This window comes from Oryctolagus cuniculus, chromosome 3, assembly GCF_964237555.1.
Source record: "Oryctolagus cuniculus chromosome 3, mOryCun1.1, whole genome shotgun sequence".
Classification (NCBI taxonomy): Eukaryota; Metazoa; Chordata; class Mammalia; order Lagomorpha; family Leporidae; genus Oryctolagus; species Oryctolagus cuniculus.
This window is the reverse complement of record NC_091434.1, coordinates 32,483,595-32,555,683: the sequence shown is the minus strand read 5'-3', so window position 1 is coordinate 32,555,683 and position 72,089 is coordinate 32,483,595. Positions and strand designations below refer to the sequence as shown.

Genomic DNA, 72,089 nt, shown 5'->3' with positions numbered 1-72,089 from the left:
CCACCCTTTGCTGTGTGCCTGTCTGAGCCAAGCTAAGAAATTGACCTGTGCCGGCGCCTCAGCTCCATAGGCTAATCCTCCGCCTTGCAGTGCTGGCCCACCGGGTTCTAGTTCCGGTTGGGGCGCCAGATTCTCTCCCGGTTGCTCCTCTTCCAGGCCAGCTCTCTGCTGTGGCCCGGGAGTGCAGTGGAGGATGGCCCAAGTGCTTGGGCCCTGCACCCCATGGGAGACCAGGAGAAGCACCTGGCTCCTGGCTTCGGATCAGCACAATGCGCCGGCTGCAGCGTGCCGGCTGCAGTGGCCATTGGAGGGTGAACCAACGGCAAAGGAAGACCTCTCTCTCTCTCTCTCTCTCTCTCTCACTGTCCACTCTGCCTGTCAAAAAAAAAAAAAAAAGAAAAGAAAAGAAAGAAAGAAAAAGAAAGAAAAGAAATTGACCTGCATGCTACACCTAATCACGAGGCTTTACAGGGAAATACATTTTGGCTCCCATTGTCCAGGTGGTGAAATTATGATTGAGAAAGGCTAAGTGACTGGCCCAAGGATACACAGACATGCAGTACTGGAACTCAGTAATTCTTTCTCCAGACCCATGTACTTATTAGTCTCGAGAGCACACTGGGCAAAGGAATGAGAGGTAAAATCAACCGATCATATCCTTATTTTAAAATAAACTTTGAAGAAAGATAAAAGAGAGAAAAAACAAATCCAATTCTACATTTTCCATTCTTCAGTTCATCCTGATAAGCAGGTCAGCGTCAGCCTGATTAAGGAAGATGGAAACGGGCAGAAAAGAGAAATGATAAATGTGCAAGTGTTAGCCTCACTCCGGGAAGCCTGCTGCCGTGCAGGGGGAAGGCACAATCAGCCTCAGCTCCGAGTTAGCACTGCCCATGCCAGGACTATTGATCCAGTGAGACAGTGACACAGCAGAATGAATTAATAAATATGGACTCAGGGCCATGACTGCTTCGGAATAACATATGCACCCAGCTAGTGTGCATTTTAAGGTGATCAGGGGCAGAGCATAGAGATATTGAGCAAGAAGGGGGTGAAATGTAGGAGGAAAAACTGCAAAGAGAGCCGTTTGTTTGTGTGTTAGGGCTAGGAGATCTCAACTCCCTTGGGCAGAAGTCTCTTAGCTACATCATTGCATGGTTCTTCCAGGCAGGGGCACAAACACATGTTCTGGGTTCTGAGTGTATTGTACACATGTATAGATGTAGGCCCATTTGTAGTAATGTGTGTAAATGTCTTGGCCATACATCTGATGCCAGAAGCTATTGTAGCCAAAGTAGGGGTAAGTGTGCCACCTGAGGCACACTCCAAGAACTCTCATACAGTTGGGTATCACCAAGACATTTTGGGACAATTGGGCCCTTTTCAACCGATATGTAAAAGCTCCACACCTCAAATCTCTCATTTTTATCTCTATTCCCATTCTAAGATCAAAACTGGCTCTGCCATGTGTCACTTTTGCCTGTTGCTAGTGTGGCTTCACATTTGGTAAATCTGCATATATGAATTTTAAGAAATTATAGATGAGGTGTGAATATCTGTATAGATGGAACCAACTTGAAGATTCCTTTTATAAAGTCATGTTTTCTTACATTTGCCAATAAGAACTTCCTGAGAGATTTTCTTTCTTAAAGGCCTCCCCAGCACATTCATATGGATTCTGAATCAGAAAAATATGACATTGCAGAAGCACGTATGTTGTGTACATTGTGAGCTGCACCTGTGTTGAAATGGGATAAGGGGGAAGGTTGTGGGATTGGATACTGCATAGGGATTATCTGGGGATCCAGTTATCACTATAGATAATTAATACCAAGATTCTTGGTTATATTGGGGTATCCTTTATCCCAGTTATCAACACTGAATTCAGTTTCATCAGATATAGAATGTCAGTGTCAGAGAGCAAGCTAGAATATATTTTGTCCAACTGACTTGATTTACAAATGACAAATTCAGAATCTAGAATGTTCACCACCCTATTCAAGATCATGAAACTCGGCAAGCTTGGTAAATATTTTCAGTCTCATAAACATTTTAAAACTTAGGCTATTGGACCCGTGTGGTCCAACCCAGCAAGAATATGAAGCCATTACAATAATTTCCAATCAACCCCAGGCTTCAAAAAGAAGAAAATTGAATACTGTTACCTTGCAAGAATTAGGGTGTGACACAGGTGTGGGTAAAAGTTTTGTGGGGCTTGAAGTATATACAACTCAGAAGCCCTTCCAAGAAAAACAATGCTAAACTACAAATCATAAAATTAGGCATATAGAATGTATTTCAAAAAATTAAATAAAACAGTTTTTTTTTAAAAAATTGAACAAATAGCATCCATATCACAAATACAGAAAATAATGTGATATTTTACTAATTAACTTCGAGGCATGCTTTTATGATATTTGTTCACCCACATTTTTGGCTGCATAATCTTTGATGACTTCCTCATATGACAGTGATTTTGTAAATATTTTTCCTATTGATAAAATAGAAATATAATTTGGTCTTTACTAGCATCATTGATTAAAATTTATCTTTTACGACTGATAGTTTAGAAAACCCTGTTTTCAGTTCCAGGACTCACTAGTGGCCTTATGGCATTGTTATGTAAACTAACAGGATGGTTGTCAAAATCTGGGAAAGTATTTGTCAAGTTTCTTTCATATATAGGAGGTATAAGATTTGGAAAAACTTCCTAAAAATCACTGTACTGCCATGTCTTCAAACAATTCATGGAAATAAATATTATGAAAACACTATGCATGGATTTCAAAATCCTTTTGCACCGAAGTAAACATATCTTTTAGTTCCATTTTCCATGAACTTTTTGAAGTTCTCTAGTATTTGAATAGTGTTATTCCTTGTCTAGACACATGTACTCAACCTCAGGCATTTTATTGAAAGACTAAGAACCCTCTTAGACCCACAAAGGAGAGCCACATGCTGCTGCTCCTCTCTCGACGTCCCTTGGCACAAAGCGAGAAATCTGGTGAAGGCATGTCTACCCAACACCAGCATCTCCACAGCTTAACTTTGCCCTAGAACTTCTTGTTCAGACAGCACCCATCTAGACCTCTTCCTGCAATCTCTCCTGCCAAGGGAAACATATCCTCAGTGGGAGCATTCCTTGGACAAACTCAGAGCCACGGACAGAGCCCACGCAAAGGAAGAGCCCTAAACTCAAAATTCACCAACTTTAAAGCAAATCCACATCGATGTGGCACCCAGAGTCCCTGTGATGAATGAAACTGTTTTCACCTGGGACCCCAACCCAATCGAGAAGCTACTCCACCCACCAAAATGTGCAGTCTCTAAAAATGTCAACACTCCCGCAGCAGGGCGACCTCACAGAGACAAAGTCAGAAAGAGATAGAAGAGATAGAAATCCACATGTCTCTGAACAATGAAACCTTCCTGTGTGGTGGCTAAGTGGCAGCCCGTCTGCCCTCCTGAACCACCACGGTTCCACCTTGGCATCCCTCAGTGGTCAGTATCGCCACGTGTCACCTGCACAGTGCTCCCATCTGGCAGAAGCTGGGCAATTGTTCCTCAAACCTAACCTTTGCTACAGTTTCTTCCTCTAGGTGCTGGTCTTTCCTTGGCCCTTGAACAGCCCAGGACACAATGCAGGGGGACTTCCTCAGGCACACTTTCCTCCCCTTCACCAGTTACTCATTGAAGTGAGGTGGGGAAAGGAGTGTGAGTGACCAATGAGACTTGCCCCCTTGCCTAAAATGAAAAGACTGGGGCCAGTGCTGTGGCATGGCGAGTGGGTAAACTCACTGCCTGCAACACCAGCATCCCATATGGGCACTGGTTTGAGTCCCAGCTGCTCCACTTCCAGTACAGTTCCCTGCTAATGGCCTGGGAAAAGCAGCAGAAGATGGCCCAACTGTTTAAGCCCCTGCCAACCAAATGAGAGACCCAGATGAAGTTCCTGGCTCCTTGTTCAGGCTGCCTCAGCCCTGGTCTTTGTGGCCGTCCACTTAGAGGACAGCCCTGCAACAAGATGCACAAGGCGAATGCCCCTTATGAATACCCTGGCAACCCAAGACAAACCAGCAAGGGACCCAAGACTTCTTCTAATGCACACCCAGGTCCATGCCCCTTCTCCTCCTTCCAGTATCTCCAGGAGCTCTGGCTCTCTCTCCTGGCCTCTAAGGTAAGGGCACAAGAGTGATAACATCCTCTTTCTTATGGTGTACATCTTTAAACAGAGGACAAACTCTTGGGTGAAAATCCAAAGCCAGTGAGTTTAATAAACTAATAGGTAGAGATCTTAGAAAAAGCCTATGCATATTAAAACAGGGTAAAACAGAGCAGTTCATTTAAAACTCAGAGTCCCTATTTTAGGGGAAAGCTACAGAAACTGAGTTGTGTGGTAGTGAGCCAGGGTTGAGGGAGGACCTGGGAGGGGGCTACACGGCTTGTCAGAAAGGTCAGAAGACCAAGGGTAAGGAGAAGGGACAAGCTGGCACTGTCACGAATACTATCTTGCTGGTGTCTCTCTCTCTAACACACACACACACACACACACACACACACTCAGCACAAATGCCTTCGGGGGTGGGGATGCTGTTAGCAGCATTGAGTCTAATCCAAGTCTCTCATTTTGTATTCCTGCACCGTGAGGGGCGGCCAAGTGTGGGGGCAGGGGGAGGCATCTGGGAAGGAGAAGGACAAATTTAAAAGGGAAGATTTACGAGGCCATGAAGATGTTCCTCCCAGACTCCTGAGTGCAGGAGGATGACTTATTTATTTTATTTTCATTTGTAACCAAAACCTTCCCCTGACTCCCATTGGCCCCAGCTGGGAGGGGAGAGAGGGCCGGCCCGTCAGGCGCGCATCACCGGGCCAACGGGAGACAGTGTGGCGTGATGCTGACGCAGCCCACTGACAAGCCAGAGAGAGGCCCAGGGGAGCCGCTCCCAGCCGAGCCGCCAGAGCCGGGCAGGTAGAGAGCTGACAGCTGGGGAATTGCGACAAGGCGCCGGGCTGCGGGGGGCAGGCTGGTGAGACAGCTGGACTGGAGCGAAGGTGTGATTTCTGTGATGCACAAACATCGCTGTTTACCCAGGTCCCTGACTCCATCAACCTCTCCAGCGTTTAAATCCTCTCTCCCTGACCCCTTCCTGCATGCCCCCATTGCCATTCAGTGATGGTTCCCTCCCCCACTCCTTTTGAGAGAAGGAAGAGAGCAGATGAATACAGATTAATAACATCAAATGTCACTTAGTGGTCAGCTGGAGAGGGACAGTCTCTCTGTTGTCCTCAAGGCAAATGACTGAATGGAGATCTGCAGAGCCAGCAAAAGAGCAGCCACTCTGGGAGACAGGCTCAGGGACTGGGCAGGGGAGTGGGGGTGGGGCGGCTGTGTCTGTGCTGGGGACTCCCGCCTTCGCATTCCTGGTGTAACAGCATGAGGTGCAACAGTTATCAAAGGGCTCGAGATCTGCCCAGCATCTCAGGGACTGAGTCCTCCTTTCAGAAATGGAAGCTGAGAAGGAAAGGGTAGCAAAGCCTCAAGCCTATGGATGCATCCTGAACCTTCTTCAGAGCAGAAGATTTAAGATGTACACCATAAGAAAGAGGATGTTTTCACTCTTGTGCCCTTACCTTAGAGGCCAGGAGAGAGAGCCAGGGCTCCTGGAGATACTGGAAGGAGGAGAAGGGGCATGAACCTGGGTGTGCATTGGAAGAAGTCTTGGGTCCCTTGCTGGTTTGTCTTGGGTTGCCAGGGTATTCATAAGGGGCATTCGCCTTGTGCTTCTTGTTGCAGGGCTGTCCTCTAAGTGGACGGCCACAAAGACCATACTCATAGGCCCACGTATTGAGGCTCGCCGAATCATTGCAGAGGCCTTCCATTTGGGCCCATCCACCATCCTTTCGTGCAGAAACTACACAGAACTTGACTCATGAGCTGTGTCGAGCACCTTGCCCAGCCACTCTTCTGAATGATGTTCAGCACTCTGAGAATCTCCCTTGTCGCCGCACAGAACCACACTGCCTTCTGAGTAGAGCCACGTCACAACTTCCACGTCTCAGATGACAGGACGGGCACCGGGGCTCTGATGGCTGCAGTATTCAGGCTGACTTGAGCCACTAGTGATCCCCAGAAGCCTCAAGGTCAGTGGCTTCTTTGTCCTGAGGACCTGTGCGTCTTTGCCCCACCCCCCACTTCCCTGTCTGGATTAGGGGATCTATCCTTCCAATTTTACAGATGGAACAAAGACCTGATTGAGCAGATGTGACGCCTGAGTCTCTTATTATCTGTCGCTGTGCAAGGGGGCAGAGTTGGGGATGTTTTTTGTGGCATCATCTGAAGGTCTCATATTATGAACACGATTAGGTAGCCAGGCTTCACCCTGTCACCAAAGTAGGAGCTGCAGATCTTAGCCCCTTGGCTCAATTCTGACACCTGCTTGGTGTAGAATGCCTAGGCTCTGAACTTAGAATTTCTAAGACTATCATTCAATTTAATCCATCACTCCCCTGCTTAAAATCCCTCTATGACTCTCTACTATCCTTGCAACAAAATGATAACTCCTTACCGAGTTGTTGGAGACCCCGTGTGATCTGGATTTTTCCCATCTCAGACTCTGGCATGTACACCACTCTCCCTCTCACTTGCCACCTCCAATCACACCAGGCTTCTTTCTGCTTCCTAAGTCACCCAAGCTTGTTGACACTACATCATCTTCACACCTGTTGTTCCCTCTGCTGATAATGTGCTAAAGGTGCTAGCGTTTGCAAATCAGATGACCTTTGACAAATATGGGCTACTCAGTGGCTACACATCAAGCACAAGTACACAACAATAAAGCAATGGCCTTTCTTCTTACAAACATATTGAGGGGAAAGAATTTGAAATCATACACACACACACACACATATGAATAAAGAAAGATGCTACATAGATAAATAGATCAAAGTTGTCATAATGGAGAAAATAAGAATCTTTCAACTTGTTCATTAATTCATGAACTTAACAGACATTATTCAGGCATTTTATTCCTTGGGCTTCTTTATACTTGCGGGTTTTTGTTTCTATCTGAATTATGAACAGTGATGGGAAATAACCATTACAGTATTTATAGCCTCCAGAAGTTTCAAATCTCAGGGCCAGCACTGTGGTGTAAAGGGTGAAGCCACCACCTGCAACATCAGCATCACATGTGGGCACCAGTTCAAGTCCCAGCCGCTCCTCTTCTGATCCAACTCCCTGCTAATGTGCCTGGGAAAACAGTGGAGGATGGCCCAGGTACTTAGGCCCCTGCTCCCACATGGGAGACCCAGAGGAAGTTCCTGGTTCCTGGCTTCAGCTTGGCTCAGCCCCACCCATTATGGCCATTTGGGGAGTGAATCAGCAGATGAAAGATCTCTGTCTCTGTTTCTTTCTCTCTCTCTCCCTCTCGTTTTCACTCTTGCACTCTCTCTCTCCCACCCCATGACTCTGCCTTTCAAAATAAATAAACAAATAAATAAATCTTCTAAAAAGAAACAAAGGGAGGAAGAAGTTTCAAATCTCACCTAGAGTGAGCTAAAACATCATCCCTTCAGAGGTGTTTTTCCTGGTCTCCTTACAAATGTAGCTGTCCCTGTCCTCTCTCCACTTTCTAACACACAACCTGTTGTGTTGCCTTGATAGAATTTACTACTGTTTGAATCATGCATTTTCTTGTATACCATCTGTCTCCTCTAACTAGAATTTTAATTCCATGAAGGCAGGACCCTTTTCAGTCTTAGTCACCACTATCACATAGAATAGCATCTAGAACATGAAAGGTTCTAGAGAAATGTCCTCTAAATAAAAGAATTAATGAACAAATGATTGCTTGTAATCCCAGGCTAGTGATAATCTCTTTTTTTAAGATTTATTTATTTATTTGAAAGGCAGAGTTACAGAGAAGCAAAGGCAGAGAGAGAAAGGTCTTCCATCCACTGGTTCACTCCCCAATTGGCTACAACAGTCAGAGCTGCGCCAATCCAAAGCCAGGAGCCAGGAGCTTCTTTCAGGTCTCCCATGTGGGTGTAGGGGCCCAAGGACTTGGGCCATCTTCCACTACTTTCCCAGGCCCTAGTGATAATCTCTTGAGTCTTAGTTTTCTCATCTTTAATGTATGATCAACAATAACATTCCTGTCCTCTTCAAAGGATTAAAAGAGTCTGAGATAAAATATGTGTATAAAATTCAGTTTCTTGGAAAACAGAGCCAGAGGCAGGGGTTGACTCCTGGTGCCTTGTGTGTGAAGTACTGTCCCACAACCCTGAGAATGAAAACAAAAGAAAAAAGACAAAGAACAGGAAGAAAGGACAGGTTACCACACTGACCATGTCGTGGCCACTTGTGAAGTCACAAAGGGAAATAACCAGACAATTGGCAGGAGCATCCAGTGGACGACATGGGACATCGTGTAGGAGAGACCCTACCTTGAAGAAATTGATCAAGAGAGGCTAGAACAGGGGCCAGTATTCACCCTCTGGAGACTTTACCGCTCCAGCTTACCTCACCCCTGTCACCACGCCATATGAAAGTCAGTCAACTCCTATGGCCTCTGCTTGGCATTTCATCCAAGTTGAAGTGGCTGGAAGACCCTGGTCCTCAGACCTGTGGCCCCAGGCTTCAGACGTAGCAGCTGCTTAGGAATAAGCAACTCAGAGTCCAAGCCAGAGAGTGAGTGAGGATGAGAGACTCTCAAGATGATAAGAGAACCCAATGAGGATCTGCAGATGCACATATTTTCAATAGAGTATGAGAAAGCCATTTGAAAACTGTGAAACCCCAAACAATGAAAAGTGATGTTTTATTGGTCTTTCTTTTTTTTCCAGTTTCTTTTTTTTTAAACTTTTATTTAATGAATATAAATTTCCAAAGTACAGCTTATGGATTACAATTGATTCCCCCCTCCCATAACTTCCCTCCCACCCGCAACCCTCCCCTTTCCCACTCCCTCTCCCTCTCCCCTTCCATTCACATCAAGATTCATTTTCAATTCTCTTTATATACAGAAGATCAGTTAGCATATATTAAGTAAAGATTTCAACATTTTGCACCCACATAGAAACACAAAGTGAAAAATACTGTTTGAGTACTAGTTATAGCATTAAATCACAATGTACAGCACATTAAGGACAGAGATCCTACATGAGGAGTAAGTGCACAGTGACTCCTGTTGTTGACTTAACAAATTGACACTCTTGTTTATGAGTGTCATCAGTAATCACCCTAGGCTCTTGTCATGAGTCGCCAAGGCTATGGAAGTCTTTTGAGTTCACCAGCTCTGATCTTATTTAGACAAGGTCGTAGTCAAAGTGGAAGTTCTCTCCTCCCTTCAGAGAAAGGTACCTCCTTCTTTGAAGACCTGTTCTTTTCACTGGGATCTCACTTGCAGAGATCTTTCATGTAGGTTTTTTTTATTGATCTTTCTTTAATTCAAGTGTCTTTCTACCTCATAGTCTCTGTGCTTGTATGAGTTTGATAAGCTTTCAAATAGACTGCAAATGAAAAGAAGTATCATCATTCTATTATTTTTTTAAGTATTAATTTTATTCATTTGGATAGAGTTACAGAGAGAGGTAGATCCACAGAGAGAGAGAGGTCTTCCATTCTCTGGTTCCCTCCCCAAATGACCACAACAGCCAGAGCTAAACTGATCAAAGCCAGGAGCCAGGAGCTTCCTCCAGGTCACTCATGCGGGTGCAGAGATCCAAGGAGTTGGGCCATCTCCCACTGCTTTCCCAGGCCAAAGCAGAGAGCCGGATCAGAAGAGGAGCAGCTGGTGCCCATCTGGAATGCTGGTGCTGCCGGCTGGAGCTTTAACCCATTGCACCACAGCGCTGGTCCCACCCACTGTTATTTTTGAAACAGCACCTCTCTCAAGCCACCTCATTTCCTTATAAAAAATCCTTCTATATTGGGGCTGGTGTAGTGGCCCAGTGTGTCAAGCCACTGTCTGTAAGGCAGGCATCCCATATGAGCGCTGGTTCGTGCCCCAGCTGCTCCACTTCTGACCCAGTTCCCTGTTAATGCACCTGGGAAGGCAGCAGAAGACGACCTAAGTGTTTGGGCCCCTGCCACCCAGGTGGGAGACCCAGAAGCTCCTGGTTCCTGGCTTCAGTCTGGCCCAGCCCTGGCCATTATGTTCATTTGGGTAGTGAACCAGAGGATGGAAGATCTGTGTGTGAGTATCTCCTTTCTCTGGAACTCTACCTTTCAAATAAATAAATAAACCTTGAAAAAAAGAAAGCATTATTTTAAAAAATCCTTCTTTCCAAAATAGGAAACATAACTGTGTTCTGTTAAAGTGGTTTTCTTTTTCTGCTATGTTTAGTTATATTCTTGAGAAAAAGCAGCAAATAAGAGCAATCCACATGCGAGACAGTTTTCAAGTTAACCCCTTATCTTTTGAGTCTCTCTCCATCACTCTTTTTCTATAACATCGACTTCATTGAGCCCATTCATATGTTGTCTGCATGGTGACCACTGTAAGCACACCTTCAACATGCCATTAAATGTTAACAGAACAGAGTCCATGCAATGGTTCAGAAGAGAATAGAATGCCTCTACGAGCAATTACTTAACCTGTTGACATGTGGCCACTTACGAGGTGTAATCTGCAAACCCAAGACCCGTATTATCAGAGAGGACCTGATTCGGGGTCAGTCTGCATTAAGCAGCCTCAGGTGCTCCAGATTCAGATTGTATTCCAGGGCCCCGTCGACTAAAATGCCTGGCACATAGTAGGCTATACATACAAACACATATCATGTACATACTTCATTAAATAAGTGACTGAATACACGTAGTTAGTCTAGACTAGAAACTTGAAACCTGAAAGCAGGGAAGAACATTGTGGTGCAGTGGGTTAAAATGCCACTTGGAGCTGGCGCCGTGGCTCACTTGACTAATCCTCCACTTGTGGCACTGGCACCCTGGGTTCTAGTCCCAGTTGGGGTGCCGCTTCTGTCCCGGTTGCTCCTCTTGCAGTCCAGCTCTCTGCAGTCGCCCGGGAAGGCAGTGGAGGATGGCCCAAGTGCTTGGGCCCTGCACCCCATGGGAGACCAGCAGGAAGCACCTGGTTCCTAGCTTCAGATCGGCTCAGCGCGCTGGCCACAGCACACCAGCGGTGGCAGCCATTTGGGGGATGAACCAACGGAAAAGGAAGACCTTTCTCTCTGTCTCTCTCTCTCTCTCTCTGTGTCTGTCTTACTCTGCCTGTCAAAAAAAAAAAAATGCCACTTGGGATGCCCACAGCCCATCTCTGGAGTGTCTGGTTTGAATCCCAGCATCTCAACTTCTGATCCAGTTTCTGGCTAATGTACACCCTAACAGGCAATAGATAATGGTTCAATTACTTGGGCCCCTGCCACCCACATGGGAGACCATGATGAAATTCCAGACCCTAGCTTCAACCTGGTCCAATCCTGGCTGCTGCAGCTGTTTGGGATTTGGGGAGTGAACCAGTAGATAGAGAGATTATCTATCTATCTATCTATCTATCTATCTATCTATCTATCTATCATCTATCATTTCCATCTCAATCTCTAGCTCTTTCTCTCTCTTTCTCTGTCACTTTGCCTTTCAAACAATAAAAATAAATAAATACACTTTAAAAGAAAAACCTTGACGCCGAAAGCACAGCTTCAGAATGGAAGAGCCTGGGTTCAAATCTGATTTTTCATAAACCAGCTAGTGTGACATTGGGCAGTTTACTTAGTCTTAATGTGCCTCAGCATGTGCCTTGCTTTTTGTTTCACCTGTAAAAATGAGGATAATGTTTGCAGTGATAGCTATCTCATAAATTTGTTGTAATAATTAAATGATGCATGGAATGTCTCTTAGCCTAGTACACAGGAAATAGGAGGTGAGGGTTATCTTTGGTGATAATTAGGTGGGTATCACCAGCTCATCACCTTGCCTGTGTGAATCGAGGGAAAGGTATATTTTTACATCATGCCATTGACCTTCACTAGTTTGATTGGACCCAGGTTTACATATGTTTAGAATCCAACATAAAAACTGCCTTTAAAATTTTGTGTAGCCAAAGAGAATCTCATAGCCAGCATGGCAGTTTATGCCACTTTGTGATACACTGTGTTTTCAAACGTGGTGGTATCAATTGATTTAAGTATTTTATTGAATGATTTTACTGTTTTCATGCCCAGAGGCTTTTTAAAATGGGGACCAATTTTTTTTTTAAACCAAGTAAATAAATGTGTAGTCATTGCACTTGATATAACAGCAGCACAAGCAGTAGGTTGGAATTTCCACACAGGCTGTTTAACTATTTGCCCAATGGCCTGGAGGTTGTCTGAAATTTTGAGGGTGAAGCAGAAAGGGCTGGTGATGAACCGCACCCTCACTGTCCTAACCCCTTGTAAGCTCTCATCCCTGAAGTACCTGCCAAGTCTGGGCCACATGGGAATTTGCTCATCCTCCTGCAGCGAAGGAGTGGTATTTTGACCTCAGTTACTTCTCAAGTACCTCTGACATCTAATCATATCTCCCCATCACTGGTAGAATAGTGAATAATGAGTCAGCATTTTAAGACTATTCCTGCAAAGTATTGTCTATAACGATATTGCACACTGAAAATCACCTTAATTTTAGTGCAAAATAACTCTCTACCATCCAATATATAAACTCTTCAACACTGAAGTTAAATAACTTTGCACCATTAGTAGTAAAGCCTTCTAACCTAGTATACCACTCTGACCTAACATAGCTCCAAATGTGATGCAATATGGATACATATCACCACTTTTGAACAACTCTTGGTAAACATGTTTAACCTAAATTGAAGTAAACCTAGGGAATAGGGGAAGAAGTTAATAAAGTCTCAATAAAACAGTAAGAAACCTCCATAATGTGAAGTGTTCTACAAGATAACTTGTGCAGCCTCTCCAAAAGTATAATGTAGTTTTTTAAAAAATGAAGAATATATTCCTGATTAAAGACTAGAAACACCAAATGCAATGTATGACTTTAAATGAATCCTGATTTGAAAAATGGCAGATATAATAAACTTTGGGTTCAATTGGGGAAATTTAAACTTAACTTAGATAATACTAGAGAATTGCTGGTAGTGATGCTAGATGTGGTTATTCTGAAGAACATCTTTATTTTTAGAGGATGACTTTTGTGCCTTATTCAGTCCACTGTGTGACTGATTTTCTGCACTTTTGGTCATACCTCAAAGGAAATATGTGATAACTACTCATTACCTGTAATGTCTGCTAAGCATTTGTTCAGAAAACAGATGAGATACACAGTATTTCATGTATGTAATGTGTTTGGTTCATTGTCTACTAGACAAAGCCCCTATGATACTCCCTCACCTCTTGCTCTCAAATATTTTATCCTCATTCTTCATACCCTTTTGTAGTGCAGACTTTAGAGTCCTAGGCCCATCAAAACTGGGGTCATCTTTCTGTATTCCTCCTATTATTGGTCTCCAGATCTAAAATGACAGAATTTCTCAGCATAGCCATTGACAAAGAAAATGCATCATGGAACCAAACACATAGTTTAATCATTATGGTGGTAGAGCAGACACTCATTTGATGGATGAAACAGAGGAAAAACCAGGAATTAATTAAATTGGCAAAGCCACAATGCTTTGGGATTTCTGTGTCTTCTGCCCATCACAGTCTTCAAAGTTATTGTAATAATCACGACTATATGAGGTCAACTATAACGTTATCATTTTTTATTGTGTCTTTCCATGGGCTGCATAACCAGAATACAGTACAAATGTACATGAAATTGTTCAGAGTCAGAGGTTAAAATAGAGCTAAAAATCAGGACCTGAACAACTGGCTGAATTTTGAATTGCTTTTGTTTGAAGATGTATTCTAAAAAAAATTTCAGTCTGCCAACTTCTGTAAGGAGTCCTTCCACAAGCAAAATGAATAACCACATTGCAAGACATTATAATTTTATCTAGACCCCATTTTAGAGACATCTCATAAGAGAATATTTTATTCTTTTCTTTAAAACCTAAAAAGAAAACTGTACATGTTAGTTCCATGCTGTCTTTTCTTTCTTTTCCTCTTTTGACTTATTAAAGTCCCATTGGATTATCAGCACTATCCTAGGAATCTAGAACAGACTAGACAATGGGAACAAAAAAATCCAAATTCCTGTCAAGACGTTATACTCTAGTGGGCAGTGGAGGCAGCTTAACCATGAACAAGGAACAATGGAGCCTGGAGGTGGGAGAGACCTAGCTTAGATATCATGATCCAGAAAGGCTTTTCTAAGGAGATGACCTTGGAGGTGAGACCACTCATCAGAGTCAGCCATGTGGAAATCTGAGCAAGGGCATTCCAGACCCAAGATCCAGCTAAAGCAAAAGTCCTAGGGCAGGCACAAGCCTGGAGGATTAGCAAGACAGAAAGTAGGCTTGAGTGACTGGAAGATGGTCAATGACAGACTAAAATGAAATGGAAGTCTTGGTTAGGAGATTAGAATTATTTCTAATTGCACTGGGCAGCCATTGGAGGCCAGAGCGAGAGAATGGCATGATCTGATTTACACTTGACAAAGGCCCCTCAGCCTGAGTTTTATGATCAAGGACTACCTCTCCCATCAGGCCAAATTCCTCCTGCAATTAAACTTCATTCTCTCTCCTCACAGTGAACAGATGTTACTTGATGCCAATACCAGTTCAGATGCCCGAGGAAATGTCAAATGGCTACATCAAGGTCCCCAGAATATGACAATGAACACAGTAGGAAGACCAAGATGATGACTGTCAACCTGAATCATAAATCAGAAGCCACAGCTGAAAACAAAACCTGTTTCCGAAGCCCCACCCCACTGGGGGCCATGCCAATTCTTCTTTAGCCCTCCAAATGGGCCTTACATTCTCGCTGATGCCCGGACCTCCTCTCCTCAAAACCAATCTGTAGCATTGGCAATGTTAATATCTTGGAAGACTGTCTCCAGTAATCATGGTAGGGAACATATGGAGGTGTAAAAGGATATTCAAATGGGACAGGCAGGACTTCCAGGGCACTGTCTCTCCAGTCAAACAATAATTCAACTGGCAAGGATCAAATAAATAAAAATAAATCATTTCAAGTCTCTGAAAATTGTCCGAAGGGCATAGAACAGAGAAATATTTATTCAATATCAACTCTCAAATTTCATAAGAACACCAAATCTGTGGCATTCCAACCTTTAACTCTCTCTCCCTTGCTCTAGTTCCTGTTACAGAAGCTGTGTACTGAGCCTGCACGTCAAAGAAAACTGGGGTTCCCCATAGCACACAGTCTGTGGCTGTGGTTTCACCCTGCCAAGGGCATGTTGGCAATGGTAGTGCTCATTCCCCTCTCCTCCTACCTGGTGTTGCGGAAGCTGCCACTGAGAAAGCTGGGGTCCTGATTGCCTTTGCCCCAGTGCACTCCCTGGGGAGGTTCCATGGTGGGAAGGGCAAGCTAAGAAGACCAGAAGTTGCCAGTATCCCTCATCCCCAGTGTCCACTTGTAGAGCTGCCTTCCAACTCCTGGCCAGGGGTGATGTGAACCTAAGGATCAAGAGCTCTTCAACTCTACCAGAGTTAGGCTATTTGGAATAGAAAATGGAGAACTCCGTGACTAAGAGTGCTGTCAAAAACAACAGAGATCTTGCTCAGAGTAATGATGAAGAGGCTTGTAGCTCCAGAATACAAGCAAAACAACAGAGCAGTCAGAAAGTAACAGAGAAAACCAGGGAAAGAACAGCAAGGAAAAGCTCTCCTGGGATCAGCATCAATACAAGGTAGAATCCTGCCAGGTCCCAAGGGTTAAAGACATTTTCTGACCAGACATGGTCTGGAAAATAAGCTGTCCTGACCCAGAAATGACTTCTAGGAAGCCAGGCTTAAAAACAAAATCACATACCTGTGGCCAACTGGAAGATTATGGGTATGCCCAAGGCTGAGCCCTCTCAGGAGCAATCAGGGCAAGAAACTTCAAGCTACTAATCCTCGGCTGAATGTAGGGGCAATAAACACAAATTCCCTGGAGTGCAATAGCAGCCTCTAAGTCACACAGACACTCAAAGGTAAAAAGTACAATCTAACTGCTTAAAGAAGCTTAAGTACAACCTTTGACCTATAAATAGCTTATGCAGACCCAGACCAGGGGTCATCCCAAGGTAGCTAGGCTAACAGATGAAAACAAAAGAAAAAATCTAAGCATGGACAGCAGAGGCTGTACCTTCTGAGACAAATAAGTAGGATTTGCTCAGTCTAGTCACTAAACAAATAAACCAATGGCAAAGCAACCACTGTCACTCCTGGAGAGAAGAAGGAACTGGAATCAGTATCCAGAATCTCTGTAACATTTTATCAAAATGTCCCATTGCAGCAAAAAATTGTGAGACATGCAAAGAAACAGTGATAACAGGGCTGGCGCTGTGGCATAGCGGGTAAAGCCACCTCCTTCAGTGTTGGCATCCCATATGGGTGCCAGTTCAAGTCCCGGCTGCTCCACTTCCAATCCAGCTCTCTGCTATGGCCTGGGAAAGCAGTAGAAGATGGCTCAAGTGCTTGGGACCCTCCACCCATGTGGGAGACCCAGAAGAAGCTCCTAGCTCCTGGCTTCAGAATGACACAGCTCCAGCCATTGCGGCCATCTAGGGAGTGAACCAACAGACAGAAGACACCTTTCTCTCTCTCTCTCTCTCTCTCTCTCTCTCTCTCCCCTCCCTCCCTTCCTCCCTCCCTCCCTCCCTCCCTCCCTCTGCTTCTCTGTAACTCTGCCCTTCAGATAAATAAATAAATCTTGGAAGGAAGGAAGGAAGGAAGGAAGGAAGGAAGGAAGGAAGGAAGGAAGGAAGGAAGGAAGGGAGGAAGGGAGGGAAGGAGGGAGGAAGGGAAAGAAAGGAAGAGAAAAGAAACAGTGATAACAAGCACATTTACCCCCAAAATCATGGTTTCTATTACCATTTTCCAAGAGAAAGAAACAGGATTTCTTGGAAAAATGAGTGATCATAGCTGGGGAAGAAAATATAAACACTGAGCTTGGAGCATCTTCTAGTGACAGAAAGTAAGAAAATATTGGAAAAAAAAACAAACCCTGAATTGATGGGGATGTGTCAAAGGGACACAGGAGCCAAATGAAGGGGCTCTCAAGGGAAAGCTGGAACAATTTGAGCAACAAAATATGGTATTGGATTACAAGCAATATCATAAAATAAATATCTATGAGTCCATACGGACACAAAACACAGTCCAGATAAGCAAATACATTCAAGAGAAGAGCAAATCTCCTGGCAAGAGAATTTCAAATAATGTATATAGAGTGTATGTTTCTGATAAACAAATTCCTACTCTGTAAGTATGTATGGTTCATAATAGTTTCCTTCCAAAGAATGTAATATAGAAGAGGGGATGGAGGACAATCGAATGATGGAGAAACTTTAGCCAAGTGATTGAGATAAATATCAACAGCAATAAATTCCATACATACTACCCTTCACACAATGTGATGAAAATGACACTTGGCCTCATGGTTTTCCTCCAAACCCCTAAAACATCAGTCTAACCATGAGAAAAACAATAAATTCTAATAGAAAAACATCCTATAATATACTTCACCAGTATGTAAATATAACCATATAAATAATAACATTAGGTGTTGCTGGATTAAACAATTCAATCAAAAGTAAAAGATTATCAGGTTGGTTTTTTTAAGCTAACTATATGCTGTTTATAGGAGACATATTTTACATTGAAAGATACAAATAAATTGAAAGTAAAATAATGGAAAAAGATATACAAAACAGATATAAATAATTGTAAGAGAGCTAAAATTTGCCTGAAATATCAGATAAATAAATATTGCAGATACCCTGTTTGCTGCACCAGTCATTATATGTTACACCTCTACAGAATGCACCCTACCATAGTTTAGTTTGCTAAATTATAACATCAAGGAAAAATGCTGAAATTTGGGGGAAAGTGGATACAACTTTAGGAAAAAATTTCATAGTAGCTAGTACTGTGACACCTATCTTTGAATTCAGTAATTCCTCTTCTGGATATAAACCCTACAGGAACTCTGACTGTGGGCAGGAAGAGATATCAACTAAACTATTCATTTCAGTATTGTTGATAACAGGAACAAAGTAAATAATCTAAGTGTTCACATCAAAGGAACAGACAATCAAAGTATAATATATTTTAAATAAATGAACTTAGGCCTACATGTATCAACATGGATAAATCTGCAAGAATTCCTGTGGAGGAAAAAATTACAAATTTATGTTAGAGTATGATACCATTTACATCATGCTTTCAGCTAATATAATAACCTATATGTTACCTAATAGTTAGTAGTAAAGTTGTTAAAAACAGTGGTATAATCATCCCAGTATCACTGTGGATTGGTTCCAGGACCTCTATGGATGCCACAATCTGCAGATACTCAAGTCTTTTATATAAAATGGAGCGGTATTTGCATAGACTACAATACACACTACATCCCACATGCTTTAAATCATCTCTATATTTCTCATAACACCTTATATTATATAAATGTTATGTAAACAGTTCATCTACTATATCATTTGGGGAGTAATGACAAGAAAAAAATGTCTATACATTTTCAGTACTGATGGACTCTTTTTCGAATATTTTCACACTGCAGAATCCACAAGTAGGGAAAGCTGAGGTGGTAATGATAAACACCAGATTGAGCACAATGACCTCTAGATTTGTCAGAATAGAATAGGCTGTGAGGTGACAATAAGTACATCCCTAAATCTTAGCAGTACTATAAAATAACTATGTATTCCTCACTCTCCTGAGTCTCATGTTAGTGGCTCTCAGATCCTCACACCTGGGACATGAGACCTGCAAGATGCATCACCCAGGAAAGTGGAGAGGCTCCCTCTTGCCTGCAACACCTTGATCCAAAAGTGATTTCCACTCACAGTTCCGCGGCCAAACGTCACATGACCCCCAACTTAGATACCAGGTGATTTCTAAATCTCTGTGACAGTGGCAAACTCTGAAATAAGAGAGAAGCAAAAGATCTGAGAACAATATGGAGGGGACTTCAACTGATTCTGAAATAAGTTATGTAGCACTTGTTAAGGTGTCATCAAATAAACTCTTTTACTTATGTATTTTTATTAATGTAAAGGTAACAGATTTCAGATATTCTATAGGCACAGCTCCAAGAAGACAACCTGGAACTTCACACTTCCCTCTCTCCCCCCAACTCTTGATGAAGGTGAATTGTGGATCTATGCACATTCACTACATGATTCTCTTCACGTGCTTGTTTGTATTATTTCATTAATTTAAAAAAGAAACAACCCCGCTTTTCCATCATCTCAGTTCTTGTATGAGTACCTTATGTGTGATATCCAGTGGACCACAAAATTCTGAGATCAAAGTATTCTGGCTGTGATTTTATCACATTTGTAAATTTCTCCCGTTTTCTTTTTTTTTTTTTTTTTTTTTTTTTTTTGACAGGCAGAGTGGACAGTGAGAGAGAGAGACAGAGAGAGAAAGGTCTTCCTTTGCCGCTGGTTCACCCTCCAATGGCCGCCGCTGCAGCCGGCGCACCGCGCTGATCCTGGCAGGAGCCAGGAGCCAGGTGCTTTTTCCTGGTCTCCCATGGGGTGCAGGGCCCAAGCACCTGGGCCATCCTCCACTGCACTCCCTGGCCATAGCAGAGTCCCGTTTTCTTCAACACACAACCCCAAGTTAAGGGAGTTTATTGTGGACCACCAGTCATTCTTTGGCAGTACTTACTTGTGGGGATTGCTTTGTGGCTCAGTAGGTTAAGCTGCTGTTTGTGATGGCGGCATCCCATATTGGAGTACTGGTACGAGTCCCTGCTGCTCTTCTTCTGATCCAGCTCCCTGCTAATGCACCTGGGAAAGCAGCAGAAGATGGTCAAGTGCTTGGGCCACTGCCACCCATGTGGGAGAACCCAGATGGAATTCTGGACTCCAAACTTTAGCCTAGACCAGTCCCATGTGGGGAATGTACCAACAAATGGAAGGTCTGTGTGTGTGGGTACATACACATGCGTGCATCACTCTGCCTTTCAAATAAACAAATAATTTTTTATAAAAGTACTGACTTGTGGTTTGGCATATATGTGCAAATATATATATATATATATATATATGAATATTAATCTTTATTGAGGATCAGAAATATTCTAAATTTACTAAACCCAGAGACTGCCAATAAACTTTACAGTCAGGCAACTTGTTCATTTTAATATGTTCTTAATTAAAGTTCAAAAGAAAGCCACTTAGTTTGTAAGATCAGCTGTGAAACGTCTATAAAAAGCTGTGATAAGCGAATATGTGCAAACTCTTATACTGAGCAAACATGGATCTTCTGTTTTTAAGGATCGGGCATTATCACAACTTCTAGGGATGCCTAATACCCATATTCTTGTAGAACCTATTGTGGAGAAATGACAATTAGTAAACAAAATAATAATAATAATCACAAGGCAACAAAATCTGGGACAACATGAAGCGGGGCAATGTGAGGGGTGTGATGTGGTAAGTTCTGAGTTGTGTAGTCCCTGGTTCCTGAGTGACAAGGAGGAAATGGTCATGACGAAGCATGAGGACAGAGTCCTGCAGGCAGAAGGAGCTCCGTTCCCTGCTGAGCTCACAGTTAGTGCTCCCCCAGTACCCATCCTGACACAGCAGCTCGCAGTGTGATTCAGGAAATCACTGTTAACTAAACAAGAGTCTCTCTTCCAGTGACAGGGAATTTAGAAAACTATAACTGAAAGTCATCAAACATTTTGCCCTTCTGTGCACACACCATACGTATGCCGAGATACAACTCATGGACGGCAAAGGAAAATATCTGCTAATCTTCACATGTGGGATTATAACTTCTTTTCTGTATTACACATCATTCATCTTCTGTGACTTCAGTGTGTGATTTAAGAAAGGATTTTGCTAATGTTCTGTTCCCCTTCGTTCTCTGGAATCATCTATTAATTAGCCTTGTTCCTCAAGCTTCTTGACAAGTGTGATCCTGTAACATTTTTCCTATAAGATAGGAATTATGAAATATGCCATTTTGTTCCCTACTTTTAGGGATCATCTTACTCACTTTTGTGCCAGAAATTATTATTTGCAGTTGTTCTGGAAAAACTCAAATGGTTTAACAGAGGGGACAGTGGAATTTAATAGGGTACATGGACAGGAGTAATATGCTACTAATAATAATGACCAATATTGGTTGTACACTATATTCCTGCATCGTTAAATCTCACAACACTATGGGGGAAGTGTTATTATTTATATTGTACAAATTATTAAATTGAGTCTTGGAAAGTTTAGATAACTTAGGGCCAGCATTGTAGCATGGTGGGCAAAGCCACCATCTGCAACACTGTCATACCTTATGGGCACCAGATAGAGTGCCAAACTGTTCCACTTCTGATCCAGCTCTCTGCTAATGTGCCTGGGAAAGCAGAAGAAAATGGCCTAAGTCCTTCAGTCCTTGCACCTAAATGGGAGAGCTGGAAGAAGCTGCTGGCTCCTAGCTTTAGCCTGGCCCAGCCCTAGCTGTTTCAGCCATCTGGGGAGGGAACCAGCAGATGGAAGCTCTCTCTCTCTCTCTCTCTCTCTGTAACTGAGCTTTTCAAATTAATAAAAATAAATCTTTTTTTAAAAAGTATGTTTAGATAACTTGCCTGAGACCACATGGTTCTAGGGGAAACTAAACACAAACAATCTAACTCCATATTTGCATAGCAAAAGTCTGACTATACTGTGACTATACCATACTGTTCATATGGGGTGCGGAGTGTGGAATTATGGAGAATGTCAAAGAAGATAAAGAAATACTAAGTGGCTTCAGCAAGGAACGAACAGACTGAGAAAAGAGATTTAGAAGTCATCAGCTGCGCCACATGATTCTGAGAGTGAGCGCCTTCTTAAATCTTGCACCCTCGCTTTCTCTCCCATATCTAACAAGTCCTGGCTCGGGGAGGTGGCATCAGAGTATAAAATGATAATAGGCAGGTACAAGAAGAGGGTAGTCTAGGACCTGGTGGATTACACAAAGGCCTTTGTCTTTTTCTCTGAGTGAACTGTGAAGTCATTGGAAGGTGTTGAAGAGAGAAATAGCATGATCTAAGTTAAGCATTCCACTTTGGCTGTGGGTTGATAACAAGCTGAAGGAGGGTGAGGGCAGAAGCAGGGGTGCCCGTTAAGAAACTATTGCAATAGTTCAGGCAAGAAGTGATAGTTACTTGGACCATGTGGTTGTGGGATGGTGAGAAGTAGTTAACTCTGGATAGATTCTGACATAATTTTCTGTGAAACCAGATGGGAGATATGAAAGAAAGAGGAGAATCAAGAAGGACTGAAGTATGTGCCTTAACATCAAGGAATCTAAGACTAATAAAAAAACACTTAGACTTATAAATATGCCATCAAATCTTCATGAGAATGTTTCCTGAGGATTGGTGAGAATGGGAATAAGGTTGAATTAAGTTGAGGAACAAATGAAAGATAAGGAAATAGATGTAATGAGCATAAACTATAATTGTATATATATGGAAAGGAAACTAAATAGTAGGTAGGGTACACTAGGTCAAGGAAAATGTATAAATAAATAGACAATAGATGAACAGAAGGAAGGGAGGAAGGAAGAAAAGAAATCAAGGAAGGAAAGATGGAAGGAGAGAAAAAGAGAGAATAAAGAAGAAAGAAGAGAGAGAAAAGAAAAGAAGCAAGGCAGAAGAGAAGAGAGATGACAGAGACAGGAGAAAAATCCAAGTATAGATAGGTGGATGGGTGGATAGGTGGATGGGTGCGTGGGTAGGTGGATAGATACATACATACATTCATACATACATTAAAAATTGAGTATATCAGGCCGGCGCCGCGGCTCACTAGGCTAATCCTCCGCCTAGCGGCGCCGGCACACCGAGTTCTAGTCCTGGTCGGGGCGCCAGATTCTGTCCTGGTTGCCCCTCTTCCAGGCCAGCTCTCTGCTGTGGCCAGGGAGTGCAGTGGAGGATGGCCCAAGTGCTTGGGCCCTGCACCCCATGGAAGACCAGGAAAAGCACCTGGCTCCTGGCTCCTGCCATCGGATCAGCGCAGCCCGCCGGCCGCGGCGGCCATTGGAGGGTGAACCAACGGCAAAGGAAGACCTTTCTCTCTGTCTTTCTCTCTCTCACTGTCCACTCTGCCTGTCAAAAAAAAAAAAAAATGAGTATATCTATTTACTAGAAAAAAGAAACTAACATAAAAAGAGTGAATGAAAGCACTAAGAGAAGAGGAGGGTGATTAACTGAGTCCTCTGAAGAGATGGGAATGGGCATGACTGCAGCCACAAGCACAAGTGGAGAGGCTAGGTCTGAACACTGAAGGATTTGGGGGGGAGGAAAAGAAGGAGGGTGGCTGCCACTGTTGCTGAGGTGGGAAGCAGGAAGTCGAGAATCCCGATCTCATAGGCTATACTTCTCTGTGAATTATAACCATAAGCCGGGTGGGAGGCAAAGATGACATTTCAAGTAGTTGGGTTCCTGCCACCCAGGTGGGAGATCAGGACCGTACTCCCAGCTCCCAGTCCCAGCCCCAGTGCAGTTCCAGTTCTTGTAGGCATTATAGCATGAATCAGCAGATGGGAAATATCTCTTTGTGTCTCTTTTGCCTTTCTCTCCCTCTCTCTCCCTCTCTCTCTCTCTCTCTCACTCTCTCTCTCTCTCATTCTCTCTCGCCCTCACCCTCTCCCTCTCAAGTAAGTTTTTGAAAAACTTTTTGAAAATAATATAGCAATTTCCGTTTTAAGACTTATCCATTTCAACATCTAGTTTCTCAAGGAGTAACAGATATCACACAAATATAAACTTTTCATCTCGCCTTATTTTATATTTTTCCAAGACCAACATTATTTAGCCTTTACCTGAAACATAAATCTTAAAATTAAACCATTTCATTCTTGAAACTTTTCCAGCATACCCTTAAGGTTTCTTCAAGTCCTTCCATTTAAGCAAGAGATAATTAAATGTAGTGGAAAACTGCCATATCATTTCAGTAGTTGTATAATTTATTTTATTTCATTGGGCAATGTGCTCAGCAACTTGCACATTAAGTTTTCTATTAAGATTATATTAATACCATAAATATGCAAAAAGGAAACCACTCTGGAAGTTCCAAATAATAATAACCTTTCTCTCCTATAAAAACTTTTATCTCAAGATCCCAATGCACTTTCTCAACCAGCATGGGTACCCTGCCCAACCACTTTCGCAAACGGGTAGTTAAACTGCTGCCTTCACCATACTAACTGACTCAGAATGCTAGTAAGGATCAATGGAGAGCTAAGCAAATGCCTAATTTAATCATGAGTTGAATTCTTACTGTTTCCTACAACAAGTTATTATCTCCAAGAGGATAGGACTTCCAGCCTGTAAGAAGCCCCAAGTAAAAGTGTCTCCTTTCTTCCCCCTTCAGCCATTACAGATAAAGAAACAAAGGTTGTAGCTCTGGAAAACTCCCACACATGTGACCTGGACTCCCATCTCTCACAAAGAGACACACATGCACACTGATGCAATCACAGCTAGAAATGAATCAGGGCCCTTGAGGCAAGAACCTGTGAGTAATGCTCCCCAAAGAGCCCAGAGGCAGCTTGGCAAACCGGCTCTATCAGGGTCATCTCCGAACAAAGCAGAGGTGAGCAATGAGCTATAGCATCAGGGAGAAGGAGGGGCTGATACATTGGGTTCCCAGGGCCTGGAACACTTCAGGACAAGGCAACTCAGGGGTAAAATTAGAGGGTGCCAGATAGTGACACTGAGCTTCAGCCTGGGTCATCCCTGAAAACTCACTGTGGGAGCCAGGTTGACTTCTGCCTCTCTGGGGCCCAGTTTCTTGATGTATAAAAACAAGGAAATTGTTATTACAGCATCAGGAAAATCCCTTCCTCCCCCAATACACTGAACTACTCATCGTCTCTACTTCCTGTTCCCCCAAGAGATACAAAGAGTGATCATAAAAAGGAGTGCAGAGAGTTGTTCTTCAAGAGGATTCCAGGTTCTCAGAGAAGTCTGACGCGTTCTCCACAGTTTCCACAGCTACCACTCCATCCATTCGAGACAACAAACAAGCTCACACGGTGGGGAGGGAGAGTGTTGCTCTCTTCGTCCTTAAGAAGCCCACGAAAGGTATTTACCACCAGGGATTCGCTTGTGTGGGCAGAAGCAAGATAGCCTCTGGTCTCCTAGGAAGGCCTAACCCAAGGTGCCCTCCCTACAGTGGATACTTCAGCCTCGTCCCTACCTTCCTTGAGACATTAGCCCTTAAAGCTTCTTTTTCCTAGAATTGCATCCCTAGGAGTCATTGATTAAAGGGGTAATGACAATCCATAAATATTTTGGCCTTGCTTTTCACCTGAAGGAGAGGTGAGTAAGAAAGATAATCTTGGGTCAACCTGATGCTAAATGGAAGGAGATATTTTAAACAAATAGGAGAGCATCTGGGGGTTGGGGGGGCAGAGAGGCAAGGAAGAGCCCTTGAGAGAGACCAGCAGTTGCTCAGACATGAGCTGTGTCTGTGACATCTAGGTCTCTATTTTTTGTGTTTGACAAAGAAGGAGGGAAGGGGTTGACCCAAAATTTTCCCTTTAAATGGATGACATTGGGAACCAAGTGTTTTCTACCGGGCAGGGAGCCTGAAGTCTTAGTTACCCTCTTCAGGTGGAAGAACAAAGCTCCCATCAGATAACAAGAGGCAGTAGAGCTGAGAAGAGCCCAGCTGCAGGTTGATCACAGGTCAGGATTTGTCTAACAGAGACTCCTTCGGTCACTCCCAGAGCACTAGTGCAGGAGAAACTGCCTTGTAGGATCAGGATCCTACTTTGCTCCATAATCACTTCCTAGAGTTCTTTGAAAGCTGTAAACGAAAACAAAACGCAGACACATCACATCACACAGAGGAGGCTCTAAAACAGCTTTGTAAGCTCAAGAGGAAGCAGGTGTCTGAAAGGGGGAGTGTGTAGATGGAGGGGGAGGGGAGAAGAGACAGCCATAGGAGAAAAGGAAGTTGTTTCTATTTGCAGAGCAAACGGGAAATTGTTTTGTTGAAGATGAAACTCCTATCAAGGCAGAGCCAGTTCCACCAATTTAGCACTCCTCAAAGCTTATTGTTTCTCAGGAGTTTAGGCAGTTTCCACATTCAACTAACATTATTCGCTGTATATGTAATATTTGCAAAACCAAACAGAATTTGCCTCCTTAAGGTACTGAAAATATGATTTATAAAAATTATTTATTTCATAGACACCTTCAAAAGCACAGTTTCTATAAAAAGTGAATAATCCTGAACTTTTGCATTAAAAAAAATCTAGTCCAAATACATAATATAGTTTTGTTCAAAGAAATTGCACATTCACATAGGAAACAACTTTATGTTAAAAAAAAAAAAACTTGCCTCTTCATGGATTAGATTTCACCTGTAACCATATTATATGCAATTTTGCTCATCTCACACATTAACCATCATGCTCTTTATAAATCAAGTCAACAGCAATCAGGTGCCTTTTGTATGCCCAAAATTGCATGGGCTTTGTGAAAGAGATGCACAACACACAGCACCCTATGACACAGATTCCAACCATGCCACCCAACAGCCCAGGTTCTGTGGGTCACAAATGGATTGCCTTTACCTTCTAAGAATCTACAGGATCTTCAGCTGAGATTTCTAGACAATGGCCAATCGAACAAGCAACTGGCCAGGTTTGCCTAAACCAACAGAGTTCCTGGGGTGTGAGACTTTCAATGCTAAACCAGGGAGATGCAGGCAAACCTGGTCACCTAGAGTCTCAAGGGAGAAATGAAATTGGTAAATAATACCAGTGAAGTAAACATGTGCTTGTCCTCCCTTCTCCCTGTCTTTCTCACTCTATCTGTGCCCCTCCCATCTCACCTTCTTAGGGCTGCCATATAACACAGGTACTGAAAATCAGACCCTGGTGTCCTGGTAGACATGGGTCCAAGTTTCAGCTTCGCCATGGCTTATCTCTTGAACTGGCTTAACTTCTCCAGTTCTCTTGCCTTGTTTGTGAAATGCTGAGAACTCCTAGGTTGTGATGAATGAGAAAATGCATGTGAAGTGCTCAGCACCGTGCCAGGAACATATGTGCCCTGCACCATGATGACTGTGCTCATGCCATGATGCGGACTTCAGACTGCCCGTGTTCTAGCTCTAGTGAGACTGATCCCAGGTCCCGCTGTGGGCCAGTGGATGAAACCTTCCTACCACAAGGTACGGCAGGGCCATACACAGACCAATCCTTTGTCCTTTCATCAATATGGAAACAAGAAAGGGGTATTCCTGATGCCATGTCCTGTCTTCCCTGAGATTTTTCCATGCTTCTCACCCCATGTCCTCAACCAAGGTCACAGAATTACCATTCATGTTTGCATGACACACAAATACACAGCTAGACACACACACACACACACACACACACAGCTTTGCAGACTGGTGAGCTGGAAGAAGCCAAATAAATTTTGTGCCTCTTTACTATTTAGGAGATATGAGAAAAATGATATGTCACTAAAGAGGAGAATTAGAAAGTCAAGGCCAGGGGTGGAGGGGGAGAGGAAGCTTCAGGAAGAGAATGTGCAAAGAGATTTTTTTTTTTTTTGACCACAGGGTTCCTGCTGCTAAAAACAGCAAGGAAGTCCTGGCTCCAGTGTGTGACCTCCTGGTAATTTCCCTGGGGAGTCCTGCCTCAGCAAAACGTTACCCCCAGAACCAGGAGGAAGCTGAGCGAGGTAAATTCCCACACAGAGGGGTGGGTGGGCAGCCGGAGGCCCAAAGCCAGGACTGGACCGGTCTCCAGGTTGGCTTCCCCTTCAGCCCCAACAGCCAGCACAGCCGGGAGCTCAGCCAAGAAGAGGGGCTGCCGTGGCCAGGGGCTGAGGCCGGCATTTTCCTTTGTCTCTCAGCTTCCTGTACTTGAAATGAAAGAATCAGAGACTCTCTATGGCCACTCTTGTCTGGGAGTCTTCCCTCCAGAGGTGTTCTTGAATTTGTGACGACTGCCAGGAAGCAGCGTGAGTCATGGCTTCTGAGCAGACAGTATTGAGCCTTAGAAATTCCCAGAGATATGACTTGTTTATAGGAAAGGAAGCAGAGCTCTTCCGAGCTGCCAGGGAAAGAGGGAAGCACTGCTCATTTTTTAAAATACTGCGTTGAAAGGTCACAGGAGCAGCCAGAGTGGCAAGAACCCGGCATGGACACTGGTGTTAGCAGTTCATTTGTCTACATTTTAGGGGCTATTTTGGGGCTTGGCATTTCAAATGCAAGTCCCAAGACATTGAAATACCACTCTCCCTCTTAAGTCCAAAGACATAAGCAGGCTTCGATGGAGCCAGTGGGGTTGGGGCGTGGAGGGGCTGAGGGACTGGGAGATGGTACACAAACAAAGATGCACCTTTGACAACTTCCTCACTTCACATTTCATGAACAGGCTACTGATTTTGATTCCCATATTCCAAGCTGCCTCCTCTAATGTCTTTTTTTTATAATGTTAACAAGTGGGATGTCAACTGCCATTACCTTGAAGGATTGTTCAAAGCCACCAACTTTGGAAAATGTGCCCAAGGAGAGAACTCGGGGGATTCCTCCTTCAACAACTCTTGCCTCTGTGCTGGCCTGTTTCGCTGTGCATCAAGTTTGGCCCTGAGATGTTGGAACTCATAGACACCATGGGTTCACACTTAGCAGCAGCAGCAGCAACAAGCTAAATACAGAGCTTGACTTCCAAGGAGAAACGAATCCACTGAGTTGCCACTGATTCAACAATAATTAGTTAACCCATATGAGAGCTTCGCAGATACTACGCCTGATAAAATCAACACCTCTTCCTAATTGTAAAGCAAGAATTCCCACAGGAATGTAAAGGGGTCCCTTCCATGTGATAAAGAAGGTGCTCTTTGGCCTAACATAAATCAAGATTGTACATAATAGGTAAACATTCATAAATCAGAAACACACACACGACTGCCCTTTAATATCATTACTTTAGATTTGAATGCAAAAGGTCATAAAACAAAAAGTAAACATTTTATGAACTGAAATACTAAAGTATCACAGAAGAATATTTCTGGAAAAGGTAAAAGCATGAGCTAACAGGCTTCCTTAATAAATAGTCATCAAGTGGCTTGGAATAAGGTAAACATCCGAAAAGCAACAGTATTTCTTTAAGAGGACACTTAGCAAATGTTCAGGGAAAATGCATATTATGGGGTGAGCAATTGGTCTCGTGGTTAAGACACCACTTAGGATAATGGCATCCGGGATCCCAGTGCCTGGGTTTGAGTTCTGGCCCCACTCTTGGTACGAACTTCCTACCAACATGTACTCTGGGAGTTAACAAATGATGGTTCAAGTAATTGAGTCCCTGCCACCTCCATAGGATTCCTGGATTGAATTTTGGGCTCTTGATTTCAGCCTAGCCCAGCTCCACCCGTTACTGGCATTTGGGGAATGAGGTAGTAGTCTAGAGCTCCCCCTGTCTCTCACTCTTTCTACCTCTGAAATAAATAAATAAATAAATGTCTTTAAAATACACATTACATAAAAACTAGGCATGGATTTCAAAACTGCTTGTACCAAAATAAACCTATCTTTTCATTCCATTTTCCCACGTGCTCGAGAAAGTACCCTGTTATACTGGCAATAACCAAGAAAACCTTTTCAATAGTAACAACTATAAAACACCTACAAACTCAAGGAGAAAAGTTTAAGCCTTGATTGAGACACATAATTTTCATAATTAAGAGGAATTATATTTTTATTAGATGAAAAAATTTCAACTTAAAGATGGCAAAGCTTCTCAAACTTAATAAAATAATTCTATCCAAAAGGTCCAACAAGGTTTTTCACAGAAATCATTAGAATCAGCACTAATTACAAAGTTGGTGCTTATCTTATAATAAGGACTCAAAACTATAAACAGGAATAATGAGCAAAAAATATTCCTAGGGATCAGTCTTGTCAGATATCAGAACCCATTGTGAAAATTGAAACTGAGTTTTATGTGAATGTAAAAATATAAAGGAAAGGAAAATAACCAGATGCCCTGTAACAGTTCCTATTATATCTACAAAGGGACTTCAAAAAGTTTATGGAAATTGGAATTAAAACACGAATTTATTTTGGTGCAAAATATTGTGAAATCTATGCATGGTTTCTTCATGATATGCTTTCCATGAAGTTTCTGAAGGACCCCTCATATACATCACATTTTCTTGATGATGTTAAAGTTTACAAAGCTTTCTGTTTGCACTTTTATGCTTACATCATGAAGTAAAACAAATAGTATTATTAGCCTCATTCTTTTTCATGAATAAATGATAGGAGAAAATAAGTGATTTGTCCAACATAATAAAATTAAGATAAACTCAAACTTAAACCTAGATTTTTTTTTATTTCCCATACCAGGCCTCCTTTCAATATATTCACCAAAAGCAATGGAGAATCAACATTTAAAAAAAAATCTGGGGCCAGTGCATCCCATATCTGGGTGCCAGTTCCAGTCCCAGCTGTTCCTCTTCCAATCCAGCTTTCTGCTAATGCACCTGGGAAAGCAGCTAAAGATGACCCTAGTGCTTGAGACCCTACCACACACGTGGGAGACCAAGATGGAACTCCAGGCTCCTGGCTTTGTTGCTGCCACTTGGAGAGTGAACCAACAGATGGAAAATCTCTTTCTGTCCATCTCTCTCTCTCTCTCTCTCTCTCTGCCACTCTACTTTTCAAATATATAAATAAATCTTTTTTAAAAAATCCTGAAATCTAAGAGAAAAAATTAGACTTGCCTTTATACTATATATTCTGACTAACAACAAGCAAATTGTTGCAATATTAAAAATCATATTATATTTGGGTCAGCATGTGGCACAGCTAGTTAAGCTGTCACTGCAATACCAACATCCCACATGGGTGTTGGTTCAAGTCCCAGCCACCTCATTTATAATCCAGTTCCCTCTTAATGTACCCAGGAAGGAAGCATAAGATGGCCAAAGTCCTTGGGCCCCTGCATTCATGTGGAAGACCCAGATGAAGTTCCTAGCTCCTGGCTTCAACCTGGCCTAGCCCTGGTGATTGCAGCCAGCAGATGGAAGCACATTCTCTCCCCCTCCCCCTCCCCCTCCCCCGTCCCCTCCCCCTCTCCCTCCCTCTCCCTCCCTTCCTCCCTCTCTCTCTCTCTGTCTCTCCCTCTCTCTGTGTGACTCTTTCAAATAAATAAATAAATATTTTATTTAAAAAATCATATTATGTAAACTCTGGCCAAAATGTATACATGGAACATGAAACTGAACCAGTGCCTGTGACTGTCCCTCATGAGCCCACTCACTGAGTGGGGAGCTACAATGCTTCCTGTTCTCGCCTCTGGCTGGCAGCCTCCCAGACCAGCCGGTTTCCCTTTCTGGTTAAGATGTAGCAGTTCTGAAGTGAAATTGAAACTCTCTAGTGAACAATTGCTAAAAGAAAATGTAGTCAACCCACTTCTGGGGAAGCATGGGATGATCAGGAGGAGCCAGAACAAACATAAGGAACAGAGAAGCAATATATATCACAGGCCAACAGCACAGCCAAAAAAGCAACAGTAGACAGTGAAGAGAAAGGATAGTCTGAATTGAGTGGGCATGGCTGTGTTTCAGTAAAACTTTATTTCCATAAACAGGCAGCGGGCAGGCTGTCCCTTGATGATGCCTATGTTAGACAATTTAAATTCATTTTCCCATTCAATTCTCTTAAATGTCTTTTAGATACGAAATCAGAAGTTACTCAATTTGACCATGTGACATCAGGACAGATACAGGTGGTATCCTCAATAAGCAGCAGAATTAAACTCAGAACTCAGATCGGCGACTACCGAGCCTGCCCATGTACAGTCTTCTTGCTGGGCGGCATCCTCTGACTCAGGGCTGTTAACTGGATTGTTGCAGATATGAATTTCAAGAGGTAGAAGAGAAGCGCCCTGAACTGGCTGAGTCTAGCCAAGCAAGTGTCTGTAGCCCTGAACCAGTCAAGGAGCTGTATACCTTCCCATGTACCTCATACACACACACCCTCTGACCTTTCATCTGCTCCTTCTAACTGAGAGTTGACAGGTAAGGGTGGGAGTGGCCATGGGGATGGGGCGGAGGATGCTGTAGGCAGATTAGTGGCTGTTTACAGAAACCAGAAATCCCCGAAAATAAAGTGACCCAGAGCAATTCACTTCTTAACTTTTTTCAGACAAATCATCTCTTTGTGTAGAATGGAAGTGTCTTTCGTTATGAATTTTTTTTCAGGATGTCAGAGTGATATAACAGGAAAAAAAGTCTGTGTAAAGTTCATTGGGTACCTCAGGGATATGTATTATCAAATGACACAGTCTTATTGTCACCTGGTGTCTCATGACTTCAGCTGGCTCCGGTTCTTTGCATTTCCCTTTCCGCAGGGATCTTTGCCATCTTTACATTTAACACATCTCTGTTGACGGACCGGCACTATTAAGCTGGTGCCTTGACAGCCACGTAGACAAGAGCCCAGGATATATGACATGTAAAGGTGAAAGGACAGTGACTAAGGGGAGCAAATGAGCTTTTAAATGAGCCTGACACCATCCAGCTAGTTTTCATATTGCCTCCTGTGAGAAATCTTGACATATTGGTACATTGCTGTGAGTTATTTCTTTATATGTTGGTGGAGAGTGTTATCTAGGACTACAAACTTATTTTATTTTAAGCTCAATGACATTTCATCAACAGTTAACACAGCATGGGTAGTTCAAACTCACTTCAGTCCAAGACATGAGACACCACCCCCCCGCCAGGATTTTGCTGCTTTTTTTATTTGTTCACTTGAATAGATAGCTCTCTGACTTTATCTACTTTTGATAGTTTCTCTTTTTATACAGCTTTGGTATTTTTTGGCCTCTATGAGGGTATTTCAAAGTTCATGGAAAATGTAATTAGATAATTTATTGGGGTAACAATTTTTGAAATCATTTATATAATGGGTCTTCAAAACATTCATGGAAATGTGTACTATGAAAACATAATGCATGGATTTTTTTTTTAGCATAACATAAAAGTATCTTTACTTAAAATCTGAAACTTGATCATGAGCTTTTACGAAAAGGTATAACAAGCCCTTTACCTCATTTACTTTTAGCTATTTCATAAATACTACAGCAGACGCTGGACGGTGTGTGATGAACGGTAGGCAAATTTCGTTTTCCACAAAGCAAATGTGTCAGTCTTTCCCTTTGGCTCCTCCTTCCAACCCTCCTTCACTGTGTTGAGGAGATATTGAGTTCTTCCAGATTTTTGGTTAGGGGGGTGGTTTCCACACTGACTGGACTCTCCAGGTAGGTGGTGCCTGCACAGGGTTTTCCTGTCACTGGATCTATCACTCTTCCAACTTTGAAAACAATCTCAGCCAGTTCATGCTTCACGTGCTTTGTCCGTGGGACAGGTAAAGCTTTGAGAAGCACAATATCCCCAACAGTGCACTGCTGAAGAGCATCGTGAGCAAAGTAGGTTTTTCTCTTATTAAAGTACTTTAGTAAGTAGGGATCCAGAACAAGCCTGGTCACCCTCACTTTGGCAGTTTTTTGCATTGCTGTCCCAATCACTTTCCCCACAATCCATTTGGCATGGACGGATGAACGAGTTACTGACATTATGTGGCTTTGGTCACCTCTCAGTCCTGCTGGGTAAACTCGCCAATGCATGGATTTAAATTTTCTTTTGCATCAAAATAAAATCATCTTTTAATTCTATTTCTCCATGAACTTCTTAAGTGCTCTGATGTTTTTTCAGTCCTCTATTACTTGGCATATTGTTTATTTCACCATGACATTTATGTATTGTATTTATATATTTAGTAATGACAACTCATTCACTTCAGTTGTCCATGTTAGCTGTGCCTAAAGAGGGGAGCCATTACTCTCTTGCTCAGGGTTGAGGGTAACGTGGCATAGAATGGAACGGAAGTGGAGACAGTGGTTAAGGATTCTCTGGGATAACTCTACCTGGTGGACCTCTTTCTCAACCAGAAGAACTGGACTCAAACAGATAGGGCTCATGTTGAACACTCAGAGAATTCTCTCAATATGAAACTGAGTCTTGTCGCCTGGAACTTGACAATGATTTCAGAAACCATTGGTCTTGATCTCAATTCAAATATTAACATTCTGGACAAAAGCCAAAATAAATTGATATATCTTTTCTAGTTGTAGTTTAATTTTATTTGGTTTTAAGTTCTCATAGTTGATATCTGCCGACCTATATGCTCAGCCATACATTTAATCTGATTCTGTGATCAAGACAGCTGAAAACCACGGCAATTTCCCTGTTATCAGTAAGTTCAGCCCATATATAAACTCAATCTGCTTTTCAACATCTTGGTGACAGTTTCTCATCTGTAATGTAAGAAAATGTCTCATTCACAAATCATTGAAAGAATCACATAATGAACAAGACTGCACTGTATTTTGTGATTGACAACATATATTTCCTTAATAAAACAATGCAAACATCCAAGAAGATGGGCAGTAGATTTCTTGGGTACTGTAGCACTTGCTGGTGCTGATAAGAATTTGTCAATGAGAGCAACTGTATTCATGAAAAAGACTAAGCACTGACTTTAGCACTTCTATATGGATTATAATTTCACCCTCCTTTTTAAAAAAATCATGGAAGTCTAACACATACAGAAAAGGAGGATAAGTACTACAGTATAATGAATTCTCACCAACAGTCCTCAGTAGAAGCAGCACACCCTCAGCACCCCAGAAGCTCCCTCGCATGAGCCCCAGGATGCATTCCTTCGAGGAAGCTACTGTCCTGACTTCCAACACCATAGATCTGCTGTGCCTGTTAATTATACAGCATTTGGACAGACCCCTCTGGGACTTTCTTAAGCTTATCACTGAAGAAAGTCTGAGCCCTGAAGACATGTATTCTTTCTAGGTTGATCTGAGAAAAGAGACCAGGAGGAGAAGGATGAGAAGTAGAACCACGTGATTTGTCATCCAAACTGGGATACTTTGAGAGTGAAAGGAGAGAAGCTATTCACAATAATATGGGGATGAGAGCGTAAGTAGTGACTTTCCCCAGCAAACTAGGACACATGGTCACGAAGTGAGGAGGGATGATAGAGGCAGCAGGGACACACTGGCAGGCAAAATCTATCATCGGGGCCCTAAAGTAAAATTCACTCAGGTTGCCTGAGATGTATGCAGGATTGGGAAGTGGGAAGCACACTTCCTAGAAGTGTGGTCACTAGGAAGACTCAAGTTAACATATATTGCAATAATGCAATGGCACAAAGATATCTCAGGTAATGTCCTTGCCTGTAAGGAACTCACAGTCTGATAGTGGCAATAAAAGAAGTTTGCAAATAGGTAAACTATAAGGTAACTGATCTTGGAAATATACAAAGTTCTAGATAATTTCCAAGGACACATACAAAGTGCTACATAGATTCCAGGGGAGAGGGATTGTGTCCATTGTGAGACATACAGAAAGTTTCATGAGGACATAGCATTTAGGGTGGTCTAGATTTTACTCCAGTGGCTCTCAGCCTTGCCTACAGATGAGAATCACCCAGGGAGCTCTTCAAATTCTTAAGATACAGGCAGAACCCCTAGACTAATGAAGTCAAGATCTCCAGGAATGGGACTCAGGCATAATAAGTACTTTAAAAGCTCTCCCAGGTAACTCCAGCAAACCTTCAAGTTTGAGAACAACTATTCTAGAAAGATGAGTGGGCATTAGATGGAAGGCTAGGTGGGGAAGAGAGGAGACTGCAGAGAGAACAGCTGTTAGTTAGTAAGTTCCATCTCTGGGAGGCACACAGAGAAGAAGCATCCATTGGGAATTAAATATGGAGGGAAAGCAGCAGGGCAAAAATAATTTAACCCCCTTCAGGAAAAAAATTAATTAATTATGAAAGCATTTGCTAAGGCCAATAATAGGAATGGATGGGGGAAAGATGCAGTGAACATCAAGGGAACTCAGAGTGGTAATAAATCCATCATAAATCACACAAGCCATCTGATAACGTCTGTTCCTCACATTAGCATCCCATTAAGGCTCTATTAGTGATAGTGAGGAAACGGAATGAAACGGGCTTCCTGGGTTAGCATTAGTAGCCAGGAGAGAGTTAACAAGCTGCAATCTCTCGCTGGCACCTTTAAGGACCTGAGGCCCATTTGTAAAGGATGCTTAGAGGCCCCAAACCTTGACCTATCACGCTCATGCTGCGGGAGTTTGGGGGGGCTGGAATTAATCACAGCAGGGACACAATTTACCGATCAATACTGGCCAATTAGAAGGCTCCCTGCTGGAGAGTTCCCTTGGAATGCCAGATGACCTTTGCCCTTGACTTTTTGTGGGGGCAGGTGTTTCTGTATCACAGCCACTGATAAGGATGGTGTTAGGGAGGTGCTTATGTGGCTCTTCTCACATAATGCCAACCTCGGCCAGGGCATCTTGACGCTGAAGTTTTTCAGCACTTAAGCATGAGCCACCTGCTGGTGGAAGCTAAAGGAAATAGGAATAGAAACGTAGCAGCATTTAATTCACAACCAGTATGCCTGTCACTTATCTGTGGCTTCAGCCCTGACATTCCAGAAGCCACTGACAATAAGAGAAGGTTAGGAAGCACACCCTTTGCCTTCACTGTTGTATCACTCTCCTGCTCTGCTCCCTGTCAGGAAACAGGCAACACTGCAGCCTGCAGAACCACCTGGAAGGAAAAAGCACCATAGATCCAGTGTTGTCCCTTTATCTGGCTCAAGCTAGAACTTGAGAGTGTGCCCAGGACCCCATCCTCTCCCTTCTTCGGTGATAGCCGGTTGCCATTGTTACTTACAGGGTATATCCAATACAGTCATCCCTCAGCATCCTCAGGAGATTGGTTCCAGGAGCACTCATGGTTACCAAAATCTGCAGATGCTCACGTCTCTTATGTAACCTAGGAATGCTCATCCTCCCATATACATCAAGTCATCTCCAGATTATTTGTAATGCTTTATACAAGCTAACTGCTGTCAAGCTGTTAGACTATATTGTTTGGGAAATAATGACAAGGAAGCCTGTACACACTTAGCGCAAACACATTCCTTTTTATGTGTAATCAAGATTTGGTTGAATCCATAGATACAGGCTCCATGGCTAAGAAGGCCCTCTGTACTTTTTCTTAAAATATATTTATTTATTTGAAAGGTAGAGTTACAGAGAGGGAGAGGCAGAGACAGAAAGAGAGAGAGAGAGAGATAAATCTCCCGTCCACTGTTCACTCCTCGAAAGGCCACAATGGCCAGGGCTGGGCCAGTCTGAAACCAGGAGCCAGGAGCTTCAACCTGGTCTCCCACATCGGTGCAGGGGCCCAAATACTTGGACCATGCTCTGCTGCTCTCTCAGGTGCATCAGCAGGGAGCTGGATCAGAAGGAAGCAACCGGGACACAAACCAGTGCCCATATGGGATGCTGGCACTTCAGGCAGCAGCCTAACCCACTGCACCACAGCCCATGTACTTCTTTTAATATTAATTTTATGACATCATTTCCACAAAAGTAATGTGCCTCAGGACACAGACAATCCTGGAAAGTCTTCTGAAGTTCATCATTTGTTTTTCTGTCATTTATGGTTTGTTTTTTTTTTTTTTGTTTTTTTGTTTTTTTTTTAGTTTTATGTTGAGGAGAGCCAGCCATTATTCATCTTTCCTCCTGCAGACTCCAGGACTTCAGGCACTTGGCCCCACTCTATTTGTTTCATCGCCTCTTACAGGATTTCAATCACACTTTCTTAAACGCCACTTTCGGGAACAAGTCTCAACTCCTCCCTTCCCAAGTATTCCTTTGCCCCCTCCACCTCAGAGAATCATGATTTTAAGGCAAAAAATCAAACAAAGCTTTGAGCTGACTTAAAGTCAAGGCCTGGGGCAGTTCATACTGTGACTGCCTCCCCCTGCCTGTACCCCCACCTCATGTATTTTAAGTCCAACCTGATACAAATGACTATTAAGAATACCCTTAACAGGGAAAAACAAACTTTTGGAAGGTCAACCTAGGAACTGTGTGAGAATACAGTAGAGACAGCCTTGGAAATGCAGGAGGGGGAATATTTCATAAACTAATGACAGGTGCATTCTACTCAGAGCATTTAAATACAAGGAGGTTCCACCCTCTTTCTAGCTCAGCCCTCACATCTAGAAACCCAGAGCCTCCACATATGTACAACATTCAGGGTTGCCCCAGGCTCCCATCAACTGATCTAGAGATGGCCCTGCCCAAGTTCTTTCCTTATGTAGAAGGAGACGATTGTCCACCTTGCACTCTAAAAGCTCATTTGACCTCTGTTGTACTGCATTCTTTCCAAAAATGCCTACCCTGAATCTTATCAGAAGGAGAAATTCAGACTACTCCGGATTGTGGTGTGACATAGATGGGGAGCCCGGGGGCCATGGGACACAAGAGTAACAAAGTATTATAGAACTCATTGAATGCCAACAAGGGTAGCAGGTGTATTCTGTGTCCAATTTTTCTGAAGGCTTCACTTTTTAAAGTTAGGAGAAAAACAGGTAGCTACCAGAACCATGAGGCTGACATCACTGAGGCTTCCACTTGAAGCAGTACATAAACTCACAGAGCAATGTCTGGGTAAAGCTGCCACTTGCAGTGTCTGCATCCATTATGGGTGCCAGTTCATGTCTCAGCTGCTCCATTTCTGATCCAGCTCTCTGCTGTGGCCTGGGAAAACAGTAGAAGATGGCCCACATCCTTGGGCCCCTGCACCCGCGTGGGAGACCTGGAAGAAGCTCCTGGCTTCTAGCTTCAGCCTAGCCCAACCCCTACCATTATGGCCATTTTGGTAGTGAACCAGCAGGTAGAAGACCTCTCTCTGTCTTTCTCTATCTCTCTTTCAGTCTGTAGCTCTGCCTCTCAAATAAATAAATAAAATCTTAAAAACACAGACACAGGCTGGCTCCGCGGCTCAATAGCGCCTGTCTGTTCAGATTTCTCTTGGCCTCTCTGTGTAGCGCTCCTTCTCCCTGGCTATGAGGCAGGACCCTCCTCGAATGAGGCTGTTATGACTACTTTCAGGCAACACAGGCCAGAGTTGTTTCATGTCTCTGCTTCACACAGAAGGGCAGGGTGCCATCAGCACCATCACCTTGCTTCCAGGGCCCTCCTCATCTCCTGCAGGTCTAAGTATTTGGGGGTGGCATTTTTGTGGGCCCTGATATCACATAATTTACCACTTGTGTTCCCAGTGAAAAATACTAAGCCACTTATAGCTTCTTAAAATAGATACATTTGGTGGGACCAAAACAATATTGGAGGGGCCAGTGCTGTGGTGCAGTAGGTTAATCCTTTGCCTGTAGCACTGGCATCCCATATGGGCATTGGTTCTAGTCCCAGCTGCTCCTCTTCTGATCCAGCTCTCTACTGTGGCCTGGGGAAGCAGAAGAAGATGGCCCAAGCACTTTGGCCCCTGCACCTGCATTGGAGACCCAGAAGAAGCTCCTGGTTCCTGGCTTCAGATCGGTGTAGCTCTGACCATTGTGGCAATCTGGGGAGTGAACCAGCGGATGGAAGACCTCTCTCTCTGTCTGTAACTCTACCTCTCAAATAAATAAATAAAAATTGATGTTGTATTGCCCCTGCCTCTTTTAAAAAAAAATTGGACATACTTGATAAAACACCATATTCCAATGTGAGTATAATACACAGTTAAATATCTTAATAATATATTTATTTTTATTTTTATTTATATTTAAAATTACACAAGAACTCATCCCTTAGGAAAGCATTAAATAGTAAAGAAAAAAAAAGGATAAAAGACTATCTGGGCTCAGCAGGCTAAGCCTCCGCCTTGCGGCGCCGGCACACTGGGTTCTAGTCCCGGTCGGGGTACCAGATTCTGTCCCGGTTGCCTCTCTTCCAGGACAGCTCTCTGCTGTGGTCAGGGAGTGCAGTGGAGGATGGCCCAAGTGCTTGGGCCCTGCACCCCATGGGAGACCAGGATAAGTACCTGGCTCCTGCCTTCAGATGGGTGCGGTGTGCCGGCCGCGGTGGCCATTGGAGGGTGAACCAACGGCAAAAGGAAGACCTTTCTCTCTCTCTCTCACTGTCCACTCTGCCTGTCAAGAAAAAAAAAAAAAAGACTATCTGACTGTCACAACAGTGTATCTAAAAGGAAAACATTCAGCATCACAGTACATTTTCAACATGATTAGCAAAGGGAATAATCTACATTCAGACATATAGAATCCATACACCATGGGCTACACAAAAGCTTCCTCAGGTGGGTGATTAGAATTCCAATCTTTGATTTCCAAACATTAGGCCCTACACCAAGAGGGTTTTGCAGAGGAGGCTCCCAAGACTCACAGAAATTGAAATGACCTATGCAAGATCTCATGGTTTTTAAGTGTCGCACTAAGGTCAAATCCAGGCCATATAACTTTAGACTCCATACCCACCCTTATTCCAGGAACCATTTTGATGTCAGAAACAGTCCAGGATGAAAAAAGGGTTGAAAATATTGGTGCACAAGTTACATCACAAGGTGACAAAAACAGTACAGCTGTCCCCTGAGTAGTTGTGGGAGATTGGTTCCAATACACTGGTGGATACTGAAATCCAAGAGTGCTCAAGTTTCTTATATAAAATGGCAAAGTGTTTGCAACTATCCTACTCATATCCTCTTGCATACTTTAAATCACCCCTGGATTGCCTGCAGTACCTAATACAATGTAAATTCTCTGTACATATTTATGATATGATATTGTTTGGGGAAATAATGACAGGAAAAATTACTGTCCAGGGTAGAAGAGTGAACCCACATCTTAGTGAAATCGAATTAGACTGGAACTGCCTGGCATTCTGTGAAACTCCATAGAGGCCTCCCATTTTTCTGAGGGAGGAGTTTATCTTCTGTCTGATTTGGAATGACTGTAACTAGACACTTTCTATATTCCTTGTGGGGAGCAACTCGGACTAGACTAAGTTACTGGAATTAAGACTTATTCTATGCATCTGCTCTCCCACAATATGACACTGAGAAGGGAGAAACAGCTTCTACACAGCTGCCTCCAGTTCAACCAATAAACTGTAGGACCTGCTCCTGATTGGAGGAGAGCAGCGTACTCGGCATGTGGGTAGCAGAGTTGGGATTGGTGGAAGAGGACTATAAAGGAGGAGAGAGACAACATGCACCAGGAACATCTAAGGGGAACATCTATCTGAAGGAACACCCGTGCAGCCCCCGAGAGAGCCGGCCGGCGGTGTGCTGCTCCCCCGCGGAAGTGGGGAAAAGTGGCAGGGGGAACCGCCCTTCCACGGAGGTGGAAGGGACGGTAGCCAACCCGGGAAGAACCAGCAGCAAACCCGGGAAGGGCCGAGCAGACAAAAGAACAGCGCAGGGTCCTGTGTCGTTCCTCCACGAAGAGGGGGAGCGACATTCCTGACATTGAAAGCAATAGAGCAAGTTCAAGCATAGAGCAAGTTCAAGAAAAAGTGAGGATCCATACTCAGTTGGCCTTTAGTGCACTGTCTTTCCTCACCTCTGCAGAGAGCTCCCCTCTTCTTAAAGGGCTCAGCACCCTTCCTATCTGTTTTCCCCTCCATGAATTTCTGCTCCAGCAAAAGATTTGACATTAGTGATTTGTACTTCATAGTGAATTTAAGCCAACACATTTCTTCTCTCTGGAGCGATTTCCCCTTAGCCTCAAATACATGTGGCAAGTGAACTCATCTTGCAGCTGGCTTTGACTTGGGGCCTGTGTTCCTTGCCAGAGAAAAACAACTTCAAGGACATCCTTGAGGAGTTCAGTGTCATACAATGTGGAACTTTGGTAGCAGAAGTTTTAATTCACAGATCCTACTTTGATCTAACAAAACTGTTATCTGTTTCAGGAGAAGAAGCAATGCTTGGAAGCAAATCAGGAAAAGTTCGCCATACCGAATTGAATTTAAAAGCAAAGGAAGAGAAATAATAGAAAGAGAAGGGAAAATAAAAGGGAAAGAAGAGGAAAAGGAAGAGAACAGGGAAATGATTACCACTCCCTCTTGGAAACAAAGAACAAATAACTCAATGACAGTGTGGAGACAGGTGCCTGCAGAGGGTAGAGCTTGCTGGTGGGAACAGGTGCCCAGAGGGCTGCAGGGATTTCCCTAGTTCCTTTCTCCTTCTCTTTGCTTTACAAATCTTTACCTGTGAAAAGGCTTAAATACAATGACCACTTTTCTCTTTTTCTTATATATTTACTTGTTTAAATTTGTGCTCAAAATTTACTTGCTTAAATCACAAACACATGGAGTCAAGAAAGTGGTATAGTGTGTTAAAGCCTATGGTTAGGGGGCTAAGATCCCATGTCTGAGTGTGGATTCAAGTCCCAGCTGTTCCATTTCTGATCCACCTCCCTACTATGCACCTGGGAAGCCAGTAGATCATGGCCCAGATACTTGGGCCACTGACCCCCACATGGGAGATCCAGCTAGAGTTCGGGGCTTCTGGCTTCTGCCCAGTACAACCCCAACTGTTGTGCCCCTTTGGGAGAATGAACTAGTGTACAGAACATCTCCCTATGTCCCTGTCTTTCCTTCTCTCATTGTCATTCTGCCTTTCAAATAAATAAATCTTTTCAAAAATCACAAATATATGAAAGAGCAACAGTAGCAACCCACCAACTCCATTTTAGAGTTTTTATTTTAGAGTTTTTCTGCATCTGCCCAGTTGTGTTTAATTTTTTGTTCATTCTGCTCTTCATCTAGTCCTTCCTGATGCTAATTGATTTATTTTGACTTACTTGAAGATTTTAAAGGGCAAAGTTTAGTTGATTATTCCTTTAAAAATGTACATCAAAAAAAAAAAAACAGAACAAAGACTATTCAGAGGTATTAGCTAGTTGCTGTGCAAAGCCCACAAGTTGTTCTCATTTCTCCTTGCAGGATTGTCTTTGAACGGAGACAAACTTAGGAGGAGAAAGGAAGAAATGACGATCATCAAAGCAAAGAAAAGAAGACTGAGGTGTCCAAGAATACCGTGTTGGCTTTTGGTTTATCAATTAAAATAATGCAAATAACCTCTGAATCACAGCAGCTTTATTCATAGTGTGTGCTGGAAATGGTAAATCAGCTTAAAAATGTTTTTCTTCAAAAGTAACTCTTTTGTTGCTTAGAATGTCAAGCCAATGATATTATTGATGAGTGGGAATGTTTCTCTTGAGGAAACCTGGTGTCTGAGTTACAGGTTAAAATTGAGAATTCTGTGAAATAATGGCTTGTCTTCAGCCCCATTTAGCTTAGGCTGTAATGGCAAAAGATCCCAGCAGTACAAGTCACAAGTTCTAGTGAAGTTGTTTGATGAATGATTCATTTTTTCCTATGGGCCACATTTTTAAGGGAAGAAGAAATTTGAGTTTATCCCAGAAAAACGTGGGTTCCCAGGGCTTACTCCAGCTGCCACTCTCTTAGACCATTTTAGTGGTAACTGACTTTCTCCACAACACTAGAGTCCAATGCAGAAATTTTTTAAAGATTTATGATTAAAGTTTATACAGATGGCATGGGGATTAAAAATTCCAACAACAAGGACCATTGTTGCACGTGTGGTCTGTGACAAGCATAGTACTTGGTGCTTTATATCATTCTTCATCATCTCTAACTCTCACAAGCAAACTGACATGTTAAAACACAGTCTTTCCAGGTGTTGGTGAAGGTGTTCAATCAAGCCAGCACCAAGGTAGGTAGGGTAGGAGAGAAAGAACTCTAACCCGATCACAACCTGTGTTAGAATGCTACAAAACAGTGGCCCAGGCATAGCAGTGTCACATGACAACCTCCTTGAACAATGCAACCCACCTGTAACTAGGACCAGGCAGTTTCTAACTTACAGTTGAGCCCAACTATCTTATATTTGAGCCTTCTGTTTGGAAAACAAATGGAGAACATGAAAGTTATACAATCAGGAATCTGTATCTATGGGTTCTAAATTTGGTATTAAGCCAACTGATGATAGAAAATATTTGGTAATAATTGCATGTTCACTGAACATATACAGGCCTCTTATTCTGTCATTATTCCCCAAACAATATATTATAATAAAAATGTCCCAAAGGGACAAATATCATATGTTCTCCCTGATCAGTGACAACTAACTGAGCACCAAAAAGGAAAACTGTTAAAGTGAAATGAACACTATGAGAAACGGTGACTTGATCAGCCCTTGCCCTGACTGTTGATGAACAACTTAATACGTTATCCCTCTTAGTATTTTTGTTTGTTTGTTCTACTGAATACTTTTGGTTGAATACTATAATCAGTACACAGTTATTCTCAGGTGTTGAAACTTAACTGCTAAATATAAGAGTGGGAATAAGAGAGGGAAGAGATGTGCAATATGGGACATGCTCAAGCTGACTTGCCCCAAACGGTAGAATTAGAAACATACCAGGGGATTCCAATTCAATTCCATCAAGGTGGCATGTACCAATGCCATCTCACTAGTCCCAGTGATCAATTTCTGTTCACAATTGATCATAATGATAGGACTAAGAGCCAAAGGGAGCACATAAACAAGACTACTGTCTGCAAATACTAGCTGATAGAATAAAAAAGGGAGAGAATGATCCAACATGAGAAGCGAGATACACAGCAGACTCATAAAATGGCAGATGTCCTAAACAGCATTCTGGCCTCAGAATCAGCCCTTAAGGTAAGTGGATCCGGCTGAAAAGCCCATGAGAGTATTGCAGGCATGGAAAGCCAAAACACTCTGGCAAAAAAAAAAAAAAAAAACACCCTAAATGAAAGATCTCCGTGAGTGAGATCCCAGTGAAAAGAACAGGTCATCAAAGAAGGAGGTACCTTTCTCTGAAGGGAGGAGAGAACTTCCACTCTGACTGCAACCTTGTCTAAATATGATCAGAGTTGGTGAACTCAAAAGGCATCCATAGCCTTGGCAGCTCATGACAAGAGCCTAGGGTGACTACTGATGCCATAAACAAGAGTGTCAATTTGTTAAGTCAACAACAGGAGTCACTGTGCACTTACTCCTCATGTAGGATCTTTGTCCTTAATGTGCTGTACATTGTGATTTAATGCTATAACTAGTACTCAAACAGTATTTTTCACTTTATGTTTCTATGTGGGTGCAAACTGTTGAAATCTTTACTTAATATATACTAAACTGATCTTCTGTATATAAAGAGAATTGAAAATGAATCTTGATGTGAATGGAAGGGGAGAGGGAGAGGGAGTGGGAAAGGGGAGGGTTGCGGGTGGGAGGGAAGTTATGGGGGGGAAGCCATTGTAATCAATATTCTGTACTTTGGAAATTTATGTTCATTAAATAAAAGTTAAAAAAAAAGATTTGAAAAAAAAAGAAAGAAAAAAATGTACAGAGCATTTACCTCATATTAGATATTGCAAGCAATCCAGGGGTGATTTAAAGTATGCAAGAGGATATGAGTAGGATACTTGTAAATACTTTGCCACTTTATATAAAACACTTGAACATTCATGGATTTTGGTAATTTGAATTTTTCCATTGAATAATGAAAGCTAAAGAAGTTGTTTCTAGGCTGACATTGTGGCATAGTGGGTACAGCTGCTGCCTGTGACACCAGGATCCTCTATAGGGCCAGATCATGTCCCCACTGCTCCATCTCCAAGCAAGCTGCATGCTAATTGCCTGGGAAAGCAGCAGAGAGTGGCCCACATGCTTGGGCCCCTGCAAGCACATGGAGGCCCAGAAGAAGTTCCTCACTCCTAGTTCCAAATTAGCCATTTAGGGAGTGAACCAGTCCATGGAAGGTCTTTGTCTCTCCTTTTCTCTCTGTAACTCTGCCTTTCAAATAAATAAAATAAATCTTACCAAAAAAAAAAAAGTTGTTTCCAAGTAGTTTGTGATTGAATTCATGGTAGCTTGTCTGAAATGGCTCAACATCCTTAAAGAGTTCTCTCCTCGAGATTCCAAGATGGCAGAATATGGAGGGAGCTTACTGTTCCAGTCTAGGGGAAGATAGTTTAAAGAAGTGGAATGAGTACAATCTCAGGGAAGAATTAGGGAGAAAACTAACAGAGAAAACTTCATGCAAGTTAGAGGAACACTGTGGATCTATGTGGAGGGTGTGGACACATAGCACAACCTGGCAACAACACAAGATCCCAGCAACTGAGAGCCTCAGCACCAGCTTTGGAGAGTGAGGTGAGACCAGACTGCAGCAGCCCAAGCAATGGGCCATAAAGACATAGGAAGAGCCTGGTGTGACTCCAGCTTGGAGACCTGTAGGGGACAGTGTACCTGCCAACCTAGAGAGAAAAAAGGAGGGGCACGTTTCTCTCTCCCCAACCACCTGGCACCAGCATCTTGTAACATGCCGGGAGAGAGCAGGTGTCATTTTGGACATCCATAACAGCAGCACCGGCTTGTGTCCCTGGGCCCAGCAACCAGCCAGAAGTAGATGCCTGAGTCTGGCTGGAAGAATTGATGGGTGGCTGGGCACTCATGACTGTGGGAGCCTTGTATGCTGGGACTATGGAAACACTGGGGCTGTATTTGAGGGTGCAGGGTATGTCTGGGTCTGGGCAGTTACTTTGGAAGGCTCCACATGCTCAGGATTCCCTATTCATCTGGTGAAAATCCTTGCTGCAGGATACGTGCTCACACTGGGGACTACACATGTCATTTGTGTGCCTCTCATGGTAGTACAGATGAATATTTAAACAACTGGGGCTAGAACCTGGTCACTGGTAGATTTGGAAGAGAGAGGCAAACTCAAGACTACACCAACAGAGCTGATCATACCCTTCCCTCTGATAAAAATTTAAAAAAGAAGAGATTGACCACTCCCAACCTGGTTGTCTTCTTGGACACTCCTCTCACAATGGAAACTGAACAGAGCTCCTTGGCTATGTCCAACACACAGCTCTGGGTATTCACTGAAAGAGCAGGCACTCTACTAACCACAGAGGAATAGTCCAACGATAAAAGCCATTAGAGGGGAAAAAAACATCAATAATCATTCAACAAATACCTAAAAATAAATGCAGAAATTCAAGAAAACAGAGTAACAAAGACAACATGACACCCCCAAAGAAACACAGCAACATTTCAACAACAGCATTTGAAGATGAAGAGACTGAAGAAATGCTGGAAATTGAATTTTAAAAATTGATCATAAGATTGCATAGAAAAAAATCACAAGCAAATCCATACATGAAATGAGTAAAAAATTTTCCCATGAAATTGAGGTTTTAAAAGAAATGAAAATTAAACATTAGAAATGAAGAATTCAATGAAGAATCAAATAAAAAATGTGCCAGAAAGCCTTAACAGACTCGGTGAGGCAGAAGAAAGAATATCCAAGTTAGAAGACAAATCTCTGGAAATTTTACAGTCAGACAAAAAAAAATATTAAGAAATTCCAAAACATAAAAAGAATGTTGGATGTTTATGCGATACTATCAAACAACACAATGGATGGTTCATAGTAGTTTTTGAAGGTGTGAAAAGAAAGAATGGACTAGAAGGCCTTTATGGTGAAATAATTACAGAAAACTTCCCCAATCTGGAGAAAGAAAGGGAGGTCCAAGTACAGAAAGCACATAGAACTCCTAATAGATATGACCAGAAAAGATCTTCACTGCAACACATTGTAGTCAAACTATTTGCATAAAACAAAAAGAAAAGGTTCTAAAATGTACATGCGAGAAGTGCCAGATTACTTTCGGAGGATCTGCAATTAAACTCACAGCTGAATTCTCATCAGAAACCCTATAGTCTAAGAAAGAATTGTGAGATACATTCCAGTCTTAAGAGAAAAAAACTGTGAACCAAGAATACTGTACCAGCAAAACTAATTTATGATGAAGGTGAAATAAAGATCTTCCATAACAAACAGAAATTGAAAGAATTCATCATCACAAACAGCCTTACAAAAGATGCTTAAGGATGTGTCACACACAGAAACATGGTCATCACTATGAAAGAAGGTGAAGGCAGAAAAAGTACAAAGGAAATCCAAAGTAAAAAATGGGAATATTTATGGGAAAATGGCAGGGCAAAGTCATTACTTATCATAGTCACCTTGAATGTAAATAGCCTCAACTCTCCGGTTAAAAGACACAGAGTGGCCGGCGCCGCGGCTCACTAGGCTAATCCTCCGCCTTGCGGCGCTGGCACACTGGTTTCTAGTCCCGGTTGGGGTGCCAGATTCTGTCCCGGTTGCCCCTCTTCCAGGACAGCTCTCTGCTGTGGCCAGGGAGTGCAGTGGAGGATGGCCCAAGTGCTTGGGCCCTACACCCCGTGGGAGACCAGGATAAGTACCTGGCTCCTGCCATCAGATCAGCGCAGCGTGCTGGCCGTGGTGGCCATTGGAGGGTGAACCAACGGCAAAGGAAGACCTTTCTCTCTGTCTCTCTCTCTCACTGTCCACTCTGCCTGTCCAAAAAAAAAAAAAAAAAAGACACAGAGTGGCTAAATGGATTAAAAAAGAAAACCCATCTATTTGCTGCCTACAAGAAATATAAGAAATACATCTCACCAACAAAGATACGTGCAGATTGAAAGTGGAAGGATGGAAAAAAGATATTCCATGCTTACAGAAACCAAAAAGGAGCTGGTGTAGCCATCCTAATCTCAGACAAAATAGATTTTAACACAAACACTGTTAAAGAGGCAAAGAAGGACACTATGTAATAAACAAGGGATCAATTCAACAGGAAGAGGTGAGTATAATAAAAGTACTAGCAAAGACTTACAAGGCACATGGCTGAAGAAATGTAAATGCATCTAAAGGGAGACATAGATTCTAATACAATAGTAACAGGGGACTTCAATATTCCACTTTCAGCAATGGGCAGATGAACCAGACAGAAAACCAGCAAGGAAACAACAACATTTATCAACACTAAAGACCAAATAGACCTAACAATTATCTACAGAACTTTTCATCATACAGATGCAGAATACACATTCTTCTCACCAGTGCATGGAATTTTCTCTCAGATATACCACATGCTAAGCCATAAAGCTACTCTCAGCAAATTCAAAAATCAAAATCATAGCATGTGTCTTCTCTGACCACAATGAAATGAAGCTGGAAATCAACAACTCAAGAATCTGTAGAACATATGCAAGCACATGGAGACTGAACAACATGCTCCTGAAATAACAATGGACTATATAAAAGAAATCAAAAAATTTCTGGAGATGAATGAAGATGACAATACAAAACATCAAAACTTATGGAGGCCCTTTGTTGCTCTTATTACTGTTGCTGAGTTTGTTACCCCACACCTTCAGGGCATATGGCCTCCTGGCCACCCATGCTCTGATTTCTTGCCTTACATGCTTGCTCCACATGGCAACCAGCCTATTTTCTGCTTGGTCCTACAAAGAAACTGTAAAGCTATATTGCACTGCATGCATTCCTATGGACTTATCTCCAAGGGTACAATTTAAAAACTTGCCATGGTATCACATATCCCCTTGGGCTAGATGGTAAAAGTAACATATTTTTGTTTTGTTTTAATAGGCAGAGTGGACAGTGAGAGAGAGAAAGACAGAGAGAAAGGTCTTCCTTTGCCGTTGGTTCACCCTCCAATGGTCGCCGCGTCCGGCGCGCTGTGGCAGGCGCACCGTGCTGATCCGAAGGCAGGAGCCAGGTGCTCCTCCTGGTCTCCCATGGGGTGCAGGGCCCAAGCACTTGGGCCATCCTCCACTGCACTCCCTGGCCACAGCAGAGAGCTGGCCTGGAAGAGGGGCAACCGAGACAGAATCCGGCGCCCTGACCGGGACTAGAACCCGGTGTGCCGGCGCCGCAAGGCGGAGGATTAGCCTAGTGAGCTGCAGCACCTGCCAAAAGTAACATCTTAATGGTTAAAGTGATCATATAGCTAAGATTAAGTTTTAAAGTGATCATATAGATAGGATTAAGCATTAAGTAATAATAATAAATAGGATTAAAGAGGAGTGAGTGCTTCAACATGAGAAGCAGTCCATACAGTAGACTCATAGAATGACAATTGCTATAAGTAATGCTCAGTGACCACAGAGTCAGCCCTAAAGGCACTCTGGTCTGGCTGAAAAGCCCACAAGAGCATTTCAGGCATGGAAAGCCAGGACACTGGTGCAAAAAGTGTCCCTACATGGAAAACCCCCTGGTGAAACCCCAGTGGAAAGGAGTGGTCATCAAAGAAGGATTTATCTTTTTCTGAAGGGAGGAAAAAACTTCCACTTTGCTTATGGCCTTGTTTGAATACTGACAGAGTTTGTGGATTCAAAAGACTTCCATAGCCTAAGAAGCTCATGTCAAGAGCCTCTGGTGATCAGTGACATCATATAAGAGTGTTAACTATTAAATTAACAACAGGAGTCATTGTGCACTAACTCTCCACTCAGGACTTCTGTCCTCAAAAAAACTACAGTATTAGTGTTAATGGTTAATCTTGTCCCCAAAGATTTACCTTGTTGTAGTGTCTTATATTATTATATATCATAAGTTCTAGTGGTGTCTAAGTATCAAAGTCCATTGCCTGTATTCTTAGGTGCTTTTTTAAAGTTAACTAAGTATCTCAAACATGGACCCTTAGGTCTATGTCTCTCTGTGATATTCCTATCTAATATGTTTTACAGAATGGTTAGAGGCCTCGGAACTACTAATGAGACAGTTATTTCAATGCATCTTATTGTGTGCTAAACTTTTGCTAACGAGATAATTTCTTCTGCATCTCACTTAACCCAGAATCTGGGAAAGTGAGGATACAAAAGTTCCCAAACAAATCTCAGGTTTCTAAATGAGAGAGAGAGAAAGGTCTTCCTTTGCCGTTGGTTCACCCTCCAATGGTCACCGCGGCCGGCACGCTGTGGCCGGCGCACCGTGCTGATCCGAAGGCAGGAGCCAGGTGCTCCTCCTGGTCTCCCATGGGGTGCAGGGCCCAAGCACTTGGGCCATCCTCCACTGAACTCCTGGGATATATTCTAACACCAAGAGGAAGCTATTCCATATAAAAATGCAGCTAAGGAGATTTCTAGGAACAGCAGGATTTTGTGGAATTTGGATTCTAGGACTTGGATTCCAAGCTTTTATACAAAGCTTTAAAGGGACCTGACACAGACACACTGTGCTGGACAGGTAGCTACAAAAGTTGTTCCAAAGAATTAAGGAGATTCCAGCAGAAGCTCCAACATTGGAAATTGCTGATGGCAGGATTCTATGAAATAAGGATTCCAGGATTTGGATTCCAGGCCTTTCTATGAGGCTTTAAAAGGCCCTGACACAGTCACACTGTGCTGGAAGGGGAGTTACAAAAGGTGTTCCAAAGAATTAAAGAGCTTTTAACAAAAGCTCCAACATAGGAATTCCTGATCAAGCCATTCATAGAAAGATCCTCTTCAGATCAATTGCAACTTAAATGGAAGGGACCTTACCAGGTACTACTGAGCATGGCTACCTCAGTAACATTAGGATTAAGCTTCAACCTCTTAAATCTTCATAGTGGAACTCAAAAGACACACCTGATTATTCCTGTAAACCAATGGAGACCTTAAGTACCTCTTCAAAAGGCAAAAAGGTAAGTAAAGCCTTTGTTTTCATCACATCAAAACTGCTGCACCTTAAGGCAGACATGCTATACCTGCCACTTTTGATTCTCTCTGGGAACAGTTATGGTCAGTAAAACTCCTAGTGGAAGAAATAATTCCAATTCTTCTGAAGATATTCAAAACAATTGAAAGTGAGGAAATTCTCCTTAACTCCTACTATGAAGCCAGCATAACCTTAATTCCAAAACTTGAAAGAGATACAACAAAGAAAGAGAACTACAGACCAATTTCTCTGATGAACACGGATGCAAAAATCCTCAAAAAATACTAGCCAATTGAATCCAACAACACATCAGAAAGATCATTCACCCACACCAAGTGGGATTTTTCGCTGGTATGCAAGGATGGTTCAACACTTGCAAATCAATCAATGTGATACACCACATTAACAAACTGCAGGAGAAAAACCATATGATTATCTTAATAGATGCAAAGAAAGCATTTGATAAAATACAACAGCCTTTCATAATGAAAACTATAAGCAAATTGGATATATAATGAACATTCCTCAACACAATCAAGGCAACTTATGACAAACCCATGGCCAGCGTCCTATAATATGATCCAGAACCAGACAAGGATGCCCACTCTTACCATTGTTATTCAATATAGTCATAGAAGTTTTAGCCAGAGCCATCAGGCAAGAAAAATAAATGAAAGGGATACAAATTTGGAAGGAGAAAGTCAAACTATCCCTATTTGCAGATGACAAGATTCAAAATATAAGGGATCCAAAAGACTCCACTAAGAGACTATTGGAACTCATAAAAGAGTTTAGTAAAGTGGCAGGATATAAAATCAAAACACAAAAATTAATGGACTTTGTTGCACAGACAATGTCATGGCTGAGAAGGAACTTCTAAGATCAATGCCATTCACAATAGCTATAAAAAATAAAGAAGATACAAAAATGGAAAAATCTTCCATGTGCACGAATTAGAAATATGAACATCATAAAAATGTCCATACTACCAAAAGCAATTTAGATGCAATGCAATAGCAATCAAAATACCAAGGAAATTACTCTTAAATCTAGAAAAAATGATGCTGAAATTCATATGGAAACACAGGAGACCCCAAATAGCCAAAGAAATATTACACAACAAAAACAAAGCCAGAGGCATCACAATACCAGACAAGACAGACTACAGGGCAGTTATTAGCAAAACAGCCTAGTACTGGCATAAAAACTGATAGATACACCAATGGAATAGAGTAAATATTCCAGAAATCAATCCATACATCTATAAACAACCTTTCTTTGACAGAGAAGCTAAAACCAATCCCTGGAACAAGGACAGTGTCTTACACAAATGGTGCTGGGAAAACTGGTTCTCCACATGCAGGAAAATGAAGCAAGACCCCTACCTTACACCTTATATAAAAATCTACTCAAAAGGGATAAAAGACCTAAATCTATAACCCCATACCATCAAATTATTAGAGGACATTTGGAAAACAATGTAAGACATTGGCATAGGCAAAGCCTTCTTGGGAAAGACCTCAAAATCACAAGCAATCAAAGACAAAATTGACAAATGGGATTATATCAAATTGGTAAGCCTCTGCCCTGCAAAGGAAACACTCAGTAAATGAAGAGGCAACTGAAAGAATGGGAGAAATTATTGGGAAACCATGCAACTGATAAAGGATTAATAACACGAATATATAAAGAGATCAAGAAACCCAACAACAACAAAACAAAAAACCCAGATAAGAAGTAGGCAAAGGACTTAAACAGGCATTTTTCAAAACAGGAAATCCAAATGACCAACAGACACTGGTCTGTGATTCTAAGGATCACTAGCTATCAGGAAAATGCAAATCAAAATCACAATGAGGTTTTACCTTACCTCCATTATAATCACTTTCATACAGAAATCAGCAAACAAATAATGGAGTGGATGTAGGGAGAAGGTGCACTGTAAGAATGTAAACTGGTATAGCCACTGTGGAAGATAGTATGGAGTTGCCTGCGAAATCTGAATATAAATCTACCATACGACCCAGACATCCTACTCCTGGGAATTTACCCAAGGGAAATGAAATCAGCATAAGAAAGAGTTATCTGTACTACCATGTTTATTGCAGCTCAATTCAAGATAGTTAGGATATGGAATCAACCCAAATGTCCATCAACTGAATACTGGATAAAGAAATTATGGGATATGTACACCGTGGAATATTATACAACAGTAAAAAAAATCCTGTTGTTTGCATCAAAATGCATGCAACTGGGAAATATTATACTTAGTTAAATAAGCTAGTCCCAAAAGGACAAATACCATATATTTTCCCTGATATTTGGTAACTAATAGAGTACCAAGAAGGTAATCTATGTAAGTGAAATTGACACTTTGAGATGCCATGACTTTGTACAGCCCTTGTCTTGACCGTTGAGGAACAGCGGGTTTTTTTTACTATTTGTTATTCTCTTTACTTAGTGTAGGGCTAATCTTATGTGTATAAAGCTAATTGAGAATAGATCTTAGAAAAAAATAAGGATTGGAAGAGGAGAGGGAGGAGGAAAATGTGTGGGAGTGCAAGTGGGGAAGCTGGTAGGGTGGGAAGAATTCCTATGTTCCTAAAGTTGTATCTATGAAATACATGAAATTTGTAAAACATGTTTTTTTGGGGAAAAAAGACTCTTCTTTTTGATCAAGAAGTTCCCAGGTTCATCATCAAAAAGCATTAACTCCATCCCAACACTCCTTCGCTCTTTCTCCCCTCACATGTAAGTATACTTCAAAATTTTCTGGAAAACTGAATTTAAAATAAGTTTAATGCAAAACAGTTTTGAAATCTATGAGCCTTTTTCATGATATGCATTTCCAAGAACATTATGCAGACCCTTAATATGCATGAATCTCAAAAAAAAAAAAAGTTGCACCAAAGTAAGCTTATCTGTTAATTCCATGTTCCGTGAGATTTTTGAAGTACCCTCCTAAATTTATCAGTTTATTTTTGGTTATAGCAACTCCATAACCGAACTACTATTCCCCTTTTACAAATGGTAAAACTGAAACTCAGCCATAGGATGTGAACTAAAACAGTCTGACTTCAGGAGTCTGTACGCTTAGCCACAACACTAGAATGTCCCTTCCTGTGCCTCCATACACCATACAATGCCTTTACATACATTTTGCACAATAGATTGGGAGCTCCTCACAAGTATCGGTGTCCAGATTTACTTGACTTCCTATTCCCTCAAGGCCTGGCCTTTTGGAAGATGGCCAACATATTTGGAAGTAATGCATTGAGAAGTATCCCTAATTAGCACACAGAACCCACCCCCAGCCCTTCCCATGACATGATCTGTGGTCATGGCTAGCTACAGTGCCATAGGAACAATGCACTAAACAAGACTCTCCTTTTTTCATATCTGGAGCTTGTACTGACTTAAAGAGCTCTTGATAATATTTACCTGTTGCTAACACATCTGTTCCAAGGGCTTTTAAATCACTAGATACACTTAACCATATCTCTGTAAGTAATGCTTATTTCAACCTGATCCAAAAGATTTCTGCCCTCCTATCCCCAACCCCATGTACTTCCTTCTTGATTCAAATTGCAGAATACTAGGTACAGTTGCTAAACCTCCCAGACAGGAGAGCTATCTTTTCCCAGCACCTTTTCCCCAAGCCTGAATTCTCACTTCTTAAACAGGACCAAGTTTGAAGAAGCAATGGGAACTCTCCTTCTTTGCCTCCTCCAAATCTCTATGCTTGCAGGCTGCTGTCTCCACACATGAACAGTGCTCAATCTAGCCGCTTCTGAAGCTGAGGTGAATAAAGGAAATTACTGTGTTACCCCGTCTACCTCAGTAGATGCTATTTAGTTGGCAATTTCTGGTGATGATGATTTCAAAAGTGACCAGAGCTCCTTCAAATAATTTCAAATGTATCTGATATCTAACATAATAGAATATCTTTCTTAAAACTATGCATAACAAAGCATTTTCTCCACCAGCTATTCCAGTGGACCAGAGTCTGCTTATTATAGAAGCCCCTGGACACCTTCAGAATATTTGTCTCATTATCCCCATTATTTTCCCCTCCAGGGAACTATCCCTAATAAACTTTGCTATGTCTCTTCTCCTGGCTAGTTTTAATATGAGCCAGGGGAAAGATTTTAGAAAAGTATGAGTCCTTTTCTGCCTGGGCTTGCAAAATTGTCTTTTGCTTCAGATGCATCTGTTAGTAATGATCAAGACAATCTGTGCAGTATAAGTCAACTTGTTGGGAGATGATTCCAAAAAGATCCTCTTCCAGGAAATATTTAACCTCTTAGTACCTTTTCATGACAGCAGACATCTTGAATTTAATATCCCTACAAGACTAGATGATGCCTTCTCACTTAGCATGGGCCTCTTAAAGTAACACTTGCACTTTGGAAGAAGAGGTTCTTGAGAGCTTCAGATGCCCTGAGACTATAAATATTACCAAAAAGTATACTTTAGGTTCAAGTATCATTTCTTTCCTGACCTTCTCTGATAGCCTCGGGATGATTGAGTTTAATAAAGACGTTCTTTGAGAAATCTGGAATCCCTGGGCATTCTTTATATGCCCAAGGTTTCAAACCTAAGCCCAACTCTGAAGAGGCTGAGCCATCAGAAAGTCTCTAAATTAGTTCTCTAAACCACTTATCTATTCATCCTCTTTTTGCCTTAGTCTGTAAATGAAATCAGCAGTTTCTAGCCAGAGATTTAGAGTAGTTTGAGTGTGAATGATTAGGACACTGGGCACAAGAAAATTAGGATCATCTTTATCCATCTCCTTTCCATTGCAGCTTTACTTGTTGATATATTAGTCAGTACGTTAAGGCTCAAGAAGGGATGAAAGACACTAAAGAGTACAAGCTCACATGCCAACAGCACAAGAAGCCACAAGACAAGTGTGGTATGTTTCCCCTGAGTGCCAGTGATAGAGGAAATGGCATTATTTTAAGAGAATGACAAACTAGAATAAAATACAAACTTGGAATAAAATGCAAAATAAAACAAAACTGAAAATACAATTTGAGCTTGAGGCAAAGGTTCCCAAATCCTTGGCCAGATCTTAGGGTCCAAGGGTTTGTATTCCTATTCCATTAAGGTCACTTTGATGAGTATTTGAGGAAAAAATTGTCCTAATGTATCTCTCCCAGGACTATTGACATTTTTTAAATTTATTTGACAGCTAGAGTTAGTGAGAGAGAGAGACAGAGAGAAAGTTCTTCCTTCCGTTGGTTCACCCCACAAATGGCCACCATGGCTGGAGCTACGCCAATCCGAAGCCAGGAGCCAGGTGCTTCTCCTGGTCTCCCATGCAGGTGCAGGGACCAAGCACTTGGGCCATCCTCCACTGCCTTCCTGGGCCACAGCAGAGAGCTGGACTGGAAGAGGAGCAACTGGGACTAGAACCTGGTGTGCCGGCACCGCAGGTGGAGGATTAACCAAGTAAGCCATGGCGCCAGCCCAACTGTTGACATTTTAACAAGATATTTTTGTTGAAAAAAAATGTTACCTAAAAATAACAACTAGTTAAGGAAAAAAGAATAAAGAAATGTTCATGATTCTTTAAATAATTATGCATTAGTCTTCAATACATCTCATTCCATATAAAAGTAGAGCGTTGTGGGTGGGAGGGACGTTATGGGGGGGAAGCCATTGTAATCCATAAGCTGTACTTTGGAAATTTATACTCATTAAATAAAAGTTAAAAAATAAAAAAGTAGAATCTTCTCTATTCTCTCACTCTTTCTCTCCATCTCCTGATCTCTCTCCCTCTCTCTGTCTCTCTCCATCTTTCTGTCTCTCTCTCTCCTCCTTCTTCTCCTTCTTCACTCCTTCCCTCAGTCTGTCGGGTTTCCCCCAATAAACCCTTTCCCTTACTCTAGTGTTTGGTGTGTTTTGTGATGGCCTTACATTGGTGCCATGACTCGGTTGAAGGCTCCACTAATGACTTTGCTCTCCTTTTGGAGATCTCTGAGCTGCCTTGAGGTCCTGGATTTCTACCAGTCACAAAACACATCCCCAGAACTCCTTCCACGCCAACAAATGCTTCATGATCTTCATCCACACACCGGCCTTCCAAATTCTGAGGTAAGATGTGGAGCAAGAAATTCCCATGGCAACTTCTACTACTGATTGTGGTTCTACTCTCTTGTCTCCAAGTCCTGGTACCAGGCACCACAACCCCTATGGACACTGTGTCCAGGCAACAGTAGATGTGGGTGACAACGCAACCTCCTGTTTCCCTTCTATGGGCTAAGCCCTGGGTTCCAGTCAGACAGCCGGAATCTTGGGGACACCTGATATCTGCAGATCCAACTCTACAGGTCACCATGGGAGCTTCTTTCTTCCTACATTCCAATTAAGTAATATGGTCCTTCTCAAATTGGCTCCAGACCACAAGCGCTGAACCCTGATAGCTTTTTAACTTCTGTGAGTGATCAGGAAAATGGAAGGAGATCCCATATGTTCAAGCTTTTCCTGTATAAGATCTTAACCTATGTGTACTTCCTGCTCTCTGGCCCAGGTCCTATTGGTCAAGGGCCTGAGCCAAAACTTCCGCCTTCTACGTTCACAGTTCTGACTCTTCACTGTCTCGGCTCACTGTAACTCCCCCTCCCACTCAGGAATTCTGACTTTATCTTAGAACCAGGTCTGGTCCAAAGTCTATTCTCCCTGTCTTATCAATGATCCTCCTGCAAGTTTGAAAATGGCCCATGCTTTCACCCCCCAGCCCTTGTCCTCCAACTGGTCTTTGCCCCTCCCTTTCCTGTTCCAGTTCTACCATAAGAATAGCAAGAGAGTGGTAATCCCATCCTTCTGAGCTCCCGGCTTATTGAAACAAACTAGGTATCCCACCCTCTGATGACTCTTTTGTTTTATCATGAGCAAGCCAGACAGGAAAATTGGGTCTTTTGACCTCCACCCCAGTGGATTTCTTGTCTTTGGTGCATCAATGGCTGACCCACAATCACCTTTGGGAACTGTCTGGCAGCTGCCTGAACTTCTGTTTCAGAGGCAGTCCCAAGTGGCTGACGGTTGACTATGACAGCATGGCCTAAGGTGTTCTTAGGGTAAAAAAGCAACTGTAACTAGATATTGAGTTTGAAGAAATTTCTCTCTTTGAATCTAGGAAGATCACTACCTTTAAAATATTGCTTTGTAACTTGCTGAACTTATTTTGCAATTTATTTTAACAGGTTTCCAGGTGGTCAGTACTCAATAAAACAGCAATGGGTATTTAGTATTTGTTTTAGATGAATGCAATTTTAATTTTAATTGAATTCAGGTAGAGATATAATATAATATAATATCAGCATCTTAAGTCATTTAGGTATAACTGCTAATTTAAATTGGGTAAAGACAAATGAGATAAGTGTATCTAAATGTAAACTTTGGTACTCACAGCATGTTATATATTCTATAGAAAAACCATCTGGGTTTGTTTAACAAATGTCTTCATAAACTATCCATGAAAAATAGTTTAACACTGCTTAAAATAAAATCAGGCTGAAATTTTATGTGTTACCTTATTTAAAAATGTTGTCTTAATTTGGAGATTTTTAACAGGTTATTTCAAAATGTAAATCAAGGAAATTGGCAGATGGAAAATATCACAAGTATAGAAATGTGCACTTGGTAAGAAAGGTTAAGAAGGAAAGGGTTCTTTTGAATAAAGAAAGGACATGGTTTTTAAGAATAACTTCATCCTGAGTATTTCAGGCATGGAAAGCCAAGACACTCTGGCAAGAAAAAAAGAAAAAAAGAAAAAAAAAAAACACCTAAATGAAAGATCTCTGTGAGTGAGATCCCAGTGGAAAGAACAGGTCATCAAAGAAGGAGGTACCTTTCTCTGAAGGGAGGAGAGAACTTCCACTTTGACTATGACCTTGTCCAAATATGATCAGAGTCGGCGAACTCAAAAGGTTTCCTTAGCCTTGGCAACTCATGACAAGAGCCTAGGGTGACTACTGATGCCATAAACAAGAGTGTCAATTTGTTAAGTCAACAACAGGAGTCACTGTGCACTTACTCCTCATGTAGGATCTTTGTCCTTAATGTGCTGTACATTGAGATTTAATGCTATAACTAGTACTCAAACAGTATTGTTCACTTTGTGTTTCTATGTGGGTGCAAACTGTTGAAATCTTTACTTAATATATACTAAACTGATCTTCTGTATATAAAGAGAATTGAAAATGAATCTTGATGTGAATGGAAGGGGAGAGAGAGTGGGGGGTGGGAGGGAAGTTATGGGGGGCGGGCCATTGTAATCCATAAACTGTACTTTGGAAATTATATTCATTAAATAAAAGTTAAAAAAAAAAAGAATAACTTCATCCTGATGGCTAGTTCACTCTAGACTGGAATGGAAGTGACAGAATGTTTCAAGTAAGTTGAAAAGGGTGTGTGGAAGTCACAGAAGGTTATGAAAGAAAGAAATTTTGGATACAAAACTATTAATCTATTTCTCCTTGACATAGAATTAGAATCTGATCATCTGTTAAAGCAATGAGTTAAAGTAATTGATTATGTTTTCTTGATGTCTCTTTTAAATTCTAATTGTTTAAAAGGCCAGCTCCATGGCTCACTTGGCTAATCCTCCACCTGCGGTGCCGCTACCTGGGTTCTAGTCCCGGTTGGGGTGCTGTGTTCTAGTCCTGGTTGCTCCTCTTTCCAGTCCAGCTCTCTGCTGTGGCCTGGGAAGGCAGTGCAGAATGGCCCAAATGCTTGGGCCCTGCGCTTTTGTATGGGAGACCAGGAGGAAGCACTTGGCTCCTGGCTTCAGATTGGCACAGCGCCTTGGCCATAGCAGCCATTTGTTGGGTGAACAAAGGAAGATCTTTCTCTCTGTCTCTCTCTCTCTCACTGTATAACTCTGTCAAAATATTCTAATTTTGTAAAAACAGTTGATTTTTTTTCTTAAGAGCTATGGGTTTTTTAAATATGTGCTTATTTTCAAATATTTGAATAATCACCTTATAACAATGATCAAATTTGGTCTATATTACATCATGATGTTAAGGTCTCTTATTTCAACCAGATATTTTAAGCCTTCCTTGCATAATTCAAAAAATCAAAAATCAAGGTTCCAAAGAATTTGAACTTTGAAATTTCCAGTAAATTTAGACTTCGATTTTTTTCAATTTGGGCCCACCTAGAAATATTGAAGGACATATGTCTTTCATCTTCTAGAGACACCAACTAATCAGGCTATTTGGACTATATTAGAAGTACTGTCAAGATGTGAAGTAGTGCTAAATTTTAAGTTTTGATAATATTAAATACTACTGATAAAAATGTCTGAAAGTTAAAAAGTCTAATGATCTTGTGTTACTAGACATGATGGTTATCTTAATGAGAAAGGCCCAGAGGCCTAAAGGGTTAAAATGTTCTGTAAAATCCTACAGTAAGCAAGTGCCTCTTGTTGGTTAATGAGTTTCTAATTTTAAACATGGCTATTTGTAGTCTTTTTCATCCACAATTTTGTATATCAGATTTTCTGCTCATAAAACTAAAACACTGTTGGTTCTGTGTTTAGCTGTCCTCCTAAAGGTTCCGATGGACTTTTTCCAGCCATATCTATTGTACTCAGTACTTTGGGATGGTTCTGTAAACAGATGAAACCAATAACACACTACAGGTTGCAACTGGAAGAAAGAATGGTTAATTCAGGTTACTAAGAGCAGAAAGTAATTTGAATCAATTGGTAATTAAAAAAAAAGTTAAGGAGTTAAAAAAGCTATTACTGAAACTGTTTTATTGTTATATCTTGTATGTTATGTTATATGTGTATACATATTGTATGTCTACATGGGAAAATCTATTAAGAACTTTGTTTTAATTTGTTTATAGATAAAAGATTGCCCATAAATTTAAACAGCTAAAATTAATCAAAGATACATTTTGATTCATGTGACCTGAATCTCTGTATCAGATGTTTTAAATTTGTTGGTAGAAAGAAACTAAAAATGTTTTTATATGCTTGTGCTTGAATTTGTTGATAAAACAAGCTACACCATGTTAGATATTTAAGAGATGTTTCCGGCCGGCGCCGCGGCTCACTAGGCTAATCCTCCGCCTAGCGGCGCCGGCACACCGGGTTCTAGTCCCGGTTGGGGTGCCGGATTCTGTCCCGGTTGCCCCTCTTCCAGGCCAGCCCTCTGCTGTGGCCAGGGAGTGCAGTGGAGGATGGCCCAGGTGCTTGGGCCCTGCACCCCATGGGAGACCAGGAAAAGCACCTGGCTCCTGGCTCCTGCCATCGGATCAGCGCGGTGCGCCGGCCGCAGCGCGCCGGTCGCGGCGGCCATTGGAGGGTGAACCAACGGCAAAGGAAGACCTTTCTCTCTGTCTCTCTCTCTCACTGTCCACTCTGCCTGTCAAAAAAAAAAAAAAAAAAAAAGATGTTTCCAAATACATGTATTCCTGAAATTTATAGAAGGCATTGGACCTTCTGCTAAATGTTTCCATAAGTTGTTACTTAACAGTTAAAATTGCTAAGTTTTCATTTGATATGCTATTGTCAGTAAATGATCTGGGACTTGCTCCCTCATTTCTCTATTCCAAGCCCATCTTTTTCCCTCATTTCTCTATTCTCTTCAAGGTAGGAAACTAATTTTATTTTGAAGGACTCTCCAAGATGCACAATTTGATCTTTAGACCTTATAAAAGGGATGGCTAACATTTTTCTATAATAACAGCATAGCCAAAATGACCTTAAATTACGATTCCACAGCTAGATTTACTTTTCCCTGGGCACAGTAAACAGGCAAAATCTCCCTCTTTTAAACCAAACAAAGGGAGAGAGTTTTACTGATGACTTAAAATTTAATAAATGAGGTGGTCATCATTTTTGACATAGCTTTCCTCATGGGCATTGTCTACCTCAAAGAAGAAACACTATCAGAACATGCCTGTGACTACAGATTTCTAGTTTAGGCCACCAAAGATTAGAGTCAGAGCACCCCCTTGACTTTCATTCTCTTAAAGTTCTCCTCTGGTCTCCATTAACAAAAACCAGGAGGAAGAGGAAGCTAGGCTGCAGAAGTCATATAAAAATAGGTGGCAGGCCAATTAATGACTACTTTACACAGTGATCTGCCATCAAGGAGACCCAACAGGCCAGTCCACCTCATTGGTTTTTGATATGGAAAGCCAGGGCTTCAGCAGACATCAGCTTATGAAGAGTCCAGGCAGCTATGCAAACCAAGAGTTGGGTCACTGGAAACGAACCTGCCCTGGAGTCAAAACGCTCAAGGTCAGAGCCACAGACCTTGTTCGCGCTAAGCTGAAAAGCCCTCCACTCAGCCAGCTTCCGAAGTAACCACTGTTGTCAAGGGTATGGCCAAGTAGGATCAATAACATTGCAGGCAGAACTGTATACTAACTAATAAATGTTTTCCTTTTAGAAATGCTACCTACCTTCTCTTCAAGCCAGCTCTCCTCCTGAGCCAGCTAGGTAATGGAAGTCAACAGGGTGCCTCCCTTATGATATACCACATGGAAAGAGATAGATAAGTCTGAGCCTCATAACTGACAAGATCTTAAGCCTATCAGATTATTATCAAGCCCTTTCTGTCAGTTTCTATTTGCCTCTCAATCAGAGAATTTATTTGTGGCTTAGACAACACCTTTCTTAGGTCTTCTAATAATGAATCTGTCCTTTGTTCTAGACCCTGTCTAACCCACTTGGGGCCTCATTCCTTTGTAATTATATCCTCTACTCTTACATCAATGGCTCTACCCCTGACCTGTTTGTATTGATGGTCCTCTCCCCCACTTAATGTTGTATGATTGTTCAGAATTTCTCTACAGATAAACAGTTCTACCCGCAAAAGATGAGTGGCTTTTCTCCCAGTCTTGGCTGGGATCAGCTTTAAATCACATCCATCAAATAGTCTTCACAAGGGTCCAAAGACCCCCTTCATTTCCTATCTATGAAATCCTGTCATTATTTGGTTAATGCCAGTCTTAAGATAATTGGCTGCTGTTCTCACCCTGTCTTTTATACTACCATGTCTGCTTAAGTGTTTATAGGAGTTGATAATGGAATGAACCAAGGCCTTAAGCAACCAGGCAGTCAACCAAATGCTAAACCCAGGAGACAGCATCTTGAGACATCACCCTCATTGCCCCTTGTCAGCAGGAAGTAGCTCTAAAGACAGATCATCGTCCCTCTACCCATCCTGGACTTTGGGGCTAATGTAATCCCATACAACTCATGCTTTATAAAAAACAAAAGGGGGAATGTTAGTAAAATGGCACAGTCTTATCTATGGTGCGATCTATGCCCCAACACCATCCCAGGCTCTAGCCCCCACTGCCATTGTTGGAAGCCAGGTGGCCACATGGTCCAACCACCAGTGTCAGCTCCACCCCCACCCAAATGGGATTTGCTACTTCTTCCCTGCCAACCCCCCGGGGAAAGTTCTAAGAGGACCTGTTCCTGAACACGTGTATCTCTTTTCTCTCACTCTTTTTCTCCATCTCCTGATCTCTCCCCCTCTCTGTCTCTCTCAATCTCTCTGTCGCTCTCTCTCTCTCTTGATCTCTCATTCTCTCCTTCTCCCTCTTTTCCTTCTTTGCCCCTTCCTTCAGGTCTGTTGGATTTCCCCCAATAAACCCTTCCCCTTACAAAAAAAAAAAAAAAGTAGAATCTGAGGTTTAGAAAGGTTCAGCAGTTTGCCCAATATTACATAACTGCAGGTGGAAAAGCCACAACAGGCAATGAGTAGAAAGAGTGAGAAAAGGAGAGCTGTGTTTCGACCTCCATGTCACTGCCCACAGTCAATCACCCACTCCACCTATATGAAAGAACCATCTCAAATTGCTCCTAGCTAGTGTGTAGTAGTAGCTCTTTAGCTTGCCCGATAAGAGATCCTTCCCATATCCCTAGTACCGTAACAGGGCTCTGGCAGTTCCATGAATGGAGAGTAAAGAGGTTTACTCTCTCAGGAGATATTTCTATTGACCTCTGTTGATCCCTACAGCATGGCTGAGGATTTTTTTTAATTTTCAATTATCTTTATATACAGAAGATCAATTTAGCATATATTAAGTAAAGATTTCAACAGTTTGCACCCACACAGAAACACAAAGTGTAAAATACTATTTGAGTACTAGTTATAGCATTAATTAAACACCTAAGAGTAATTGTGTATTAATTACAGAGTTCAACCAATAGTTTTAAGTAGAACATAAAAAATACTAAAAGGATAAAGTATTAAGTTCTTTTTTTTTCTTTTTCTTTTTTTTGTTTGTTATATAGTTTTTTTTAATTTAATAAATGTGAATTTACAAAGTGCAACTTTTGTATTGTTGTGGCTCCCCCCCCACCTCCCTCCCTCCCGTGGCCCTCCCCTCTCCCACCCCCTCTCCCATCCCGCCCTTCATCGAGTTTCATTTTCAATTACCTTCATATACTGAAGATCAACTTAGTATATACTAAGCAAGGATTTCAACAGGCTGCACTCACACAACCGCACAAGGTATAGGGTATTGTTCAACTAGTAGTGTTGTTTTTTAGGTTTCATAGTAGAACACATTAAGGACAGAGATCCTACGTGGGGAGCATGTACCCAGTGACTCCTGTTGTTGATTTAACAATTGGCACACTTATTTATGACGTCAGCAATCACCCGAGACTCTTGTTATGAGCTGTCTAGGCTATGGAAGCCCCTTGAGTTCACCAACTCTGAACTTGATTAGTCAAGGCCATATCACAGTGGAGGTTCCTTCCTCCCTTCAGAGAAAGGCGCCTCTCTCCTTGATGGCCTGTTGCTTCTGCTGTGGTCTTGTTCACCAGGATCTTTCATTTAGATTTTTTTTTTTTGCCGCCGTGTCATGGCTTTCCATGCCTGTGAGACTCTCATGGACCTTTTAGCCAATTCCAAATGTCCCAAGGGTTGATTCTGAGGCAGGAGTGCTGCCATTCTATGAGTCTGCTTTGTGTCCTGTTTCCCCTGCAGGATCATTCTCTCCCTTTTAATTCTATCCTTCATTAGTTGCTTACACTGGTCTTATTTGTGAAATCTCATCGACACATACCCTATCTTTTTGATCGGTTGTGTATTTATACTTATCACTTTACAAAGTGCATTGGCATTGGTACCTGCCTCCTTGGTAAGATTGAGTTGAAATCCCCTGGCACATTTCTAGTTCCACCATTGGAGGTAAGTCCGAGTGAGTATGTGCCAACCTATATATCTCCTCCCTCTCTTATTCCCACTCCTATGTTTAACAGAGATCACTTTTCTGTTAATTTTAAACGCCTAAGAATGATTGTGCATTGATTACAGAGTTCAACCAGTGGTCTTACATAGAACAAACAGAGCAACAACAACAACAACAACAAAAATACTAAAAGGAATAAAATAGTAAGTTGTTCCTCAACAGTCTAGACAAGGGCTAATCATGTCATTGTCTCTCATAGTGTCCATTTCACTTCAATGGATATCATTTTAGATGCTCGTTTAGTTGCTGAGGATGGTTTTGAAGAGATAGATCTGCTACTCTAGGCCTGTAGAAATGAGGTCATGAAAACATGGCAGGAAAATTAGAAAACTGAACAACTGGGAAAGCATGACTGCTTTGCATCTCAGCGGCTGGTTCTCTTTGTGGCTATTTCTTGGGATCTGATTCTCAAATCTGCTACTCTATCACTGTTTCTTCCCCAGCTTATTGTCTCTGTTTTTTTTTTTCTTTTTTATCTATTCTGGGTTTTATCTCTCTGCATCTCTCTTCCTCTTTCATCCATTTTCTCTTTATCTGATTTCAAAAACTGTATCCTGGCCAGCGCCACGGCTCACTAGGCTAATCCTCTCCCTGAGGTGCCAGCACCCCAGGTTCTAGTCCCAGTCGGGGCACCAGATTCTGTCCCAGTTGCCCCTCTTCCAGGCCAGTTCTCTGCTGTGGCCCGGGAGTGCAGGAGGATGGCCCAAGTTCTTGGTCCCTGCACCCACATGGGAGACCAGGAGAAGCACTTGGCTCTTGGCTTCGGATCAGCACGGTGCGCTGGTCGCAGCACACCGGCTGCAGCGGCCATTAGGGGGTGAACCAATGGAAAAGGAAGACCTTTCTCTCTGTCTCTCTCTCACTGTCCACTCTGCCTGATAAAAAAAGAAAAAGTATATCCTTAGCTAACAAGCCTGAGGATATAAGTATCACAATATGTAATGAAACTATACAAAATAAGCAATAACCTTCATAGATTGCTTAGAGTTTTGTTGCATATTAATATGTCTGTAATTTAATTAGACATATTTCAACCCAGTCTGAGATGTTCTGCATATTCTAGTTTGGGTTTCCACTTCAGGGGAAGTCAGCTGCCCTCACAGAAAAGCCATATTCTTTAGTGCTCAGTTACTATTATCTCAGAAAGGACCTCTCTAGTTCAGCTACTTGTATCCCAGTACCCAAGGTTTTGCTAATTAACATAGCAAATTTTAGAAATATTAAAATGGTTATGTATTAAACAAATGAACACCTTTTAATTAGCATATCACTGAATTTGTCACATATTTACTTCTCAAATATCTCATTTTATAGTAATGGAATCTCAGATTCGTGAAGCTTAGAAATGGGCTTTGTTGGTAAAATTGAATTTGCTCATTGACTGAAATATTTAAGAGACTCTCCTCACCTTTGCTTAAACAGGGTCTCGGCATGTAGTCAAGGCAGTAGCCTATCTCTTGAGATGACACCTAGAGCTTGATCTTTGAATGGTCCCATGTGCAGCTACAGAAGCACTTTCAGTTGCCTGAACCATAGCAGGACACAAGTCTGCCACTGGAATATCTCACGTCTTCCTCAGTTAGACCCTTCATGGAAGTGAGGGTACATACAACCAAAAGGACAGATGACCTTTGCAGATCAGATGGAGCTGCTTTGTGCTTGCTCATGTGGCGATTGAATAAATGTTCACACTGAGGGAGGGCAGAATGTAGTCTGAGATTTGTTTTCATCATAGCCTGGTGGAAAGGTTGTGAGGGTACCAAACTTCTGCCACCTCAACCTTCTACAAAGCCTCCTGATATCTACCACAAAGGACTTATATTTGTTCATAAGAATATAGAAAAATAAGAAAAGGCAACTTTGTGCTTTATTTTTACTCTTTCATAGGACTCTGAGAAGAAAAGGCCAAGAGGAGCTGATGTGATGACAGAGCCTTTCACTAAGCAGCCAGCACAGACATCTAGGTTTCTCATCACTACCATCAATTACCTGGACTACTCTGACTCTCACTTGAACCCTGAGTCTCAGCTGTTGCATGTACAAAAGAGAATGATTGCTTGCTGGTACCATGTATCTCTTGGTGTCATATCTAAAGAAGCAATCCATTTCCAAATTCAGGGTCACAAAGATTTACTTCTTCATTTTCTTCTAAAAGTTTTATAGTTTTAGTTCTTTATTTAGATCTTCAGTCTATTTTCAGTTAACTTTTGCATATGGCATAAAATAAGGACCCAACTTCATTCTTTCACACCATTTGTTGAGAAGATAGTTCTTTCTCCATTTCCTGATCTTAGTATCTTTGTTAAAAATCAGTTGATCATATACATGTAGGTTTATTTCTGTATTCTCATTTCTTTTCCATTGACTAATATGTCTGTTCTGGTTCTGAAACCACACTGTCTTGATTACTATTGCTTTGTAGCAGGTTTTGAAATTAAAGCGAGTCTTCCAACTTGGTTGTTTTTGAAGGTTGTTTTTGTTATTCTGGGTCCCTTGAGTTTCCATATGAATTTTCAACTTCTTTTTACTTCAAAAAGGAAAAGTCTTCTAGTGATGGATGGGTTATAACATTTGTAAATGCTTTTGAATTTTGCCTTCTAGGAATTTAAAAGCAAAAAACGTCTAAAGTGTCTACAGTTCTGTGTCTTCACGGTAGCAGAACTTTCCCAAAAACAAACTAGTGAGGACTGGCCATTCTTTAAATTTGTCTTGTATTTTTTATCTTCTCATTTTCATAATGACAGTTCCTTTAAAGCTGTTCAATTTGGGAGGCTTTGCCTGCCAAGAATGGTCCCATCTCCCACAATTCCAGGCTTACGGAAATTGTCACTGATTACAACTGGGAGAAGCAGAGGCAATGAACAAGAACTAGCCTGATATCAACTCAGCAACCCGGAAAAAAAATCGTTTTCAAAGAAAACATTCCCTGAAACCATTCTTCTTCCAAATTTTTGATGCAGGGATCCCTAATTAGAAGCAATATGCTTGTACTCCCTCCCTTCACCCCCAACTGGGTAATGCAACGTTCTCAAGAATCCATGCACCCGAAGAAGCAAGGAAAATGGTGTTGAAAGCAGTGGAAGCCTGCAGAGAGTATAGAGGAAAGGATGGAGAACAAGATAAGAGCAGCGACCAATAGGAACAGAGAAGGGAAGAGAATGAAGAGGGAGAAAGGAAAGGGTAGCTCAGAAAGGGAGTGAGAAGCATATGGCAGGTATCAATTATTTACCATTTATGTACAATAAAAAATGCACTTTAACTACAGGAAGAGCACCAAATCCACTCAATAACAGTTTAAAAGCATATGGAAATAAAACGCAGCCATTTAAAGGGCTGTAATAAATGTGCAATGCTCTTTGTAATGCCCCTGAAAGAATCCAAGTGTTAAGCCTTGGTAAATTACACTTAAAAGTAAGTGTAACATAAAAACGAAATTAGGCATACAAATAACCTCACACTTAGGCATTTTTTAAAAGTCTCTTTCAAACAGTTAATTAGAAAAGCCTCTAAGGAACATAACATTTTTTTCTCACATATCCTCTTCCCTTAACAATAGAGCCAAGCAAATGGCAGGAGCAAATAAACAGACCTGCGACATAGAGAAGGTCTGTATTATGTCATCTGCCCTGAAAAATAAAAAAAGGAAGAAAATAAATAGAAGGCACTGTTGGAATTGCTACCCTCACTCATTAGAGAACTGAATGAGACCCTTTAAGCAAGGGTCACAAAAAATATGTAGATGGCATCATAGGCTCTGTTTCCCAACTGCACATTCTAATAGCTTCAGTATTCTCTTCCAAATGCACTCACCAATCAGAAAGTACTGTGGGCCCGTGTGCCCATTCTTTGTTAACATCTGTGTGTTATACAGTTGTGCTCCCAGTAAACTGAGTTCAGAGTGTTCTAGCTTTAAACGGGAGAGAACCGAAGAATTTTGCTTCAAAAGGACAAAGCTATTAGACCCCAGATTAAAGGGGAATGGAAGGAGGCACTGAAGCTGACAGGCATTACTGCCATCCTGCCTGCAAATTCCACAGAAAAGTATGGTTGCAAACAAGAGTTTTCACTTCAATGAGTAGAGCATTGCTTTTGTCACTCTAGCCAATCAGTGCATCAGACTTTTCTGTATTTGGGGCATAGTATATGATATCTATATAATTTTAAGAATGTCACAGCCTGGGAACCCCCAGGAAGTCACCTGAGACACAGATTTGTTTGCAAAATGTTATTGGGGGTGCTTTGGGGATTTGACAATTGGAAAAGAAAGGAAATAGAAAGGAAGAGAAGAGAAGGGAAGAGAAGGGGAGGGAAGGGAAGGGAAGGAAGGAGAGGAGAGAAAAGGAGAGGAGAGGGGAGGGGAGGGGAGGAGAAGAGAAGAAAAATTGTGCTGCAATACTATTGCAACAGACATCTCAGCTGACTCTCTGAGGGGTTCTGAAGATGGACTGACCCTTTGATTCTGCCTCAATTAGAGTGAGAAGCCCAGGGCTCTCTACCCTTCATCTGCCAGTTGTGGGCTGCAGCCACTCTAAGAAAGAGTGCTCCACTTGTTCAAGGCTGCTCTCCTCATCTGAAACAATCCCAGAAGGGGCTACTCCCTATACCTCAGTGGTGCAGGTCAGGCCCAAGCTCTGAAAGAGGATAGTTTTGTCCCTTGTCTCCTGTTGTAACAGAATACCTCAGAATGGGAGGTTCATTAAGGAGAGTTGATTTGGTTCATAGTTCTGGAGAGTGGAAGTGCAAGATGGGGCAGGAACTTTTGGAAAGCTCCTTAAGCTACATCATAAAGAAAAGAAGTGAAAGGCTATGTGAACACATGAGGATGAAACAAAGCACGTGCCCTATATCATAAACCACTCCCTCAGGAATGAACCCACTCCTTTTAACCACCTAGTCCTCTCTTAAAGGGACCACCTCCCAACACTGCATATGACGATCCAATCTGAACTTGAATCTCCAAGGGCAGGCCATATTCAAACTGTGGCAAACATCTACACAACATATTCCCACCTCCACCCCAAAGCCTTTTTTTTTGGGGGGGGGGGGTTCATGCATTCATTTGCATTACCATATTTTTTATTTATTCATGTATTTATTTACTTTAAAAACAGAGAAAGGACAGAGATCTCCCATCTGTTGGTTGGCTCCCCACATGCATGCCACAGCTGTGACTGGACCAGGTCAAAGGGCATGATAACTCAGTCTGGGTTTCCCACATGGGTGGCAGATTCAACCACTTGAGTATATCCCAGGGTGTGTATTAGCAGGAAACTAGAATCAAAAGCAAAGACAGGATTTAAACCCAGGCACTTTGATGTAGGATGCTGACATCCCAAGCAGTGTCTTAACCACTCCACCAAACACCTGCGCCTATTGCATCATTGTAGTGGGCATGGCACTGCTCTGTGAATACAGTTACTGATTAATGTTTCCTAGCAAGCCTTGACTCACAAACACCAAGAGCTTTATATCCATTTCCACTTCCAAATTCTCTGTGCAGCAACACTGAATCAAGCACTCACCTACCCATTTTACACAAAGAAAACTGACAGTAGAGAAAAGCAATCGACGAGAGATTTGTACAGGCAAGCCCTCCCATTTTTAGAGGAAAAGCTACTATGACGAGATTATAGGAAACCTTGCCCAGAAATACAGCAAATCATTGACAGAGGGTTAAAGATAGAGAAAGAGAGGGGTAGATAATGAGAAATACCCCAAAGCATGGAATTCTCCCTCTCCCAGGCTCCTTCTGTCTTCGCAGATGCTGGAGGGCAAGAGTTAGTCCATAAATTATTCTCTGATCCCATTTTCTAAATTTCATTAAAAACATTTTCTTCTTCTTTATCTGAAAATTCCTCTTCCAACTCTTACAAAGACACTCCTGGGTCTGTCTGATTACCCAATAAGTAACCTGCTACTGTGCACGCTGACTGTACTCAAGTGCTGCTGCTGTCCTAACAATGCACCTAAGTGTGCCGCACACCCCCTCCGCTCACCCTGTTGTGTCATTTCACTTAATTAATACACGGAACAAAGATTTCAGAAAAGGGCGAAATTTGATTATGCAGCATTGTAATGGCACTCAAGTCTACTGTAAAGTCTGAGTGGGCTCTGCCCCCTTAAACTCTCCATTTGCTCCACCATTGTGCAGTGCAAATGTCAACTCGACTCCCCCCACGCCCTCTCCCAGGTGACCTTTAGCTGCATTTCTCAGTAATACTAAAC

General features: G+C 42.1%; 1 protein-coding gene and 1 long non-coding RNA gene across 5 annotated transcripts; one reads left to right on the top strand and one right to left on the bottom strand.

Moving 5' to 3' along the window:
* Positions 1-25,046: 25,046 nt before the first annotated feature.
* Positions 25,047-43,107, top strand: LOC103348862 (uncharacterized). 4 transcript variants are annotated; one of them, XR_011387573.1, is made up of 7 exons: positions 25,047-25,176; positions 31,795-31,847; positions 31,975-32,139; positions 33,188-33,234; positions 34,990-35,115; positions 41,947-42,142; positions 42,982-43,107. It is a non-coding gene; the product is annotated as an uncharacterized lncRNA (long non-coding RNA). The 4 variants fall into 4 exon arrangements; XR_007920305.2 differs by having other exon boundaries at positions 31,795-32,139; XR_011387574.1 differs by lacking the exon at positions 33,188-33,234 and having other exon boundaries at positions 31,795-32,139.
* LOC100351745 (small ribosomal subunit protein uS17m) lies at positions 33,097-33,735 on the bottom strand. Its single transcript, XM_002712601.5, has one exon. It carries the CDS (start codon positions 33,696-33,698, stop codon positions 33,306-33,308), a length of 393 nt encoding a protein of 130 aa, XP_002712647.1. The 5' UTR covers positions 33,699-33,735; the 3' UTR covers positions 33,097-33,305.
* Positions 43,108-72,089: the final 28,982 nt, after the last annotated feature.

Excerpts from the sequence above, each read along its gene's own strand:
- LOC100351745 (XM_002712601.5), bottom strand. The coding sequence starts at position 33,698 with ATGTCAGTAACTCGTTCATCCGTCCATGCCAAATGGATTGTGGGGAAA.